This window comes from Stegodyphus dumicola, chromosome 6, assembly GCF_044657685.1.
Source record: "Stegodyphus dumicola isolate Sdum_Otavi_A_Nest chromosome 6, ASM4465768v1".
Lineage (NCBI taxonomy): Eukaryota > Metazoa > Arthropoda > Arachnida > Araneae > Eresidae > Stegodyphus > Stegodyphus dumicola.
The window spans coordinates 156,356,364-156,428,452 of record NC_140773.1 but is presented as its reverse complement, the minus strand read 5'-3'; the positions used below and the strand labels follow the sequence as shown (position 1 = coordinate 156,428,452).

General features: G+C 37.7%; 1 protein-coding gene across 1 annotated transcript; it reads left to right on the top strand.

Annotated features, from left to right (window-relative positions):
• The first annotated feature begins 48,118 nt into the window (after positions 1-48,118).
• On the top strand, positions 48,119-54,035 carry LOC118200106 (uncharacterized). Its single transcript, XM_085819089.1, has 2 exons — positions 48,119-48,365; positions 48,495-54,035. Exon 2 carries the CDS (start codon positions 48,917-48,919, stop codon positions 51,386-51,388), a length of 2,472 nt encoding a protein of 823 aa, XP_085675215.1. The 5' UTR covers positions 48,119-48,365; positions 48,495-48,916; the 3' UTR covers positions 51,389-54,035.
• Positions 54,036-72,089: the final 18,054 nt, after the last annotated feature.

Sequence of the window (72,089 nt, the reverse complement as noted above, 5' to 3'; positions counted from 1 at the left end):
CTATCTAAATATTTTTTTTAAAGAAAAACGAAATTATTTTTTATGATTATTTTACAATTTTTAGTTTTTCTTTCTCCCCCCACTCTTTAAGAAGAATAAAAACATAAAGCACATTGAAACAGTTCCGATAAATTTTGAAACTGAAAGTCCATCACCTTGTTCTCCACGGGACTAAAATAAGTTTCCCCGGTCTGAGAATCTTCTTGGATTTGAAGAGGTTCTCTCATCACACTCTGAAGCCAGATCGAAAAGAGGAGAGCGTCTGGACCCAAATCGTTGAGCAATCTTTCCAGGGAATCGAAGGTGATAAAAGGAGTATGGCGGAGAATCCGGCTAGGGCGGTCCGACGTATCGATCCAGAGATCCGTCGTTAAGGATCGGTAAGGGCGAAAAGGGGCTCGAGAGATCTATTGCTGAATAGTCCGTTGACCTTTCGGACTCATCCAAGTCCCTTGCTGGGAAAGGCAAGTCACGAGTTCCGATCCTCGAAAATAGAGCGTGTCCGACCCCAAGTAAAACGTGAGAGGAATTGTCTTGGCGAACCGGAAACGAATCGCGAGGGAAAAAGACTCTCGCCGTAACCACTCCATGGCATTTGGTTTTCTCTCTCTCTCTCCTGAGGATGAGATGGAAAAAAAAAGAAAATACAACTTTTCTCTCGGTTTCTTTTATATATAGGAAGAGAGAGGGGGGAGGGTTCTCGAAAAGACTCATGGGAAATTTCCTCTTCTTCTTCTTTTTGGGGTAGGTGGGAGGAACTTGTTTTTTTTGGCGGAGAGAATGCGTCGGATGACATCCCGAGACATTTAAAAAAAGAATAGATAGGATGGATTCTTCAAGTGGGAAATGCAGGGTGGTTAAGGGATCTTATTCCATTTTTTTTACTTTTCTAAATAACAATAGAATCGGGTGGATTCCATTTATCTCCTTCTAAAAAATATAGCAATACTTGATCCTTCCCGTCCTTTTTCATTTCCTCTTGACGTGTTAGATACTTTAGAGCCTCTTCGATTTTAATTAAGTAACCCCGATAGACCATCCGATCATCAATACTCCCGATATTGCGTTCGACAGCCATTCTATAAGCAGCTTGAGATTGGAAAGGAGAATAATTATCAAAGTAGGTATTACGACGTAAATGTTTAGGATGTTCGACTATAAAAAATATTGTGTATAAATGCATTGATCTAATCCCGTAAATTCTAGTTTGATTAAGGGATACTGAGCCACGTCCGAGGGTTGGTAGGCGAATCGGTAGCCGGACTCTTCTTCAAATTCCTGATACGCGACTCTGAACCATTTGAATCGAGGGTCGTCGTCTTTCTTGAAGCGTCTTTTATCCATTTGTCCATGCGGGAAATCCAATTCATCTTCATAAGCTAATTTAGCCTTGTACCGATCATAATCGTCTTGTAAATTGGGATGGAGAGTCGGATAAATATGGTTTTCAAATTCATCTTGAAGCACCGATATTTTTTTCAAATCGAAGGGTGGTTCGATACGTTTATTTTTTAAAAGCTGAATTAAATAATTTTGAAAAAAGTATGGCATTTTTCGATGAATCATCACCACCTGTCCTGATGAGGTCTTTACCACTAAACCATATGAAGTAGAGTATTTGTTTCTCTGGATCATCTGAAAAAAGGAAAAAGAGGGAAAAATTCCTTGATTACCTATCCACTCAATGAATACATTTATGAACAGCAAATTTCACTAATTGTTGGAGCGCTAGCATGGCCATAAATCGATGACAAGATTTCGATCGACAAGATGGACATTGCTGTGGCTGACGATGTTGAGGTTTGTAAATAACAGTCCATAAAAACTTGAGATGTACCTTTTGATGAATTTTTTCTCGAGTGGGTTCATTCGCCACGTAGAGTTTTTCAATATGAAGTCGTTCCAGATCCGCATTCAATTGCCGAATAAATTCCTTCGTATGTGTTTTCAGGTCTCTGGCTATAAACCGGACGCAGTTCGTAAGAGTATATCCATCAGAGGTGACAGCCAACACACCAACAATTTTTTGGTGGAGATTGGTCTGTGAGGACTTCTTCTTTCTAGAGCGCTGATGAGTAGATGACGAGGGAGGAGAAGACAGTATTTCCAAAGAATAAGTTGGAGAAGGAGAAGACTTTTTCGGTACTCTAAAAACGGGTGAAAATGGTCCATAAAAAGTGGGTTCCGTATCTGGAATATCCTCAAAGGGATCTTCTTCACATGAAATGACTAAGTTATCCGTTGCCATGTGTTCGCTATCTTTTTACGAAACAGAATGAACTCCGATTTCTTTTTCAACCATTTATATACTAAGAGAGGGAGAGGGGGGAAATAAAAGTAGGTAGAGGTATCGAGACATCGTAAATATTTTTGAGAGCTGGGAGAAAAAATTCTTTAGCCTTAAAAAAAAAAAAAAAAAAAAACTTTTTGTTAATTTTTATCATGTCTTTTAGACATGATAAAAATTAACTCTACCATCCTTTTCGTTTTGAATGATGTCAATATGTTGTCTACACATGTTTGTAAACAATAGACTTCAAGGAAAGTATGATTCATTCTTAGAAATCTATTTTTAGGAAAGGTGAGACATCATTCAAAACAAAAAGGAGGGTAGAGTTAATTTTTATCATGTCTTTAGACATGATAAAAATTAACCAAAAGTTTTTTTTTTAAGCCATTAGAATTTTTTCCACCTGATTCGATTGACAAGACATCCCAGTTTTTTTTTTAAGAATGGAATTTCTCTTCTATATATTTCAGCATTTCAAGTTTTGCTTCAGATCCCTCTGTGCTGTTGAAAAAGCCTGCACTTCAACTCTCCTGGAAACAGTTTAAGCCATGTCTCTCTCAAGATTCTCTTTAGATCCAGCAAAGATGTGGATTGAGTCTCGTGAAAACAGTTCATTGTTCAAGAAATTCATAGAAGGATGGGGAGGTCTTTTTAAATGTATTATTTCTTTTTATTAACTCTTTTCTTATGTTTACGACCTTGACAACTTGTTGCTTTCTCAACTTCAGGTTCTTTGGTCGGCTGTCTAAAATCAGCTCTTATCTCAGTGGACGATGCATCAAATTCCATTGTACTGAATTCTCCATTTCCCGAAAAGGCTTCTTTCAACATGTGGATGGCTTCTTTTGCCAATTCTAATGTTTTATCTATCGTTTTATTCTTTTCATTTTCTCTACGTTGGAGGATAGCGGGAGTTAAAAAAGGATTTTGACAACAGGGTTCAAATTCTTTCGTTTTGTCTTTGCGATTATGACGATGTATTTCTATAATCTTGTCATCCGTATCATCGGGGTTTATCCATATTTCCAAATCTAACTCTTTCCCTTCAGAATTTTTGGGAGATAGATGAATAAGTACAGGATCCATCGCCATGGTTAAATTATTGCTTCTTCCTTTTTTATTACTCTTCTCCCTCTTCATTTTTTTTCAAAGTTTTTTATATAATGTACTCTTCAAGTCCCATATTCAACGAATATATTTCTGGCTTTCTTTAAAAGCTTGCAATAGCCACTGAAATCGGTATCGTATCAAGTAGGCCAGAGCTCCAAAGTAAAATAATAGAATTAAACAGACGACATAATAATGAATCTTCAATACGTTACCCAGTAAAGCAAAAAGAATCGTAGGACCCGCCGTTACCAGTAGTAAATGAATGGCGAACGTTTGTCTCTTCGACCATCCTTCCTCTTTGGGGCTTTCGTCTTCCTTTTCAAACCGACTCAATTCTTGGTCCGTTTGAAAATTTTTCTCAATTCGTTTGAAATGAGATGTCATTCTTGACCTCTCGAAATTTTAGGAACACTTGTTCCATGTACAATGACATAATCGTACGCTGTGTTGCCTCGCAAGACCCGTTTTGTGAACCGTAAAACCGACTGATTCTCTGGACAATAAATCGGTCGAAATTCAACAGATTGGTCGGTCATACATTCTCGTTTTCCCGTTAACCTATGCTTTTCGTCTATGTGTGTATATTCCAAAACACAGGGGGAAGATAGATCGCCCAGGACTCGATGCACGTAGGGTCCACATTCACAGACGTGTCGTTCGGCGTCCCATCCTAGTCCGGGCACGTTCCACAAATCTCGAACGCAGTAATCGACAGAACACACCCACGGAGATGTTTGAATCATTCGATTACCTCGTCGATCTAAAGAATGGCATTGACATTGATATCGGAACGATCCATCTTCTAACGTTTCGTAATAATCGGCTACTTCTTGAGCGGGTTGTTGGGTTCGACGATCTAATAAAACATTGAGAGAAGGATCACGGGCTTCTGGATGTTGACAGGGATGGGTGAAAGAGGAACGAGGAGCACAGAGCCATCCCGAGGCCGAAAAAATAGGAATTTCCGAGGAAGAAAGACAAGCGGTCCGAATTCCTTGGGGAATACAATAAGTACCCGGTTCGAGATGATTCCATGTTTTATCAGAAAGAGTGAGTTTTTCGTAAAACGTGGGATTTGTTTCACAGAGCTGAGAACAATCGCAATGGCTATCGGGACACTGAAAGATTTGGAAAGGGCAATACGTCTCGGTTGAAATTTCTGGTAAGGCTAATGATGATGAGGGAGGAGTAGAAGGCATCCGGAGATCGGGTTTATAAAAAAGATTCAAGAGAGTCACTAGAAATACAATGCATAGAATGATCGCGCTCGGGTGTATCATTTTTCTTTCTTTCCTCCTTTATAAATTAGAACCGGTTCCAATCCCTACGAGTTCTCATTATACTGTGATTCGACACTTTTCCAAGGACAAGTCGCTTCTGCAACTGTTTCCTCAAGACGTTTACGTGTTCGTCGATCAAGGTATTTGTTATTTGTACGAGAAAACCAACGAAGAAAAAACCTATATTTCAGCTATCCGGCTCGATACGCTGAGACGGCACGATCTTTTACATTATAAATACATGCTAAAATGGCCTCATACGATTGAAATCGTGTCGTATCCGAATCATCTCACCCATCCGATGGATATTTTAAATTACAGAGCTTGAGGTTCAGTTTTGATGAAAGGAGCCGTATTCTTCACGGCAATATCGTTTTTATTCTCCGTAGTATACCAATGAGCATCGACCTCCCAAATATTTTGAATAGCCTTGCGTTGTGTTTCATAGACGGGATCGTCGAGCGATTTGAGAGGTAATAACGCGTTCGGTTGTAACCGTTGTTCGGCATTCAAACCTTGGTGAACGATCCGTTTCAACATAAACGTAAGAAACAAGCGACGTTTTCCAAAGAAAACCAGCGATTCTTCTGTATGGGTATCCATAGCCGGATGAAAAAGTGTGAAATGGCGTCCTTTTTGGGGATCCATCACGTATTGGATGACGATATGATGATACCAATCACGTTGCCGCATTTGCGAGAGGAAGTGAAGCCGTTGCAATTGACGAAAATAACGTCGGGTTAGACGATACGAATCCATTCTGACTTACTTTTTTATCGCGCCAAGATCTTTCTTTTTTGTTGACAGGATAAACATTCACGATACAGAGCCGGCATTTCATCCAACGCGCGATCTTGTTTTAAAAAATGTCGATAATTCGGTTTGGAACAACACGCTGCTGCGTCCTTTTTCGGAATTTTTTGCTCTTTCCATAATTGGCACATCTCGTTCATGAATAAAGGCTGGATGCTCGTCATACTTTTATTCGTTTTGGGTTTATACTACTGCTACTTGTATTTCTATAATTTTTCGGTCCCGTCCCCGAAAGTCCCTTCTTCTCCTCGGACGACAACGACGCGTTTCCAATATCAGATCGAGACCTCAAACGACAACGAGGTTTCGTTTCACACCTCCACGGGAAAAACTTGGACGTTTCCTCTCCCACCCGAATATTATTTCGCGGAAGGACGGATTTGGGAAAAAGATGAATGTTTTGGACAACCCGATGATACTCAGCTCCCCGCAACGGGGAAAAACCTCTACCTGTTTTTATTACGATAGCAGAGTTTTGTACCCCGCGAAAAGTCCATGATGTATTATTATTATCGATGTCGACACGGTCGTGTTCTAGACGTGCTCATGTGTCAAGAAGAACATTCTCCTTCTACCTGCATTCCTGTCAATCCCTGCATCGATCAGCATGACGGATCGGTTTTACCTGATCCAACCAATCGACGTTTTTATTACGAATGCCAGAACGAACAACCGATTCGAATCGCCTGTTCGCCCAAGACATTTTTCTACTACGACGCTTGCACTTCGCGAAAACATTTCGTATCTTACTGTGAAGACGGTCAACATTTTCCGATTGACGAGGTGACGTAAATCGAGTGTCGTGGCCATCGACCGAAAATGATTCGATGTTCGCCCGGAGAAAAATATTCGACACATTATCGGCGATGCGTGTCTGATCTCTGCGACGGATTTCCGGATAATACGCAACGACCTCTCCCCATCGTCCAAAAAGGATCTTTTCTGTACTCTCCGGGTTACGCGATTTGTGAAAACGGAATGGTTCGCGACACTATATCCTGTCCTCTTTCCTGGGATACATGGACCGGCGATGCCTTATTCCATTTACCGATGGTGTACGACGAAACGTCCCAAACATGTCAACCGCCTCTTTTCTGTGAAAATGTTCAACCGAGCTCAAAAGAAACTGTCGTTCCCGCTCACGAGTATACGAAACATCTCCCGTCCTATCCATTTTCAACATCTTTGGATCGAGCTGTAGCTTACACGTGTGATCCAACCCGAAAACGTACGGTTCTAGAACCAGGCTATCGAGTGTCGGATCAATATACGGTTGAATGGGCTTGTGAGGATAAGTCGTCGTCGTGGAAACTCGCGATAGGTGATACGAGCGATCGATATTTTGATTGCGCTCGGAGGGAAATTCAAACGTGTCCTCCTCAAACATTTTTTGACGGAAATGAATGTCGACCGCGCATCCCCGGCGCGTTTCAGTATCGGCATCTCGATGTGTTTAAATTCGATCATTTATCGATCGTTGCGAATTGGATTCGGCCCTGGACGACTCTTGATCATGAACCTCGTGCCTCTTGTGACGAAACCAACGAAGAAGTTTATATTCCCGGCTATAATATTTGTTCTCATCCCGACTGCACGCCGTACCCATTCCTCAAACAATTGAAAACGGCTATTTATTTACCCACTTCTCCTCACATGTGTCTTTTCGAAAAGGGAAAAATTCGAAAAAAACGCGTTCGACGGCAAGGTTTGAAATTTTGGTCGCAGCGATTTGTGAAACAGGCTTCGACTTATAGTGTTCCCGAAACGTGTCGTGAAGGCCATCGCATACGATCGGGACGATTTATTCCCGATTCCGTATTATACGCCACTTGTAATTGGCGTCAACCTTTTGTCTTTTGTCCTTCTTCCTCCACAGAAGGAATTCGAGCCACTCCGTACGGGTATCACGTATGCGTACCCAAAGAAGAAGTCTATGAAGGGATTTTACCGGCTGTATTAACCCTTCGACTTGAAGTTCAAGAGCTGAGTCGTATTATACCGGAACATGGAGCGCGATATAAAATAGATGGACGAGAAGCTGTTTTTGATGCGACGCAGCATCCCGAAGGTATCCCCCTCCTTACCTCAGTCTATGAAATTTGGACATGAAATTGTTTTTTAGAATTCTCGTCACGCATCCTCGTTCAGCTTACTGGGAAGACCGAAAATTAAAAGCCCTCCCCGATCCTGACATGACGTTGTTGTACACAGGTGAAATGACCGAAAAGCCCGTCACGACCGATGACTATCCGGTCTCGGCCGACTCGTTGATTCAAATGGAATAAAGTAGAAAAAAAATGGATCGTTATTTAGGTCAAGGCATATTGTTTTACTCTGCGGTTTATATCAGCATCATCCTAGTCGCAGTCACCCTCTTAACGAACCGGCTCATCTTTTTATTTTTATTAGTCCTCACGTTTGGTCTAGCCGCTTACATGGCTTATTTGACCGTTCATAATTCCGAACATCTCAAAACGACGGGCCAATCGATTGAAGACTGGATTCGAAAGATGTATCAAAAGATAACTGGATAATCGGAGGTGACTCATGTAAATATCAAGATCGGTAAAGGAAAAAACATGGTTTCGGTTTACACCATAGATGAATTTGGAAAAGAACGATATCCAAAAGATCCTAAAAAACCTAAACAGGAGCTGTATTATTTCGATAATGACAATCGACCTATTTTTGCCAAAGACGAGCATGGAAATGAATATTCCGCTGTGGAATATCGGGGTCATGAATATATAGCGCTTCCTCGTCGGTACGCCAAATCCAATTCCGGAGACGAATTTTATCCTAAATTAAACAATGGAGGAGAATACCCGTTAAATTCATTGGATGTAAATGTGAAAACGTATGCTGTCAATGCGAGGGGAGGAGAGATTTATCCTAAATCCAGCATTGGAAAAGAATATTATATACAGGATAGAATTCGGGAAGAGCCAGAGACGAATTACATCCGATATGCACGAGACGAAAATGGAAATGAGTATTACCCGAAAGATCATAAAAACGAGGAATTTCTCTATATCTATCTAAGTTATGCTAAAAAAGCGAATGGTGATGAATTTTATCCGAGAAAGTGGTATTATTGAAAGATCTTCAGGAGAACAGTATCCGCAGCACGAACTCATTTGAAACGAAACTTGGAAAGCTTAAATAGGTAAACGAGAGTCCATTCTTAAAAAATGGTATCTTGTCCATCGAGTCGGCTGGGAAAAAATTTCTCACAGCTGGAAAAAAAAAAAAAAAAAAAAAAAAACTTTTTGTTAATTTTTATCATGTCTTATAGACATGATAAAAATTAACTGTCCCCTCTGTTTGTCTGGGAAGGATGTCTCACCCATTCGAAAAAACAAACCAGGACTCATTCTTGGAATTCTATTCTTTAGAAAGGAGTGATGGTCTATTTTTAGAAAGTGTGAGACAACATTCCCAGACAAAAGGGGGAGGTAGTTAATTTTTATCATGTCTAAAGACATGATAAAAATAAACCAAAAGTTTTTTTTTTTTTTTTTTTTTTTTTTCATCTAGAAATTTTTCTCAGCTCTTACAGTTTTTTCCCAGCCGAGTTGATCCAGAAAACCAGACATGTTAAAATTGTTTCTGGAAGAGACTCTTGCTTATCTATTTAAACTCCAAGTTTCACTTCAGATCACTCTGTGCTGTGAAAGAAGAAACATCTTCTTGTAATTTGTAAGTACTAACTGATTTTTAGTTTATTCACTGGTTAGTTACTCCCCCTCCAAGTCATTCGTTTTTTTTCCCCTCCAAAAATCTTCAGCTTTTATTTAGAATGACGATAAAAATAAAACACAAATAGGAAAAAGATGGTCACGCATAAGTAATGCATATAGGGTTGAAATAGGAAGGTGAATCCTGTTAACAAATAAACAATTATCGTGAAATTAATCCAATTTTTCGGGGCTCTTTCGTCTGTTCGTGATTTTTGGAGAAATGACATTCGTGTTTGGGGTCGATCGGTCATGGGCACTTTATGGATAGCATCTAAATATTCTTGCACTTTCTCGGCAAAGAAGAGGTATCGATCGCTCGCATCTTCTTCTAACACGTCCCATAGAAGATCGGGTGTGATTTCTAGAACATGGTCCGTTTCCGATTGATAAAACTGAACGTCTAATCGCCAGTCGATATCGTAAAGAGTTCGAGCGGTCAGCACTTTATTGAAATGAAACGGATCCAATATATCGAGTACGGCGGACAGAATACTTATACCCGTCAGCACATTGGAAGTAACCGAGAATCCTGTCGCGACGATTCTGGAAAGTGTTGCGAGCGTACTTAATTGGGTCCGAACGACGGCTTGAAGGATGGCCGATTGAATGGAAAGAGACTGCATACTCAATTTGGTTAAGAGTTTAGGCATCCGTGTTTCAAGGATTTTTTGCGCGGCTTCTAATCCGATATCGATCCCTACATCAATCGCCAATTCATGAACCAAGAACCGTTTCACATGTTTCTTGGGCCAGTTTTGTACAAAGTCGGGAAGATGAGGAGGATATGGTGGTAACGTATAATTTTTTTGCAGAGTGGAAATAGATCGATAGATAGAGCTTCCCAAGAAAAATTCGCCAATATCTTGCCCCGTCGTCGTCACACAATCAGACCCGTTGAAAACAAGACCGTACGCTTCACAATAAGGCTGGTTGAGTCGTAAATGACCCTCGACGAGATTGAGGCCGGCATGATGACGAGGAAGAGAAGGATGATTCGATTGAAAGAAAACTTGTTCGGGCAAGAGAGCTAATAATTTCTTGGCGAGATTTACGGCTACACATTTTCCATTTCGATATTCCGTGTCCATACTCTGCTGCGTGTTGGAATATAAACGATCGCAGGCGGGTTGGCAAGCTAAACTGAAACCCGTTCCGAGTCGAATCCATCGCGGTTCATCTTCCGGGAAACACGATTCTAAATTTTCTTGAAAAGGGAAGCAGGCAATCATGTCACATCCCGTTTGCGTAAAAACAAATTTTTCGACGACGTGACATTGTTCCGGATCGAGGGTTTTAGGTATGTAGTAATCCCGTTTGGAGTCGGCTTTTATTATTTGGAAGGTGGTATGTTTAAAAATAAAAGCGTACCGACTTTGAAGAGCTTGTTCGTAAATATAGAGTTGAGTCGCTTCTTGAGCATACCGAATAGCGTGATCGAGATCGTAAGAAGTGACAGTATATTCATTTCTATTTTGAAACGAATCCCATTTCATCTTGAAGGAGGGCTTTGTTCCTATATATTCAAAAAATGTTCGATGTTGTTGCTTTTTTAACAACAAAAATAAAAGGATTCTTTTTTTATATAGTAACAAGTATAAAATGAGATTCAATTCAGTATTTACAGTTGCGTATGGAACATATACAAAAACCAGTTCCAAGAAAAATTTTTTTTAATTAAAAAATAAATTGTCTCAACTATAAAATCCTATAAATTTTAGTTTTTACAGTTGCGTATGGAATAGCGATAAAAACCAGTTCTCAAAAAAAATTTTTAATGAACTATCTTATCTATAAAATCTTGTCAAAATCAGTTTTTACAGTTGAGGATGGAACCTGATGAAAAAATATTTTGGAAAGGATGCTATTCGAAAAACATTTTATTATGGTTAGTAGTTCTTCTTGTAAAGGACAGAAACAAGTTCATTTCGTCTAATATTTGTGCATCTAAAGTATTTAAATCTATTCCAAAAAATATATATATAGTCTCCCACATACCTTCAATGTATTATTGGACTGTCCACTCTTTATATTCCATTAAAGAGCCATGGAAAAAATGTTCCGAGTCTCTAGGGGTTCATTTTGCCTTGTTCACTACTTGTAGTTTCTACATTTTCGTCTTCACACTCTAGTCTTTCGAAGGAAGCTTCTACAGGATCTTCTCCTCCCCTTTACGATGGAGGTGGACTCTCGGGAGAAATAGGATCTTCTTCCCCCTTTTCCGATGGAGGTGGACTCTTGGGAGAAGGATAACGAACAGGTTGCAAATCGACAATCGAAGGGTCGAAATAATCACTCGAAGCTAAAGTAGGGTCCAACATATTATTTCTGTTTTTCTTCTTGATTCTAGGATCCTCTCTCACATTCTTTCTCTTTTGAGAATTATTTTCTTGTTGATTCTTTTTCGCCTGGTATTGTTCCAATTCTTTCGTCTTCCAGACTTTAATTTCGTAAAATATATTTGAAAATAGATCCTCTCCAAGATACTTTAAATACAATGCACCTCATTCGCTTACTTCATCACTGGTAGAAGGTGTAGTGTTTATTATTTCTTCTATAGTAAGTCGAATCATATCCACGTAGAGAAGAGATTCCGATCGTTTGGAAACTTCGTGATATAAACAACGGACGATTCGAGCATGAACTGCTTTAAAATCTAGAGCTTCTTGTTCGTTTAAAGGTGTTTTTTCATCTTCTCCGTACTGTAGATTAAAAACATACTTTTGCAGATCCTCGCCCAGCAAATCCGTCTACGGCAAATAATTTATACACTTCTATCTTAGGTATTTCCTGTCGTTTGAATAAGATGTTGGAAAGTCTTATTAGATCGGTCGATCTAGAATAGTCTTTAGATAAAACTTTCTCGATCATATTCCATTCATCTGGCGTGGAGATGGTTTTATTTTGTACCAACTGCTGTTGCACATCCATCCATAAACGCCAAATGGTATTTAAACAGTATCGATGGACGGGTACAAGAGGTTTCAAATCTGGAATCAAGGTCCACGGAAACATCATCATATTAGCTATTCTTTTTAAAACTCTCAACTGAACGGTGGTTTTAGTCGTAAACAAATTAGATTGATTAAATTCTTCCAGCACGACTTCATCCAACACGTACTTGAGACGATCCTTCAAGGGTAATCTCAAAGGTTCCAGGGTTACAGTGTTTTCCTGATCCATCTTGTCCTCAGTATGAAATGAGAAAATCGTCTCAGCTCCAGCTGTTTATATACTGTGAAACGAAAGGGGGGGAGGTAGAAAGGAGAAGAAAAAGTTGGGTAGTAGGAAAAAATTTAGCTTAAAAAAAAAAAAAAAAACTTTTTGTTAATTTTTATCATGTCTTTAGACATGATAAAAATTAATTCTCTCTTCTTTTTGTCTGGGAATGATGTCTCATCTTTTCGAACATATTTCTAAAAATAAATTTCCAAGAAAGAAATGAGTCATGTTCTATTTTTAGAAATATATTGAGACAACAGATTAACATCATTTGAACAAAAGGGGGATAGTTAATTTTAATCATGTCTGAAGACATGATTAAAATTAACAAAAAGTTTTTTTTTTTTTTTTTTTTTTTTTAATACAGCTCTGGAAATTTTTCCCAGTTGGTTCGATCGATAAAACCAGAAAAAGGATTTCCACTTAACTATTTAAATTACTCGAGTTTCGGTTTCAGATCAGTTTGTGCTTTGGATACCAGCCTCGAAAGATCTTCAGTTAAAGTCTATTATATACACATTTTGGTAAGTGAATTTTATTATTTTGTTGAATTGTTTTTTGGCTTTTGTGAATTGCTTGGATATTGTTTCTTTTTCAACTCGTTGTGTTTAAGCTCTTTTCTTTCTCAAAACAATACGAGCTTGTCGTGGCAATCGATCTCGAGCTGTTGGATGCCGTCGTGAGCAATGACTTAATGGATATCGACAAGCTTTATTGGGAATTTTCTTATTTCGTATGTGGGCCCCACCTTCGGTCACAAACGTAATGGAATGGTTACCATATTTATGAAGCAATCGATTAGGACCCACACCAACGGTTCGAGATCCAAGAACGTATCCTCGACGTTTTCTCATAGGTCTTCTACGAATGGGTCTTTGTGTTCCTCTACGATTGATATTGGAAGGAGAGGAAGAAGAAGATGCAGACGATGAAAAGGAAGCCGAACGACTTCTTCTTACAGGACTTCTTCTTCTAGAATGACGTATTTCTAAACTACGACTACGATTTCTCTGACTTTTTCTTCTTCTTGAACTTGGACTTCTGCTCCTGCTTAGACTTGGACTTCTGCTCCTTCTTGGACTCGGACTGCGTTTTCTTGGACTTCTTCTTGAACTTGGACTCGAACTTCGAGAAGAAGGAGAAACGGACGGTCGAATAATGTAAGGGCTAGTGGTTACATCGGATTTGGCATACGTGTGGAGAGGAAATTGAAGTTCGAAATCGTCGGGAAGGTCGACTTGGTTTTGAATTTGTGAAAGTAGAATATCGTCATAATAAATAACTTCGGGTGTTCCAAGAGGTGGAATTTCCTTCGAAACATCATCCTCGTTAGGATCATTCATTCTGACTTTATTTCAATCGAAACACGGATCCGACGACAGGATCTAAGTTATATCGCATAGAAGCTCGATACGCATCTTGAACCGATGTGCAAAGAATATATTCCAAAGGTCCGAATCGTTTCTTTTCTAAAATAATGGGAAGATCGACTGTCCCTGCTCGATAAAAAGGCGTGAGGGAGAGAATTTTATTCAATTGTAATACGTTCCCGTGCTGGAATTCCCTACAACAGAGATAATCGATCCATTTCTGAACGAGTTTCTTATAAGCACGAGCTTCCGCGGACGTTTTAAAACACAATTGCCAGCCTTCAATGCGATCGATATGATTCAGCATGTAATCAAAAGCTGTCCAAAAATGAAATAACAGTGACGACATATTCCGGAAGGACGTGAGATCGATTAAAATCCATGACGTGTTTTCTAAGGGAGTCGGATCGGGATTCTCGGGACTGATCCATCGATCCAGGGTAGGACTAGGACCGATCGAAAGAGCTTTCTTGGACTCTTTAACTTCGGGTAGATCCGTTTTGTAAAGGAACGTCTGTTCCAAATCCATCAGCTGTTTGGTTTTTTCCATATACCTTTCTAAACTTCCCGGGAAATGAAAATAGGATAAATAGGAACACGTATGGTATCGATCGATAAAAATCATGTGGCTCGTTAAAATGACGAGGTGTTGAGCCGTTTTAATGTCGTGGTGTAAAACGGCATGCGGAAAAGGTTCAATGTAGAATAATAAATCGCACGTGTTCGTGCTCAATTCTTCCGGTCTAATCACACGCACATGAGGGGAAGACGGGTACGTATAAAAGGGACAAATGACAAAAATGGTGAGGTGGGATAAATGTTTGGAAATGTAATCGTTGATCACATAGGGTAATCGACTCAGGTTCCCAAACACAATTGTTTTCTTGTGTTGGAGAAGGTACTGAAACAATTCGTCTAAATGATTCATTCTTTGCTCTTCTTTTTCTTTTTCTGAAATAAATGAAAAAAAAATATTTAAAAATAAGGAACCATGAATTCAGAAACGATTATGAAACAAACTGTAGCTTGCATTTCTTGGTTTTTGAATGAAACGTTCGGTCCCTCGATTGCCGATCGGTTCAACCAAGAAATTCAATGTTGGCCCGAGACGTGGAACCGGTTACGCGAATGGTTAGTTCATACGCCGATAAATAACCCCAAAGACTGTATTTTATCGTTTGCTCAAACTCTGCCTCAGTACGAAACGTTCCAGGCCTCTTTAGAAAATTCGCTCGCTATTCACGAAGAATTTTGGAATAATGTATTTACTAACTTGAGAGTTGCCCAGTCGCTTTTAGGATCCCCATGAATATTTCGAAGCTAGAACCGTTCGGTATCTTTGCTTTAGCGGGCGGATTACTCTATTCCATTTGCGTGTTGATTGTGCATGAGGAAGAAACTCACTTTAAATTTCATTTCACGGTCTTAACGCTCATCATTTTTCTAGCGCTCATGGCCATCACATCTTTCAAATATTTAAAATACCGCTATCAATGTGAGAGAATGGAAGATATAATGTCCGCTTTGAAAATTCAATAATAATAATAAGAAGAAAAAAGCACTTCCATCATGAATTTTGTCGAACAGTTATACGAAATGACGTTGGATGAAATGGCCACTTATTTAAGTGAGAAAGATCCTATTTTCCGGAAATTGTTCACTGAATATGTGGAGTATACCAATTTATTACCCGAAGAACAAACTCAAGCCGAAACGCTTTACCGACAATATTTTCCAGAAGCGGAGGATACTCTCGACGCGTTTATTGACAATTGGCGACGGTTTAAATTACAGTATCGTTCCGACAATGGCCGACAGGTCGAAGAAGATGTCGAACCGGACGAGGTGGAAGTTCGTTCTCAAAAAGGTGGACCTTGTCCGTGTTTCGTCTTTGATCCGAAGGGGAAACGACTTTACAGTCCGAGAGTCCTGAAACCGTTCAAATCAGATCGCCGGCCAAATGAATTTGATGTGTTCAAGTTTCTCATGGACAAAGAACGCAATCATGAAGTGTATCACCTAAATATTGAACCGAACGCCAATGAGCTGTATTTAGATATGTCTTATGAAGATAGACGCAACATGGACACTCGAGCAGATCAAGCGCTACGGAAAATGGCGAAAATGGTGACCATCTTAAATCAAAATTGCCATTATAAAATATTGGATCTCTATAGCGAAAGACGAATCACATAAACTAAACGCGAAAAGCGAAAGAAACAAAAAATATATTATTAACATACCTGAACAGAAGCTTGTATTCAGGTCATAGCACAGACTGATTTTTTGAAGTGAAACTGGGATGGTTTAAATAAATAAGTGAAAGTTCATTATTGTAAGAAAATGGTGATGTCTGGTCAATCGAGTTGGCTGGGAAAATTTCTGAGAGCTGAGAAAAATATTCTCTAGTAGTAAAAAAAAAAAAAAAAAAAAAAAAAAAAAAAAAAAAAAAAAAAACTTTTTGTTAATTTTTATCATGTCTTCTAGACATGATAAAAATTAACTACCCTCCTTTTCGTTTTGAATGATGTCAACATGTGTCTAAAAATAGATTTCCAAGAAAAGTATGATTCATTCTTAGAGATCTATTTTTAGAAACATGTTGACATCATTCAAAATGAAAAGGAGGGTAGAGTGTCTAGAAGACATGATAAAAATTAACAAAAAGTTTTTTTTTTTTTTTTTTTTCAGCTTTTGGGAAATTTTTCTAGCTGACTCTGATCATTCTTGTTCTTCCTTCTTGAGTGGGCAAGATGTCAATAAAAGCAGTTGTTGGTATATTTCTTCTTGGATTGAAGTTACGCCCGTCCATCACCTTGAACGTGTTTATGAATGCGAGTGACTCATCGTTATCTATGAAAGTATTTCTCTGAAAGATTTTGGATTCATCTTGGGTAGGTCTTGTCATATTTTTTTTAATTAAATCATTACTTTTTCATAAAAATGCCTCCACCTAGCATCAGAGCAATAATATGTAGCATTATATTTCCGTAAAACATCCAGTTGCGTTGATTAAAATGTTCGGCTCCTGTTTTGGGTGTCGCATCACTGTAAATAGCTGTTGCCAGGTAGCCGAAATTGAGTAACGAGACAAATACAATTCCTAATAAGATAATTACCATGATAGCCTTTGTATCCATCGTGATGTATTTTTGAATCTAGTCTTTATTCTCTTTTCGGTTACACGTAAAGTAATAAACCGACCATTAGTATATTGATCACATTGACAACCGTTGGAGCAATGAGCAACATTTTATTGTTGGCCCAGAAATCGCTCGCTGTCGTTCCTTTGGTCGTGACTTTATTCGGATCAGCAGCATCGTAAACGAAAGCCACACTGCCGTAGGAGAGACGATATACGATGAGGGCCATGATGACCAGTGTTGTCACCAGACATATTAAAATGGTTATGGCGAGAGTCGAACGAAGATTAAAACCAAACATTGTTTTATCCACTAATGATTCCTTTATTATGTGATTTCTTGATGGACTTGTTGATACCATTGAAGAAGATTGAAATGGAAAGGGATCGATTGTCCCGAATAATAGACGAGTAAATTTCGGTACATGAAACATTGGAATAGGTAAAGAAGAAAAAAATAGAGTAGATGAAATAATATCATGATGGAAACGATTCTTGATCGTTCATCAGCTTGGATTCCTTATCAGGAAGAATTTCTAAGAAGTCAATTGTTATTAACGTATCCCAAAAATATTATTTTTACAGCTCAACTCTTAGACGCGCATTTACGATATGTAACGGAACATGTTTATCCCAATTACCCCTCGGCAGAAAAATTCAATGCGGATTCTTTAAATGAGGTGGATTGGGCTCATTCCGTGATTCTGGTGAATCAAGACAGACAATTATTAATCGCTCCTGAACCGGTTAAACAGCTCGTCAACCTTGATCGGCGTTTACGGTATCATGAAGCGGCCGAAACTATATTCCATGGATTTCATTTCTTTCCTAAACTCTTCTATATATTTCAGTTTCGATGGATCGTGTTTCTGGTGTTGGTTGCGTGGTTTATCGAATGGAGAATAGACATTCAAAAAAAAAAATTCTTTTAAGAATATGGACCCAAATAAGAAGGTTTTTCCTATGATGGAGTATAAGCTTGGATCCAGTCCACAGCACTGACTGACGATTTAAATAGTTAAGTGAAAGTTTATTCTGGTTAAAAAAGGGTAACTTCTTGTCCACATCGAATTGACTATAAAAAAAAAAAAAAAAAAAAAAAAAAAAAAAAAAAAACTCTTTGTTAATTTTTATCATGTCTTTAGACATGATAAAAATTAACTTTACCACCCCTCACCCCTTATTTTGGTTTGAATCAGGTGTCAACATGTTTCTAAAATAAATTTCCAAGAACGATATGACTTATTCTTTTGCTTAGAAATCTAGTTTTAGAAAGGGTGAGACATCATTCACAACAAAAAGAAAAAAGGGGGTAGAGTTAATTTTTATTATGTCTAAAGACATGATAAAAATTAACAAAAAGTTTTTTTTTTTTTTTTTTTTTTTTTTTTTTTTTTGTCCAACTCTTAGAAAATTTTTCCAACTGACATTGTCATGTTTTGTTACTAATGGACTTTCGTATTCCTAAGCTTTTTTTTTCATTGGTTATTTTTCTCCTTTTCTAGGTGTTCCGATCATTTCAAAGTCAGGCGTAGATGCAGTTGCATGATTCGCTGCGATCGCCATTAATATACTTGTCACGTATTTACTGACGGCATACATTTGCTGCGTGAAACGATTATACAAAGGATTGGGGACTTTGAGAGGTTCCTTCTTTGACAATTCGTCTTGAATCAAAAACGAAACGCAATGGAGTTCTGTGGATACGTTCGTATCGTCTGCTTGCAGAGTTTCTTGGAATACGGCAAAGCCCGATTCAAATCATGATCGGTGACGAGTTTCGTTAAATATGGAGCGATATATTTATCGTGAATGACTTTCCCGATCACGCCATTCAACATGTCAAAGATGGAATTAAATGCCATCAATTTTTTTAACTGAATTTCCGAATGGACGCATGTTTTAGCGATACTGTACATTTTTAAAAATCCTTCGTAGCGTTCTGGAATTTCGGTCGTTGAATCTAGAACGTGTTTACTCATGGGCAGTTTTTCAATGACTTTCCGTAGATAAGAAACGAGATATTTTTCGCGAGCCGTTTCCAATTCTCGATTCATTTGCTGACCGGGATCTGTGTGTTTATTTTGAAGCTCTAATAATAGAGACACGTCCGACTCTTTAATTCATTTATGGGTAGGTTCTTCTTCCTCCTTCTCCCCCTCTTCATGGTCCATTTCCTTTTCGGATTCTTCATGAGCGCGTTTCATTTTTATTTTGATTATATGTCTCCCTTTCTTTTATTTTGATTTTCTCTCTCTTTCTCTTTAAAAGAAATGACCTTTTTCCAACGCTTTCGTGGGTTCTCCTTTAATATCGGGAAAGACGGCTGGATCTAACGTCGCCGCATATGTTTCTACATAAGGAGCTCGAGCAAACGTGACATGCCACATGTCTTCCTCATTCAGTTTCATCTGAATACCGTTCGATCGAAGAAGGTTTGGGAGGGCTTTCAACAGTAAATGGAAAGGATTGAGAACGACATGGCCTTGATAAATTTCGGGAACGCGTCGATCCTCCTCTGAAAAAAGACATACGGGATATCGATACAGGAGCGTGTAGGCGTTCGCGTGTTGACTTAATTTTCCATCCAGTTCTTGCTCGATCAACTGGCAACGCGTGAGCTGGTTTTGTCGAATAATGGTTTCGTAGCACGTTTTGACATGAAAAATAGGATCTTCGTGGCAGTGACGCGTATGCACCGTAAAGGGAAGGTACTTAAAAACATATTGCATGTAGTCAAAAGGCCACGTTTCTTCGATTTGTAGATGGTGTTTCTTGGATTGGACCACGTAATAATTGAAAGGATAGGATAATTGAATCGGGTCTAAATTTTCAAATTCGATGAACGCGACCGGCGAATAATCAAACATGTAGAAATAGGCAAACAGTTTCACATGATGGATCGGGGAATCGGGTTCGCTTTTAAAAATATTCGCGCAAGCATTATAGCCCTTATCGTTATTTTTCAAATAATAGGGATGATCGAGTCGCACTCCAATATTCCCATACCTCGGATCACACACACAACTTCCAAATTCTGCATGATAAAAAGTATGTTTTAAAGGCTGACCTGTAAAAGCATCGAAGGAACAGGGCTGCTGGAAGTAACCGGGTTTTTGGAAAGACGCGAGATACTTTTCGGAAAATACGGTCGGATCCCATACGTTGTTTTTTTCTTCTTCCTTCGAAAACGCTAATCGTTCGTGAGCGGTCATTTCTTCACACCCGAAACCTTGCAAAAGCGGTTTGTATCCAAAATCGCAAACACATTTACCTTCTTTCAAAGGATCTTTGTCTAAACTTTCTAATCGGCCGTGAGGTCCGCAAGCAATGTCCACGTCACAATTCCCCCCGCGTTCTTTTTGCGTGACGAGATGAGGGTATTTACAAAAACAGGTCGCGAATTTCAATCCTTTTTGATTCACCAGAATCCACTCTCCCGTAGCTGAAGAACAAGTGGAATGGGGAAGGAGTTTGGGAAGACATTCACCCCGAAAACATATTTGATCGTCGTCACAATCGGTTGCGTGAATGCAAGTCGAATAAAGCGTCGTCCGCTGAGGAGGGTGGTAAGAAATGGATTGCCAAGGAGGGGTTGTAGTCGTTTGGGACTCGTTTCGAAACAGGTAGATCATGATCAGGTAAAGATAAAAGACGAGAAGTAATATCCAAAGCGTCATCTTCTTTTTTTCAATAGAGGTTCACAACTTTTATTTTATCGCCTCGATCTTCATGCACCAGACCGGCATTATCTCGTTGGGCCCCTATTTGTTCAAAATATTGCAAAAATTTATATTTGGTTTGTAGATTCTGGATCGATAATAAATACTTTCGAACACTGTAGACCATATCGTTTCGTTGAACCTTCACCATTTTAACAGGGTCGTCCATTATTTTTTAAATTACTTGTTTACGCCAAACATTTGATTCAGTGCATCCACCGTGGAGGTTCCTGGACCCCCCTTAATAACACTTACTTTCCTAGCATTTGGATCCTCTATTGGGTCTTTAGGAAGTCCTCTTGTGTCCATCGGTAATTCTTTCTGTTCCGTTTTCACCTTTTCCGCGATCGAGGTGGCTATTAACTGAAGGAGGAGAGGTTGATTAAAATTGCGGCAAGGAACGATTTTGTTCAAATATTGACTGTACTGAGGATCAATATTATCTTTTCGGTGTATAATGCTGGAAAGCATATGATCGGTAATCACAAAACTGTTACTCAACAGCGATTCCGATAAACCTCGATGAATAAACATATTATGAGGGGTGAGATAGGGAAGTTGATCCATTTCTTTTTGAGCCATCTTGGCAAAAAATCGGTAACGTCGTTTGGATAATAAATGTCGACGATGGATTTTCCATAAATCCATTTCTAAATGCTTTCTTCTTATTTAAAAATGAGTAACGGGTTTGAAGTAATTGGGAATGCCGATAATTTCGGGACACTTCTCTTCCCCTTCTTCCATCTCTTCGACTACAGGGAGGGAAAGAGGAGTTTCGATATCCAGATCGGTCGAGAACAGGACAGATTCTTTAAATAAGATAAATTCGCGAACTAAACCTCCTACCTTGTACGAATTTTCTCCGAAAGTGTACCGGTTAGAAATTTGAAGGTTTAGAATACCTAAAAAAGAAGTCGTCGTACCAAACATATTTTCAATCGAACACTGAAAAGTATTTTTTAAACCCTCTCCATTAAAGATCCGACTCTTTCGTATACACCACATATTTCTATGAATTTGAAATTTATCTTGGGCTCCTTTACAAGCAGAGCAAAACGCGGGATCGCACCGGTCCATGAAAAAACGACAATTCTCCGCAAATTTGTGTTGCGGATTCTCTTCCATGCTTTCGCCAATTTTAGTTAAAGGAGCACACAGTCGAGTCATGAACGAAGTTCCTGTTTTATTGTTCTCCCCCGGTTTCAAATACCAATAACCAGCCACGAGAACATTATAGCAATTTTGTAAACCAATAATGTTTCGGATGTGAACAGTATCTTTTCGAGTTCCTTTGGAAAATTGAACTTTTTGTTGACAATGTGTCTCGTACAGCGGATCGTGATTTAAAACATCTTCCCAGTCGGGACATATTAAGTTGAGAGCACCTTGACGTTCTTTTAATTCGTCGATAGCTTTCTCAAGGATGGGAGAAGAAAGAATATTCTTGATAATCAACGAATAATCCATTCTTACTCAATAGATTTCTTCTTTTCGAACAAAGTAGAATGTAGTATCTTGGTTATTAGACTACTGGCCTTAGATGTTACCTCTTCAGCAGCACAAACTGATTAGAAGCGAAAATGGGATGACTTAAATAGATAAGCGAGAATTCATTCTAGAAAGAATTTTGCAATGTCTTGTTTGGTTGATGAAGTCGAGTGGAAAAAAAAATTTTGTGAGAGCTGGAAGAAAAATATCTGGAGAGTAAAAAAAAAAAAAAAAAAAAAAAAAACTTTTTGTTAATTTTTATCATGTCTTAAGACATGATAAAAATTAACACTACCACCCTTTTGTCTCTGAATGATGTTTTACCATTTCTAAAAATAAACTATGACTCATTCTTTTCTTGGAATTTTATTTTTAGAAATGGTGAGTCATGGTGTATTTTAGAAACATGGTGCTGAGACATCATTGAAAATAAAAAAGGGGGGTCATTAATTTTTATCATGTCTAGAAGACATGATAAAAATTAACAAAAAGTTTTTTTTTTTTTTTTTTTTTTTAATGGTTGTAAATTTTTCTGACATATTTTTTCCAGCCAGATTTTCAACCGACCTTTTCCCAATCATCATTTTTTAAAACTGGCTCACTATTGGTTTGTTTAAAAATGACGTCATTGCTTCAAGAACTATATACACATAACTTTCTCGTACTCACTTCTCTATACGGAATGGGGTTCCCAGCTGACATAGCAAAAACCCTATCTCGCTTCATCTACAACTCTCGTTGATGATCTATACAAAATTGGGTAATTTTTTCCACGACTTTATACAGTTCTTGATCACGGGGATCTATCTGCTTGTACGGCTTCACGTGAATTCTTAAATCATAGCGCTCGTCCATATTTTCATTGACGTTATCATCGACCCCAATTAAAAGAATGTCGTAATCGTACAAGACTCTGATATGTTCCGAACATTTTGAAATATTATACTTTCGGCACGACTTTTCACATTGTGTGCGGCCAAATATCCGATACGCATATCGTGCAATATCGTGCAATGAACTGTTGATCACTCGCTCGACATAATCATCCGAACCTTTACTCCACAAAATGATATCGATATTGCAAAGACGTAAAAACTGGATCAGGAAATTGGTTTTGGGTCGAATTTGAAATGTTTCTCCTTCAAAGTATCCAAGCGTCTCATCCATATCTAAGACACAGACCACCACCATCTTTCTTTTTTAAAGAAAGAAGAAGATGAGTCGATCCACCACTCATACTATTATTGAACACGTGAAAGAAATTGTTTATTATGCTCCTTCCAAATGTCCTTGGCATTTTGATTATGCCTGTTTCCTCATTTTAAATAATTTCAATCAAAGACGATTCCACTGCCTGTTTACTTCCCACTCGATGCAATGGAGATTTTACAGTGCCAGCAGCTCTTGTGACTTGCCCGAACATTTTTTCGATTTGATCCTTCTTCATCGACAATTGAGTTCGGAGTATGTGTTGCCTTTTGCGACGCATTTCCGAGAACGTTCGGGATATACAATAGGTCTCTTTGAAATGAATCCTGGACTTTATAGTGCTCGCATTCTTCAACCGGAATATTTAGCAGAAACGTTTTACACGTTCATTGTTTTCTTGTGTAGTATTTGTTATCGACTCGGAGGAACGGCTCCCGTTTTAAAATTATGTTCTTTTGTGTACACGGACCATCATCCCGTGCTCGTGGATATTGGAGCTCTGAATGTGGAAAAGAGAGAACGCATCGGTCATCGAGAATTTTTAAACGAAAAGAAATGGCATCGGTTCTTGAAACGACGAACGACTCGAGACATTATTCGGTACGTGAAACTCATGCACCCGGATTATTTTAAGAAGAAATGTCGTGGTCAATGCATTCTCTCCGAGAAAGTCGTCTTCAACGATGTAACGCATCAACTGATTTGTAAAATTCGACAACGCAGTCTGGCCGAGGTTTTAGATACTTTTCAAGAACTCATGCCCCATGAGCCTATTCGTCAACTCATTCGAACGTGGCTTTCTGTGAGATAAACAAGAAGATGGATTATAAACAACTCGTCCTCGATTTATTGAAACAGAAAAAATATCCCATTTTAGTGGATTATGTAGTTATGGATATTTATTATAAAATGGTTTATAAATCAGACGGGAAAGTAAAACGATTCGACTCCCCATGTTTCGAGCTGAATCAAAGATATTTAGAAGAACCCAATCCGTATAAACTGGAATTTATCACTTCGGATGATAGTAGTAAATTGGTTATTCGACGACAAATCGATCCTAAACATTTTATTATAAATCAATATCCGGAAAAATGTTTTCGTGTTAAACTGTCCAGTCACCATCTTGCTGAATTTGATATGTTTAAATACAAGATGTTCGAAGAACAAATTTATAATTTCATAATGTACCTGAATAGTAATATTCCTGCCATTCGAGAATTTTTGAACTTAACTCACGACGAAAGTACTCGATATTTACCTCAGTCCATACGACTGTGGGTGTATAACTATGAAACGGCCAAGATCACTCATCAAGCTATGGATCCCGAATATTTTGGACCGCGTTCATCTCTTTTACTGGAAACACGCATGATTCAAGGTTTATTATCACCATGCACTTCTAAATCAGTATTATTGTCTCTTCGAGATGATTATGCTTGGAAGAATCATACCAATAAAGCCATTTTACCGTCTTATATATACGATTACGATCCTTATAATTTACATTATTCGGATCACTGGAAAGCTCTTGTCCCGCTGGCCTTTAACCCGTTAGAAAATCTCATCATTCATTAATATTCCAGTTGCAGCACATACTCATCGTCTTCACTCCCGTCACGAACAAAATTAATGTAACGTTTCGTTTGAGGATCCTTGTAGCGACAGACTTGGCGAATACCCCGACAAATAGATCCCGGCAAATTTAAATCTCGATCCATTCCTCGAGTCGGTTTTAGAATCAGACCTGATTCGTTTGTCTCAAGGGCTTTTATAAACTTTTGATCGTAGCCAACACGAGCTTTGAGTTTGGACTTTCTCTTTCTCCCTCTTTTTTTGGGTAGAGGAGCCAAGTAATGCCGAATGGGTATATCTATACTCGAAGAGCGACTTCGGGATCGATTTCGAACTCTTGTTGGACTTGGAGATCGACTTCGGACTCTTGTTGGACTTTGAGATCGTGTTCGGACTCTCGTTGGACTTCTCGATTGACTTCTCGATCGACTTCTAGAACGTTGACGTTGAGATCGACGCCGCATATTTGGATTTATTTCTACTTTATTACGGTTTAAGAAACGATTTACATAGTCTTGGACACAAGGTTCTTCACTCATAGCGTCATACCAGTAATTTCCCGGAATGATTATAAATTTATCGTCTCGAAACTTTATAAACTCTTCTGGACTATAGCGGGGCAAAAATTTTTGTAAATGAGACAAGTCGAATAAAACGTGCCCCAACGAACATGTCCCTGTTAATTCCGAACGACGCACGTTTCGATTTAATTCCTCTTCTAACACTTTTTGAACATACTCAATAGGAACTTTGGAAGGATAAGACATTTTTTTTTGCTTTATATATCCCAAATGACTTGTCCATAGAAATATAATCGGAAGAAAACTGAATCTCGAACGTGCTGGTGTGTATCATAGTAAGCGTGATCGTATAAATCAAACACATCTAAATGAGCCAAGGCATGTAAAGTAAAAATGAATAATAATTGCCATGTCGTTTCATTACGATAAAATCGAGTTTGATCTACATTGACCTGATTAGCATAATAGGTGTTCATATTGATCGTACCCCTGTTTTGATCTACCAGCATCTTGTTCGAAGTGGAATAGTTTAAGCAGTAATTGCGATGAATTTTAATAAACTCGAAAAGATTAAAAATAACGTAGACGGGAATTTTTCCTTCCTCGGTTTCGGTTTCATTAATATATAACTGAATAATCTCTTTGGGTCCTCCTGGCTCTTCACAATAATACATGGACATTTCGTAACGGTCCAATCGACGAATTGGATTTTCCAAGATACGATTGAGAATCGAGACCCATCGTTCAAATATGAAATGGAATTTTTTAAAATCGATCGTGGCCCAATCATCCATGATTTTAAAGCATGCCGTAAAAGCATCTCGCCAAGTATTAATTTTAGACTGAAGAGCCGTTCGACGACAAGATCGATGTTCTTCGTGTTGATCAACTCGTCTTTCCATATCCTTATCCTTTGTTTTTTGTCCAAAGAAAAAAGATGGCTGAAATATATATATTCTTGATGATGTTTGGTCTCTTTCTATTTTTCTTTCCTACTTCTGTTATGGAATCGGATTCCATCCCCATGAACGAATCGATACCGCTTAAAGATTGCCGACGAGAAAAAGTCTGGGGTGTGGATACATGTGATTTTCTTTGCACAAACGGGGAAGAAATGCAATGTGTTCGAGGACTCTGTATGCCCAAACTGAACCCTTACCCGTGTCAAACTGAAAAAGGGGGTATGATTATTCTTACGGAAAAAAATGGATTTTATCAGTGGTCGTGTTACTGCACGGATCCAGCTTTTTACAATGGACCAGATTGTGGAGAATTGGCGAAAGATGTTTGTCAAAATGGTACATTTATCTATAGGGGGTTCAATCAGCACGAATGCATGTGTCAATTTCCACAAGTAAAGGCTATAATTCAAGGAAAACCTCAATGTGTACATAGGAATATAGCTCGGTTTTATAGGGAACCATAATGAACTGTTAGGATCAAGTCAATTAAGTTGGGTGAAAAAAAAAAAAAAAAACTTTTGGTTAATTTTTATCATGTCTTTAGACATGATAAAAATTAACTCTACCTCCCCTTTTTTGTTTGGATCAGGTCTCAACATGTTTCAAGAACAGATTTCCAAGAAAGGTATAATCAATCTTTTCTCACAAATCTATTTTTAGAAAAGGTGAGACATTATTCCCAGACAATTTTTTTAGTTTATTCATTCAACAAAACATTTCAAAATTCTTTCTAGAATAAACTCTCTCTTATCTATTTAAGTAATCTGACTTTCGCTTCAAAATCGCCTGTGCTGTTGAAGGAGGTGACATCTTCCAAATTGGCTTACATATGCATTATGACAAAGACTTCAGTAAAGGTAGGAAATCTTTTGCTTTTTACCTATTTTTCATTTTGTTTGAAAGAAATTTTCTCTGACCAACTCCTTTCATGGAATATTCTTTCATAACTCTGATTCTCTGACATATTTCTTCACTCCCATTTTTTTTAACTCTATCTAAGCATTTCGACTCAATCTATAAACGTTAACAGTTACTATATTTTTAAAAAATAAGCTGTTACGTTTTTGATTCCATCTCTTTTTTTGCTTCTTCTAGCATATGTTTACGATAACCTACAATTTTCATGGAACGTTTAATGATAATATAGGAAGGATTAAAAGGTCGATACGGAAAATATTTTCTAAAGAATCGTTTTAACTTTCTTGAACAACTATCTAATCTTCGAGGGAAAAGTGGGCCGGCAATAACCCAAGCCAGAAATTCATACAAAAACCGATTACGTTGATCCCATATATTGGACGATACCAATTTTTTTTGCGCATAATGCCGTCGAAGATCTGTTTCGTTCAGAATTTTTAAAATTTCTTTTGCTTTTAAATCAGTTTCAAGAATGATGAGAATAAATAATGCCATTTCTTCATATTCATAGCACTTTATAACTATTTCTTTCAGTTTCTTTAGGTCATCTAATGTAAGAAGAGGGCCTCGACACCTTTTAATATTAGTTTGCTTCGGACGCTCCCATTTAACACTTAATAAACGATATAAAAACCATAGTTTATTCTTCACTTGATTACGCGATTTCTTTTTTTCCTCAGTCAGATACTCTTCATATTTTTGTAGTGCTCTCTTATAATGATATTTTATACCATCACCATGTTTTCGATACCAGTCATAGAATTCATTAAAATAAAATTCATAATTAGTTCGTGTTGCTTCCGAAATATTCATCCGTTTAATAGTATTTTGACATTCCTCCATTGACGGACATGGTATGAATACTGTATTGTCATGCTTGTGTCTATGTTTAGGAAGAGAGTTTTCCCAACATTTCCATCGTCTCATTCGTTGGTATTCCCTCTCTTTGAATCGAACGTTTGGATCTCTTCTCCTCTCTCGTAATCTCCATCGATTTGCTTCTTTTACTCTTTCCAATGACCAATAATGTTTCATATAGGCCTTTTTCTTCCTTTTCCTTTCAGATAAAATTGTAGATTCCTCATTATTCATCTTGATTCAATCCCTTCATATTAATTATTATATATGTTATTTTTGATTCCGTCTTATATTTTTTTAATCTAATCCTTTTTTGGTATCTAAAAATTAAATTGATTAAAAAAATATAGGGGTTCTATAAACCTTTTAAATATCCTTTAACCGTAAAATACAAAGCATACTAAAGTTCTAACCCCTCTATTATTACCCCATTTCTCGAACAAGGCACCTTGATCAAGTAATGGGGTTATGATAGAAGGGTTAGAACTTTAGTTATTTTTGTTATTTTACAAAAATTTTAAGAAAAAGGTTTATACTAGAAGGTTTCAAAATTTTATTAATGATATTAAATTATTATTAATGATTTTTTGAATGGGTGCCAGGATCTGACGCTATTGATAAAGAAATAACTTAATCCATAATATATATGTCTGAAAAACAAATACCATGAAGGGGGAACATAGTTTTCCTAATGTTTATCTTGCTGTGTTTTATAAATCATGTAGATGGTCAGACAAATCACTAATGTAATGACAAATAAACAGTAAAGCTGAATAGTATGAATAAAAGGCATAAATGTCTTATAATTAGATCCAAAAACGGATCGGAGAAATGATTCATGACTCATTTTATCTTGTTCATTCCTTTCTCTCTATTTACATACAAGTTCTATCAATATCCTTAATGGATCCAAGATTCTACTTCAACTATAAAATTGACTCATCGTAAGATTTTTTACTTGCAGATACTCGAGGCAGTTTGGTCTGTTTATTAGAATTCCAAATACATTTCCCGCATCTGTTCTAACCAATGGATTCTGGATTTACAACGAGCGGTTTTTATCAGAAGCATAAAAGACTTTCCCATCTATTCTCTAGCCATGGATTTTAGATTTTATTAGACCCCTTAGCGAATGTCAGTTCGGATACTACGCCAACTATAAAATCGGCTCATCGTAAGCTTTTCCACTTGCGGATACTTTCTCAGATGTCTATTTTCTTCTTTTTTTATCCGACCCTCTCAAAAACAAAGGATAATGAATATTCATAAATACGCTACACTTTACAGCCAATTTCATGGCTTGCATTTAGGAGGATTCAATGTGATTCAAGATACGATTTTTTTTTCCCTTAGCCCATATGCGGCTTCAACCTTCTGTGATTCGAAAACTCGCTCATTTCGATAAAGTCGTCCCGAGTCAGAAACCACTCGTTCGCGCCCTAGCCGCCTATTGTAAAATGTCGGACTTGTCGTGTACCGTTTTTCTTCAACGCAATGCATCATGGATCCTTCTTTTAGAAAACGAACGGGTCATTTTCCCCACGATCCCGAATTCATCGGAATCCTCCCACAATCTTTTCAAACTTTTCGCCACACCATTTTTTGTGAAAGATCCTAAAACGATCGAACGGTATTTACAAAATCCCGTGTTCGAAAACGTGTACCACTCCCAAAATAATCATACAATTCTCTATTTAGACGAATGGGATATACCGTATCCAGGAGGACATTACTTTGAAACCGAAGAAGAAGAAGGTATCATTGTACCAAGAAATTCATCGTCTCCGATCGTCATTCGCCTAAGTCGGGAAGCTCGAAAATTTCTCGATATTGTCCGGTTAAGAATTGAATTTATGGAACGACCAGTTTCCTCTCCATGTGTTCTGTTGTAAAGAGAAAAAAAAACGAAACAAATATCTGTAGATTGAGAAATGGTGATTCCCTTAGCTCAGCTAGGAACTCAACTCACAAGAAGTGCGAAAGTTATCCACTGATATACACAATTCTTGAAACGATGACGTCATCTTGAAATGTCTTGTGAATCGAGTCGGCTGGAAAAAATTTCTGAGAGCTAAAAAAAAAAAAAAAAAAAAAACTTTTTGTTAATTTTTATCATGTCTTTAAGACATGATAAAAATTAACTCTCTCTTCTTTTTGGCTGGGAAGGATGTCTCACCGTTTCGAAAAACAAACCGTGACTCATTCTTGCAGTGATTGCCATGAGAAAGGATGAGTTATGATTTGTTTTTTTCAAACGGTGAGACATCCTTCCCAGACAAAAAGAAGAGAGAGTTAATTTTTATCATGTCTTAAGACATGATAAAAATTAACAAAAAAGTTTTTTTTTTTTTTTTTTTTTTTCATCTACAGAAATTTTTCTGGGCTCTCAGAAATTTTTCCTAGCCGACTCGATTGGCAAGACATCTCAAAATTCTTTCTAGAATGGACTCTCGCTTATCTATTTAAACATTTCAAGTTTTACTTCAGATCGCTCAGGAGGGTTGAAGAAGAAGCATTTCGTCACTTGGAGATCATATTGTATTCTTTTCCATTTCGGAATTGGTCAAGATTCGATTAGGAGTAGCAATCAAGTAATCATACATCTGATTACATCGTAGCAAATAATCGACCGTGATCCAATTGAGTTAAATATTCACAATCAACACTAAAAAATAGAGTATTTCAACGCGAGTTATTTCGTGCGTCATATCTCCCCGTTGAGCGAACTGGTCGGCTATCTGATCTATTTCCGTAATGATAGTAAAAAAGTTCAATGGATCCACTACCAATTCTGTATTCCATTGAATTGTAAATGGAAGTACGAGGTTTTGTTCACTCAAAAAATACAAATAGCCGTATTTCTCTTTTTCTCGAAACAGCGTTTGAATATAGTCTCGCACCGCTTCCCGTACTTCTGGATCGCGCACCAGTTCGAGCGTGACGAGGCTCGTGAAGGGCGGAAATTTATGAAATTTGATATATTGAGGTACCACGGTATTCAGTCGAGGACGATATTTATGTTGAAGAAGGTGATCGATAGGAGTCTTCAAGGATTGAAGTGTAACGATATCCATCTTTTCTTATACGAATTTCCAAATAATAAGGCCGATGATGACAAGAACGATTCCCAACAAGATTGGTTTTAGGTACGGTATATTACCCAAAACATCCAAAATACCACTCGTGATGGAACCCGTCACGTCTTGACTGAAATGCGTTAAAGCTTCTCCGATCGTGGGTCGACGGCATTTCAATTCTTGCGTCGGTGTACAATCGTGATATTGACAATGACATAATCGACAACACGTATCCTCTTTCTCGTTGTCGTACCCTTCACACGCATTCCATTGCTGAATAGGAAATCCCGTGCACGATTCGATCCCGTGAACAGGTTCGGGTTGACAACAACTCAATTCTTTAAGTTTACAAACCATGTCCCCTCCGTTGTAGAGAAAACAGCCCGAATTGTCCCGAATGTATTGGTTGACATATTGAGAACCGAGCGCGACGGCCGTCACCCCTCCTGCGGTCAGAAGAGCTTTCTTACTAAACACTTTATCAAAAGCTTTTTGAAGGGGTTTATTCTTCGCGACGACTTTAGCGACCTCCCCTGCTCGTTTGACAGGAATGTCGAATCGTTTAAATTGTTTAGCGACTTTGCCTCCAGACTTGTTAAAAAATCGCATGTCTCTTGACCCTTGCCGGATTTTCAGAAACCAAGACAATGAACGAATCCAATTGTATTTTTAGTAATCGAAAAATTCCTTGTGGGTCGGACAATATTTCGGCGTTTCGGAATATTCTCTGCCTGAACCATCTTCGAAATCCTTATGGATTGCAAATTTATTATCATCGAATGGAATCGGAATCGCATACCAAGGTCGTTGGACCTTTCCTGATTGTGAAGGAAAATTTCTCGTTTCCGAAAAATACTGTCATTTTACCGACGCGCGAGTTCCTGGATAAACATTTCCGACCCGATTTACACGACGTCCAGTTGGACGATCTCACGTTTAAACTCAACCCGTGCATCGAGCACTATATCAACCACCTGTATTCTCAAGACCCGACCGACTTGAAACGCAATAACGCCATGGATGTGTTTGATCGGCGTTTCCATTACGAACTGCTACGGAATTTAAGTGTTGGCAACACGAACGAAATTGGTTTAGGCGTGAACAATACCACGAAGATGCAAGAAGAAATGATGGTTCATTTCAAGAGCACGCTTCAGCAACGTCTTTGCGGTTTATACCACTATATTAATAATTCAAATGTAGCGACGCTTTTCGACAAGATAAAGGTATGCGACATGGCGAATGGAGGTCTCTTTGTCGACCCTAAAACGGAATTCTCTCCCTTTTACAATTTCCTGCTGGCGCATTGTTTATTCGATTTTCATAAACTACCCAATTTAGACCTCGTTCCCGAAACCGTCATTTCGAATGTCGCGTACAAGAAAGGGGTTGGGTTTTATACGTTAGAAGATATTTGTCACCCTGAACCGATTGTTGTGATGGGAGAAGAAACAGGATCTTCGTATCTCTATCAATCCAAATGCATCACGTATCCCAAAGAAACGACTTTAAATAAACAATTGACGAGAAAGGATTTGCCCGATAATCTCATTATGAAAAATGCCATGCAGTTTTCTGATACGCGGTTCCTAACTTGCTAAATGCGAAAAGGTTTGGAGAAATAAATTGATTTGGTTGGGGGGTTAAAAAGTCAGTACAGAAAAATTTCTATTATGTAAAAAGGAAAAAAAAACAAAATGGTAATATACCTTGACACAGAATCTGGTTTCATCATGTAGAAGCTTGTACACAGACCACAGCATTAAACGATCTGAAATGAAACTTGAATGGCTTAAATAGATAAGTGAGAACACATTCTTGAAAAAAAATGATGGTCTTGTTGATCGAGTCGGCTGGAAAAAATTTTTAAGATCTAAAAAAAAAACAAAAAAAAAAAAAAAAAAAACCTTTTTGTTAATTTTTATTATGTCTTTAGACATGATAAAAATTAACAACCCCCTTCCCTTTTTGTCTGGGAATGTTGTCTCACACTTTCTAAAAATAGACCATAACTCATCCTTTCTAATGGCAATCATTCCAAGAATGAGTCACGGTTTATTTTTCGAAAGAGTGAGACAACATTCCCAGACAAAAAGGGGAGGGTAGTTAATTTTTATCATGTCTAAAGACATGATAAAAATTAACAAAAAGTTTTTTTTTTTTTTTTTTTTTTTTTTTTTTTTTTTTTTTTTTTAAATTTCTAATCCAGATCATCCAGATCACGACGAGACCTGAGAGCGTACGGTTTATACGCAAATTTACTAAACTTGTTCTTCATAGAACTGGCAGAAACCTCACCTAAATAGACTGGATCCTCATTGCCTTTTACATCCTCAGCCTCCTTCTTAGGCTTCTCTTTCTTGAATGGTTTGCACAGATCTGGATTGATCTTGCTTTTGATGGGAACCTGGTCTGGATCCACCTTTTCAGTTTTGATTTTCTCTTTATCGAAGGTAGTGGAAATGGTTTCGCTAATAATATTTCTCGAAGAAGGTTCTAAAATATTTAACTGAAACACGGGTTTTTCGATCATATTCAGAGCATCTTCTTGAAAGAGAATCATATCTCTACAAATGCCTCCTACTCTACAATACAAAGCGTCCGTTTCGTAAAAGTACCGCGAATTAATTTTAATATTTAAAATACCAATAAACATATCGTTATTCACAAATTCTTGGTCCAGGGTTTCTTGAAACACGTTTAAAAGGGTCGTTCCATCAAACACTTTGGTTTTGCGTAAACACCATTGATTTTGAGACATCTGAGAATTCAGATCATTTCGTTGACTCATTTGCCGACACGCTTTACAGAGAGAAGGTCTACATTTTTCAATGAAGAACCGACATTGTTCTGAAGTCAGCATTTGGGAATGATCGGCAGCCACGGCTTTGGTAATGTCCACCAGAGGAGGACAGAGTTTACATATGAAAGAATGGGCATTCAGATTCCTCTTATAATTAGTAGCGCAGAGAACCCAATACCCCGCTACGAGAATATTATAATGATGATTGAAATCTTTAATATTTTCAATCTGAATATAACCTTTTTCTACGGAATGCTGGAACGGGATCGCTTTAGTTTGAAACTCTTGAAACTGAGGATTGTTGGCTAATATATTTTTCCATTCCCGGCTCACGAGGTTTAACGTTCTCGGGTTATTTTCAACGATTTCGTCAATCCCCGCTTTTAAAATCGGGTGCGCAAGAATACGATCGATTAACTCTGAATATTCCATAGTTCCCCTTTATTATTATTTTATGGACTTCTAAACATCTCGGTCTGTTTCCTCAATTCTTTCGCGTACCGGTCAATGATTTCAATCGTTTGATTCATGCAATAGGTTAAGAATTCATCTTTAATGTAGGCTGTATGCGACCCCTGCCAATCTAACCCTCCTGTCAGAGTTTGTACGTCCCACTTGATGTATTGCAATAAAACATCGGTCCATTCTTTCACAGTCATATTGGATCGAATGCTTCGATCCACGAAATCTAATTTATTCAGCACGGATCTAATATATTCCTCCGACGAAAAAACGGTTTTTCCGTACACGACATCAAATCGTAATCGAAAATAGGACACGTATAATTGATAAAACAGGTCGCTGAGCATTTTGAAATCGGACGATACGGAGGGAGAAGAGGTTGGTTCGGTTTTAATGTGTTCCAATTCCTTTTGCAAGTGGGCTTTTTCGTCCAGACATCGATCTAAAGCGTGTTTGGCATCTTGTAAATCCAATGACAGACCTCTTACATAGTCTTCGTCGACCCGACCGTCGATACGTGCTTTCGTTTATATTTCGAAGTATCGGACATTTCTACATCCTGCGGAGCTACGAGAGCTTTAGCCAGTTGGTTTTCTAAAGTTTGGTTTCGAGACCGAGACACTTCCAGTTGGTTTTGTAAATCTTTCACTTCCCGCTGTAATTCCTCCACTTGATCCGTAGGATACGTAATGGCCGGTACAGTAGTGGGTTCTTTCACTTCGGTGATGTAAGGACGTTCCTCCAACTGCCGTCGGTATAGGTCTCGTTCCTGCTCGAAATATAAAATCACCGAATTCGCCAATTCTTCAATGGGATCCGGTATGTTCGGAAACTGGGCTCGAAGCGTGACAATTTGTTTATAAACGAGATCTTGAAATTGTCGATGCTCGTGAATCACGTTTTGGAGTTGATGGACAACGGCTTGCGGCCAATCTTCTCTTTGATCACTAGGGTCATTCTGAAGGATCGTTTTTAGGAACGTGGTCAATTTCGTTTTGGCGTAGAGAAGGTACTCATTACATTTCGTATAATTACTTTCGACTTGATCGAGTTTCTGTTTCAATTCGAAAAGTTGTTCTTTGGTTTTACGGAGCTCGACTTCACAATCGTTGTGATTCTCGACCTGTCGAGCCCATTCAATCATGCTCGATGCCAAATTATCGAATTGAACGACCGGTATTTCGGGAAAATGACCTTTCAGTTGCGCCAATTGCGTTTCGAGGGTCCTCTCTAGATTTTCTTTGAATTGGAATACTTTTTCGAGTTCCGCGAGAATCTGATCGTAATCCGTGGCCCCAAAATACGCATTCCATTTAGTCCGTATCAGAGTTACCAAATTCGTTTTCAGGACCTCCAGTTTCTTTTCCAAAGCGACGCGTTGCCGTTTTTCATGTTCTAGACTCTGCTGTAATTTTTTATGTTCTTGGCTACGATCCCGATGGAGTTGAGCTTGGATTTGTTGTAGGACCTCCTTCGCTTCGTTCTGGTTCTCAATCGATTGTTGAAGATCGTGCAGTCGTTGCAAGAGGGTCGTGTCTTCCATCATGCTTTTAGAGGAAGAAGGGAGACTGTGAAGAATGGTATGAGCTAAATTGTCGGGCGTTAGCGATTGATTTAAAGCATTCCCGAGAAGTGTTAATTGGTTCAAAAGCTGGGTTTGCCAATGTTGTAAATACTGGATATACGTTTGAATTTGCTGGAAGAAAAACGTTTTCCAATCTTGGTTCGCGCCTAAAGGTTTCCAAAATGAGGGGGGAAGGATCGTCTGTAAAAACGTCATAAACTGCGTTTCGTGGAACTCCTTAATTTGTTTAGCCATTTCGTCTCGAAGAATCGTCTCGATATGAGGATTTTTCTTTTGCAGCGTGTCAAGAACGCGTTGAATACCTTCCTGGAAATGTGTTTCGGACTCGATTTTCCATTTTTGCAGGAGGTCGGTTCGTTCTTTCTGACCCTGCTCCAACTGCTTTTCCAATATCCGTTTTTCGTTTTGACAAAGGGTCAATTGTCCTTAACGTTCCTCGTTCAATTGCTGGACGTGCTGTTTTTGTTCCGATTGATATGATGTTAAAAACTGGTCGAGGGTTTCTTGTAATTGCTCTAATTTAGATCGCGACGACTCGATCATGAGCTGCTGAGAAGGAGGCGATTCGAGCGGTAAAGTTTCAATGACCGTAGTCGTAGAAGAAGGAGGAAGTTTCAGTTGCTCGATCGTTTCTTGTAAAGCCATTTGCAAAGGGCGGATTAAACTTTCCGTTCGTTGCATCCATTCTTCAAGTCCCGTTTCGTAGCGTTGGTGGAGCATTTGCCATTCGTTCATCAAACGGTTTGGAAACTCGATATTATTATTATTATTATTATTATTATTATTATTATTATTCAATTGTTGTTGTTGTTGTTGTTGTTCTACTATTTGCCTCTGCCATTGTATTTTTTCAGACTCGTGCGTTCGAATTTGTGTCTGTAAGGTTTCGTGATCTCGTTTCAATTGCTCCCACTGAGTTTGTGAGGTTTCGTGATTCCATTTCAGCTGCTCCAACTCAGTCTGCAGGGTTTCTTTCTCCCATGTAAGGCGTTCCAATTGTCGTTGCAAATCCACGACTGAATGCTCTTTTCCGAATCGAGCGGTATTCACATATTGTTCTTTTTCCGCTAGAAAATAACGCATTTCGTTCCTGTGCTCTTGTTGGAGCGTCTCGATTTGTTTCTCAAAAGCTTTCCGATCTGCCTCCAATTGAGTTTCCAAAGAAGCGATTTTGTTTTCCAGGTCCTGCGATTCCATCGGAACAATCTCTTCCAAATGCAAGCCCGAAATGCGAAACAAGAAATCGATGATGCTCGAACTCTTTTTATACAGTTGAGGATAGAGATGGAGTAAAGGTCGACTCAGGAGAAAAGCATCGATCACGTCGTCTCGAAGATTTTGTTTGAGACCATCGACAACATTTAAAGATATAAAAGTGGGATCGGACTGGTATTGAAAAAGACATCGAACCAGTTCTCGTAACATTCTTTTCTTTTTGCTTTTTTTAAATCATTAAAAGGTAGGCTACTTTGTTCAAATCGAGCAACATATATTGATATTTTTCTTCGGAGCGGGACGATAACCAAATCATGACTTCTTTCAAGTAGCGACGATTCTTTCTAAAGTGGGAAACGTATATTTTAAATCCTTCTCGGGTCCATAATTCATTATTTCGGTAAAACGGTAGCCAATAATTACATTGTTCACGATTCACGTCGAGGAACGTTTCATGATGGAATGACGCAATCATGGGCGAAACATACATTACTAAAGACATATTCAAAACGACAAACCAAACACCGGTTAACTTCGTGTCATCAAAAGTAATTTCACAAGTATAAAAGTCCGATGGAATAGAATCCGTATGCAGGTAAGGTGGAAGGGAGCGTTTCCACAATTTATGCAGTTTGGCAGCCAATTGAGCACTCGCAGCTTGTCCCGTTAAATGTATGAAGTGGAGGATGAGCATGGGATGTAAATAGTGATACCAGTTGGACCACGATTCCCAGACGTGCGTATTTCATTTGAAAAATCGGAGGCGCATGCAATGCTCTAACTGGAAAGGTTCTCTTTTTATGTAGGTCATCGTCAGATCGCTTAAGGCGCGAAAAGCCATATTGCGAGGAAGTACTTTCCAGAACAAGGAAAACGGATTGATGGTCGAACAAACAAATAAGGTATTATTTTCATAGGAGACCTTGATAAAATCTCGAGAGGGAAATAAACTTTGTAAAAACTGATCGGTCGTATCTCTAGAGACGTTAATCCAACGAGGATCCTCTTTTGTTCCATGCACGCAAAAGACTAAAGACCCACGAGGAAACGGATAGTCTTTGTCTAAATTTTCTCCTTGGAAAATGAGTCGATTTTCACTGACCACGAGAATGCAAGGTGCTCGAACGAGACCCGGGCTAAAATGTTTCAAAGTATCGACATGGAAGATGGGTAGTTTGAAACGAACAGCTATAAAATAATATTGTCTATAGACATTTCCATACGCTTCTACATAATCCGAAACATTGTAGTACTTTTCATTATCCATGACAGAGCTTACTTTATCTCGCCTTCTTCCTCGAAAGGAATAAGTCAACAGAGCCAACTTACACGCTTTATATATACATGAGAGATGACGTCATTCAAGGACATAAACAAGGACGTTTATGTCTAGAAAAATAAAAGCTGGCTGGGAAAAATTTCCCAGATAATCTGAAATGTATATTAAAAAAAAAAAAAAAAAAAAAAAACTTTTTGTTAATTATGATAAAAATTAACTGTCCCCTCTTTTTGTCAGTGAAGGATGTCTCACTCTCTAAAAAATATACCTTGACCCATTCTTTTATTGGAGTTCTATTTTTAGAAAGGATGAGTCATGTTCTATTTTCCGAAAGTGTGAGACAACATTCCCAGACAAAAGGGGAAGGTAGTTCATTTTTATCATGTCTAAAGACATGATAAAAATTAACAAAAATGTTTTTTTTTTTTTTTTTTTTAATCTACTTTGAAATTTTTTCTGAGCTCTGGCTAGAAAGAACTCTGGTTTATCTATTTAAGACGTGCGAAACGAATTTCACTTTAAATCATTCTGTGCCGTGAATTCAACATTATATAGGAACAGACTTTATGAAGGTAAAAGTGCTCAGTTTATTTATTCTTTAGAGGAGCACGTGGAGATTTTATAGGATATTTACTTACAAAGCATTGCTTGTATTTTTTTAAGAAATATTAATCAAGTTAAAGATATATAATCATGTCGCAGAGCCTCCATTATTTAACAAGGATTAATTCGGTTGGAGATGCGCCCAACGATGCTTACATTTTCTACCAGATGTCGGGAGGAATCTTTTACTGTAACCGAAAAGACTACGCACAATTTTCTCGATTTTATACTCGAACGTCTGCCAAAAATCTTTTTTTAACGATGGATCTTTGCTCGACGACCCATCATTCCCTTATCCTAGATATTGATATTAAAACCGAATGCGATGCATCCCTTCCTTCATCTATGCTCTACGATTATGTAGATTCTGTTATTCTCTCAACCTTAAAATTTTACTTTTTATCCCTTAAGCATTTTACTTTTATTGTGGCTATTCGTCCAGGAGGTGGTATTCATGTCCATTTGCCGGAAATCTCGATCGCTCATGATGATTATATTCAATTCTGCAGCCAACTTCAACCCCGGTTCTATCACGAAACATCTGAATTTATTTTCCAGTTGGACGTTTTAGCGAATGCGACGCTTGTGAATTCCTCCAAGCCCTATACGAATAAATACGAACCCATGCTGATTATTTATGTAGACGAACAAACCACCTGGCGTTTAGATTTGACCAATCCCAATGCTTTCAGCATGCGATTGTTAGGCATTCAATCAAAATTTAAACGTCGCAAGGATACTACCAATTCCTTTTTTCGTAAACTGCTCCACCTCCAGCCAATGGATATTCAAAAACAACTTTATGAATATATGATGCCTGTGGTGACACTGTACGATCCTTTGTATCGAGTATCGTATCCCACGCTTATTAGCAAAGATGAGGAAGCTGGACCCGACGATGAAAAAGTGGCTACATTTGTGTATAAACTAAAAACCCCGATGTATATTTACAAAGGGAAGGATTTTGGAACCGAAGGTCATCATTGGTTAAAAACGTTTTACTTTATCAAGTTTAACGGGTTTGTGATTTCAGACTTTGAATCGAATAACCGGGCTCTAAACCGATGGTACCGGGAAAGTCAAAATTCTATCGTCATCGAAAACGATGTATTCCAGACGATGAATCAAGCTCTCAAGTTAGACAATCCTAGTTTGCATTCCGATCCCAATCCCCTTCGTACGATTATGCAGTACAATCAAGGTTACTATTTTTTACCTGTCTTTTGTGCCTTGTGTCAACATTTACGAATGTCCTCCCATACACTCGCATCCCATTTGCGTACGATATTAGTATCTCACGAACTCATAGATTCTGTGGAAAAAATAAACAGTAAAATTATAGATATCATTTCCCAAGATTTTACTCTCGACCGATCCTCTTTTGTGGTTCGAATCTCAATCCTAAAATTTACAAATTTAAAGATAAACTGGAAGCTATTATCAAAACCATGAAAGGCGTTATTTTATATTCGGTGTCTGGAGATCAGCTCGTGGAACAAATTCATCAAATTCAAGAGCGATATTTTCCGATTCTCGTCATTACCATGCACAATTCCTGTAAGAAACCTCAACGCTATATGTGGAATATTATCCACGAGTACTGGCAAGAAGTGCCCCACCAGATAGAAATTCTAAACCTGATGAATGCCATCTGGTCCTCCATTCAGGCCTATGCTCGGAATCAGTTTGCCGATAAAACTAAAAACATGTGTCCTTTCACAGACATTATGAAACAGGTCAACATTAATTATGTGGTCTCGTCCATTCTGAGTCGAACCAACATTGATCGTAAAATCATTCAAATGGATCGACATAAATGGCATATTCGAACCCACGATGGGGTTCTGAATCTCTTGACGGGTCATGTAGGAGGGACGGTTCCGGAATTTTACCTATCGGATCGACGTCTGGGCATCAATTTTAGTCGACACGAGTTGATACAATTTCGTCACGATCCGGATTTGATAGCCATCTATCGTTTATTAACCGACCGGAAATTTTTTCGACAATACCTGAAAAGCTGTTTTCTCGACCTCACGGACGATTTACTGGATACGCTGCGGGAAAAAGTGCGCGAGTTTCATGACAAACTAGAAACCAACCTGCTCATTCAAAGCATGCTTCATTTTTATGTGCACATGTGTAAATATACGTGTTTCGAATACGATCTGTTCATGTACCTTTTAGATATCCTGGCCAGTCTTCTCATTGCGACCAATTACGGTCGCAAATTTTTTATTTTGAAAGGCAACACGCGCAATGGAAAAAGTAAATTCTTTCAAATGATCTCGAAGGTCTTTGGAGGCTATAGTCATGGTATTCGAGCCGTCAATTTACAAACGACGATTGGTCAAGGACTATCAGCCCAACCCGAACTGGCCTCTTCGTTATTTTGTTGTCGGGTAGTGACTGTTGAAGAAATGTCGGGGAAATTAAACGAAAACCTCGTGAAAGAAATCACGGGTAATTCGACCACCAGTTTTCGGAATTTGTTCGAGCAAAATGTAGGAGCGATTCCCAGTGCCAAACTCATGGCTTCTACCAATACGTTCCCAGTGTGTACGGCCACAGAGGCGTTTAATGATCGCGTGGTAGCAATTCCTTTTGACGCCGTGTTTACGAAAAATGCTCCATCCCTCACCTCAGAACAAGTGATGCAGGATCAATATTTACTCGAAACCAAAGATTCTATCGTCGAAGATTCCTATAAAGGTTTCTTTTTAATGATTTATCTGCATCTGGCCCACAATATTAACATGGAGGACGGCATGATCCGTTACCGTTCCGAACCTGAAATATTAGTAGAATTCAAAAAAGAATTTCTATCTTCGACCGATATTTTTACACATTTCAAACAGTATGCCGATGTACAAATCATTCCCGGTTCTGTTACGACCTTTAATGAACTGAAATCGGCCATTCGACAATTTTTGAAAACGATGCGCGACACCTCCATCCACGAAACGGAACTCATTATGCGTTTCAATGATGAATTTGGACATTTGAAACGGACCGAAATGGATTTCAGTTCCTTTTCAGCCGAAAATAATATTTCCTCGTCTTTGGATATAGTAGAACCCCTTCAGTTTGAAAATGCCGAATTGAATTCGTCTCTCAAACGAAAGCATGACGACGAAGAGGGAGAACACTCAACCACGAAACATTTAAAAGTGGACGATGAACCCATTGATCTGCCTCAGCATAAAAGACAAGTTATTTATTACGATAATGTTATCATCAAAAATCTGAAAAAAGACAAGAATTACTAACCTTTTTACATATGCATGAGGTAGGTTCCCAACATTTCATTGTGTAATGACTTGGAAAAAACAAAAGTTGACTGAAGAAAGCCAGATTTCAAGATGTTTCTTCTTCAAAAACACAGAATCATGTAAAGTGAAACTCGCAATGCTGAAATATATAAGTGAGAGTCCATTCTTAAAAAAGGGTGATGTCCGGTCGATCGAGTCGGATTGGAAAAATTTCTAACAGCTGAGAAAAAATTCTAAAGATTTAAAAAAAAAAAAAAAAAAAAAAAAAAAAAAAATACCCCCCCCCCTTTTAGTCTGAAAATTGATGTCTTCAATTTTTCGAAAATTGAAGACATCAATTTCGGAAGAAAAAGAGGTTTTTTTTTTTTTGGTTTTTTTTTTTTAATAGAATTTTTTCTCAGCCAGCTTCGAGTCATTCTTTCTCTTCTCACTGACTATATATAAGAACGTTGTTCTTACAGTCCTGGTATTGACATTAACGTAGCTGCTAGAATAAAAGCCATTGTAGGTATTTCAGCTAAGCACAAACAGAGGCATGGAAACAACTTTTTAAGAATTTCTTCAACGGGTACCGTGGATTGATAAACGCAGTTTCCTGCAGCATCGCATGTGCGTTTATAATGTTCTGAGAGAAGATACTTGTACTGTTCAAAATAATTCCAGGGAATGAGGACTTTTCCACTACATGTTTTAGCAAAGTAGATTTCACCTTGGGCATCTTTCAGGACGTAAGGTTCTTCATTTTTCACTAAATAATATTCGTTCCCTCTAAAATCCACCGGGTATCGTTCTTTTCCGTCCGCGTATTTGGCCAGAACGAATTCGTTTTGAATTTGAATAACGAGGGATTTTTTACGTTGTAGAGGATATTTTTCATTTCCTTTCCGATCTTTGGCATAATATGGAAGGCCGTCTCGGGTTTTAGCGAAAGGATCACCTTTGTCGGGATAGATTTCCCCCTTTTGGGAGTGAATGGCATACCTTTCATGACCATATTCACTTTTCACAAAGACTGGATCTTTTTTTCGATATTTGTAATATTCGCTACCATATCGATTCGGATAAAATTCCATTATATTGCTTTATCTTTTCAAAAATAAATTTCTCGTCTAATGATTTTATTTTTACTTTTCTTCGTGAGCATGTTTAGCTAATAAATATTGATGATATTTATTGCCGTGCATTAAATAATCCATTGTGATCCAAGTATATTTCGTATTCGCGAGTAGTGCGTAAAAATATAAGAGATAGATGCAAGTGATATGGTAATGAACAGAATCTTTAGGAAAAAACTGACTGGCCATTTTGCGAATAGGGTCTAAGACTTCTTCATTCGATAAAATAAATTCTTCATCATTCCATTCCAGGGCATTAAACAGGGGCTGCTGATCGATTAAAAGATATAGGTGTCCATATTGCGACATATTATCTAACACGTGACGGATATGAGCAACGGCCTGTGATTGAAAATCTCGAACGAGTCGAGGCGTAATCTCAAAAAATAAATTCAGAAACCGGTACGTCGCTTGATAGTTTTCAAGTTGAGGATTTTGCCCAATCACGAATCGGATAAGTCGATCAATCGGTAATTGAATAGTTTTCAAAACAGAAATATCGTAATACTCTGCCATGCTTGTTTAATCCTTCGAACCGAAGAAGAAGAAGAAAAAAAATTAAATTAAATTGAAAAAAAAAATGAATCATTCAACCTTTCTTCCATGGCGAATCACCGAACGGTTCAATCGACAAATAGGTCCCTCCTTTCGATATATTGTTCTTATTTCCCATACTGCCACGTTTAATTTGGAAAGAGATTTAAAATCGACCTTGGGTCTTCAATCTTGGTCCTTAATACAATTTCTACAAAAGTTTCGTCAACATCGAGTGGGTATAGAATATATAACTCTGTTCACTCGCAAGGATAGGATACGTCTAGGACCTATTGCAGTACAAGTATCAGAGCGGATTTGTTTCCAACAATTAAAGAAAAAATATGGAACTCAATCCATCCACTTAGTTGGAGCCACCTATCTAAAAGGCAAATTGAGAGATTTTCATGTGATAACCGTAGAGGATTTTAGATTCAATGTTCTCCTGAAACAAGATGACCGATAAAAATAAAACATGGAATCCTATATCGTTCTCAATTTCGAAGGTTTCGAATTGAATGGTGATCCTCTCGCCAAAGAAATCAATCTTTCTTATAATGATGACTTTTCCGACTATATTATTAAAGAAGTGGCTTATATCACCCATGATCGTTCCCAAGGCATTATCTACGTGGAACCACCCATACCGTGGTCTGAATTATCCTATTCCGCCAAACAAAGTGTATCGAGTGTTCATTTACCGTTAGCGGATATAACGCATGGCTTTTCATGGAATGAGGGTCATTTGCCGTACGATCAATTAAAACCGTTTCTCGTAGCTCTAACGGCAGGATATAAAAACATTTACTGCCCTCATTATTGGAAAATTAATGTTTTGTACCAGATACTGGCCCGTCCTATTTATTTCAATTTCGTCTCCAAGAACAAGGAGGCGTTTCATACCGCGCCCATACCAATGAACTATGAATATTCATCGTTTTGTCCGAAACATATGGGTCGGACCAAATATTGTGCATTCCAAGAAGCTTTGTTTTATTTTCATCGCCTTCAAGAGTACAAGAAAGAAACCTTTCCGTTTGTCATTCATAAATCTTTAGAAAAAAAATGAAAAAGAAAGAGACTTACCTCCAACATTATCCAACACGTTATAGAATACTTTTTTTTTCCTTCCCCATGAATGAGTCAACTAGGATCTAGGTGGGTCCCTCTTCAACAGCACGTACACATTTGAAGCGAAACTCGAAATGCTTAAATAGATAAGAAAGAGTTCATTCCTAAAAAAATGGTGATGACTTGTGAATCCAGTCGGCTAGAAAAAATTTCTCAGAGCTATTAAAAAAAAAAAAAAAAACTTTTTGTTAATTTTTATCATGTCTTCTAGACATGATAAAAATTAACTATCCCCTTTTGTTTTCAATGATGTCTCACCATGTTTCTAAAAATACACCATGACTCATTTATTTCTTGGAATTTTATTTTTAGAAAGGGTGAGTCATGGTCTAATTTTCGAAAGGGTGAGACATCATTCCTAGACAAAAAGAGTAGATAGTTAATTTTTATCATGTCTAGAAGACATGATAAAAATTAACAAACAGTTTTTTTTTTTTTTTTTTTTTTTTTTTTTTTTTCAGCTCTGAAAAATTTTTTCCAACCGACTGGATTGACAAGACATCCCAATCTTTTTAAGAATGGATTGTTTCAGATATTTTTCTTTCTCTCACGACTTTAGTTTTTAAACAGTATATTAATGCAGATTAGGAACGCAAGTATGGCTAAGATACCTATCATAGAAAGAATGATTTTAGTCCAGTTGGTGGTGGATTGATGATTATTTTCGTCAGACTGTATCGGGTTGGCATATATTTTCTTCTTTCTTTTCTTCTTTTTCTCTTCCTCTTCCACTGGATCTTCCTGTCCTGGAAGACCGCTTTCCACTTTCTCGACCACTTTACCCTCCGAGTTATTATATATAACTTTATAGGGTTGGAATCCGTGTCGAGAAGCGCGTTTAGATCTCAAATTGGTCAAATAATCCATCGGTTTCGAATGCGATCGGTACAAGTAGCCTATCAAATTTTCGGGTTCAATTCTAGGGTCTCGTATAAACGCAGGCGTCCAGGGCTTGTCATTTAAATTGGGAACAATGATGATTTGATCACACGTGATGGGGTATCCACTCGCAAAGATTTGTTCCTCATTCACTTTCTTGAACTGGACAATGTACTCGTTATTATATCGATCGACCGGGTAGTAATATTCACCCAATTTATTTTGAGCGTACCGGTTTCCTAAAGGTTTTTGGGTAATGCGCTTATCGGCATGAATAATTTCCGGATAGATTTCATTATTCTCTGCATCTTTGGCGTATCGTTTCACGGCCGGATCTTTCATCAATTGATCGTACGATCCTTTGTCCGTCACTAAATATCGTTCGTTGCCGTGTTGATCGACCGGGTAAATAATGACCCCGTTCTTATCATGAGCATAAAAGAATTCTTTCAACCTCGTCATGGCGAATTGACCGCTATCCGGGTAAATTTCGCCTCCATCCGCTTTCCGCGCATACACTTGGTTCTGATCGGTATCTCTTCCAAAGATGACTTGCTGAGTGAAAGGGTGAAGGATTTGATAAAATTCATCGCCTGTAGCATTTTTAGGATAGATGGGTTTACCCTGAGAATTGATAGGATAGAACGGAATACCGTTTTTATCGAGGGCGTAAGACATGTATTCGGGCTTGTGTTCCGTATCGTCGGCGAACAAGGGATATTTTTCATTTCCTGTCTCATCTTTAGCATAATAATACCGCCCGTCGGCATCTCGAGCAATCATGTCGTTCCCAAACAAATCTTTGGGATACATCTCGGCCCCGGAATGCTCTTTGGCATAAATTTCTCGACCCTGGTACTTTAGAAAGACGGGCAAGTTATTGATTTTTCCATAATACTCCTCAAATTTTTTTTTCTCCACCGATATATACGGGTTTTTTAGCATAATGGGGAACTTTATATTTGTCTAGGGCATACAGTAGACTGGGATCGTCAGTGGTAATATATGTTTCAAATTCCCTTCGATCCTTTCTATATCGTTGATTTCCAAGATTGTCGACTGCATAATACTCATCTTTTGCTATCGAAGATCCTTTGGTAATCGTTTTGCTTTATTCGTCATTGTCGTCGTGGTAAATTCTCGGATAATATTCGTCCAAGTTTTCATCTTTCGCATAAATGCCTCCTCCTAAAGCATCTAAGGCCGGTTCGTCCCTATTTCCAATTCGAATATACGTTTCGAGACCGTTGAGTTGCTTGGGATAGTATTCGTCCCCACTCGCTCTCTTAGCGTAATAAGGGGTTCCATCGATGTTCCTAGCCGGCATTTCATTGTGCAAACGATCTCGAGCGTAAATTTCATCGTTGAATTCGTTGACGGGATAATATTCGCCTAGCGTATTGTTTCGGAAATACATTTCGTCCTGATCCGGAGAGAGTTCAAACAGCGGTCGTTTTGTGACGAGATTAAACGGGTATTGGAATTTATTGTTCTCTAAGGGAATATAGATCCGTTGACCGTTGGAATCGAGAGGGGCATATTCGATAGGGAATTGATTGACATCGAGTTTTCGAGCATAGTAAGGCTTTTGATGCTCGTCTTTGGCAAAATAGGGTCGATGGTGCTCGTCTAAAGCATAGATTTGTTCTTTGGTCTGAGGATTTTCCGGATACCATTCTTTTCCTCCGTAGAACTGATACAAGTAGTTAGTATTTGAGTATCCCTGCACCCCGGAAGTGCAGTCGACCTTCAAAAGTACTTGGATGTAGTAGTAGGCGGTAATGTAGGCGAGACTGTTTGTCATATACTATGTTTTTCTAAAATAGCGCGTTAAATGAAGGATGAGAGGCTTGTAAAAAAAAAAAAAAAGGGAAATGATTAAATTAAAATTCACGAGTCGAATGTAATATGCGCATTTGAAAAGGTTGGTTTCAGTTGAGTGGGCTGGGATAATATTCTGCATTGCTAAATTAGGAACGAGATGGTCGCTTTTCCTTGAGAAAGGTTAGATCAAGGTTAAGATTTTGAGGGGGAGGTGAAAGTAGTATTTGATGAAATACGTGTTTTGAAAGCGTAAACATCCTGTAAGCGCACAAGGCGAGACTTGTGAAACTTTCACTTGATCATTACATTTCGAAGCGGTGAGGTTGGTGCTATCATCCTCCATAAGGATTACAATGGAAGCTCGTAATGGTGAGTGAAACGTAAGGTTTTTTTTTTTTTTTTTTTTTTTTTTTGTGTGTGTTATTGTTCTTTTATTGTTAAATACTTTCTGCGATAAATGTTAAGCATAAAATTATAATTAAAATTAGTTTATTTTAGAACGCAAACGTAGATGTGTTGACACGTTGGGGGATGTGCAGCCGTCGGAAGATCTTATTTTAAACCTTGCTCCCGAGGAAGGCGAAACCTCCCGCAAAAAACTCAAAAGAATTAAAATATATATTGGAAAAAATGTTTCAATAGAAACTTGTGACTTCAAAAATGTCAATTATGTTTCATTTGTAAGGGTGTATCCCGAAACCTCCGCCACCCCCAAAAGATGTAATATAAATATGAATTGTATTGATCGTATAATCGAAGCTTTGGGGGTGATTAAGAGTCACTGTATGTAAAATTAAAAAAAAAAGATATCAAAATGCTGATTTTGCTGGAAAGCGGTAGTGGAAGTTAGTAAATTAATATGAATTTTATATAATATTGTAAACAAAAAAGTTCCATTATTTATTTATTATTTTTTTCAAATGATGAATTTTATTCAGTTAGCGCAAGCCCACCGAGGCTATTTGCGCACTTTAAGAACAACATTCGATGCTTCTCAGAAAGATCCGTATGAGATATTCAGAACGGCACGCCCTGCCATATACAACATTTTAAATACTAGATCGAGTTTAAGACTCAGGATTTTAATATGTTTGAAAATATGTTTTGAGAAACTGGGGAAAGATGAAAAAGAAATTAATCAGTGTTTTTATTTTTGTTCTCATTGCGAAAGGATTTTATCCTCTAACCAAATCTACGAAAGCATTGACAGATGCTTTAAAAAGATTTTAAATTTGATAGATAATTTTGTCCGTAATGGAAGCGGGTGGAAAATAAAAAAGTTAGAGTACCTTGACTTACACGTTGGAAACTATCGGGAAAATCGCGGTGGTTGTAAAAACATCGCTTTACCGACGGGATTAAAAAATAGAAAAGCGTTGTTAAATATCAAATGTGGTGACGACAATTGTTTTTTATATTCTGTTGCCGCAAGTGTTTTTCCGAAATCCACTAGAAATCCTCAGAAGGCTTACTTGTATAAAAAGGATATATCACGTTTTAAATTAGGATCCCTCAAATTTCCCTTGGCGTTAGGCGATGTAAAAATGTTTGAAAACCTGAACGATGTATCCATAAACGTGTATGGATATGAGGAAAATGATATATTACCTTTGCAATTAAGTGAAAAGCGAAATGCGACAAAAACAGTAGATTTGCTATATTTTCAAAAACATTTCTTTTGTATTCGAAATTTTAATCGTCTATTACACGCAAACGAAAAACGAGTAAATTTTTTTTGTAAAACTTGTTTAAGTGGGTTTCAGAGAAGGGAAACGTTAGAGTATCACAAAACTCTTTGCAATGAAAACAAACCGCAGAAAGTTAGCATTCCTAAAAACACACTTCTTAAATTTACAAATTTAATGAAAATGCATTATCATCCTTTTTGTGTCTTTACCGATTTTGAATGCCTCACGCGCAAGATTCAAACTGCGTTTCCTTCTCCGCAACAGAGTCATACTACCCCAATTGAACAGCATATTCCTATTAGTTATACCCTAATAGTTACTGACGTGGAAGACGAGATTATTTTTCATGAATATTTTTGCGGAGAGAATGTAATGGAACATTTTTTCACAACGTTGAGCGAAATCAAATCTAAAATTTTGCAAAAGATGAAAGAGTGTTTACCGATGCAGGAGACGTCGGAAAAAAGTTACGATTCAAATATATGTCATATATGTTTGAATCCTTTCTTAGAAGGCGATGTTCGGGTCAGAGATCACTGCCACTGGAGTGATGGGCATGTGAGAGGTCTTGCACATCGCTCCTGTAATTTGAATTTTAAAGTGTCAAACTACATTCCGGTGGTAATTCATAATTTCAGGAATTATGATAGTCACCTGTTACTAAAACACATGCCGAAAATGTATGCAAATAAAGTTAACATTATTCCGGTGAATTTGGAAAAATTCACCATGTTTACACTAGATGAAATGAAATTTATTGATTCGTTTCAATTTTTAGATGCGTCTTTGGACACTTTGGTGTCGAATTTGAAAACGTCACAACATGAATTTAAATTGTTTAATGCATTTTTTGAGAAAAATCCCCAACGAGAATTGTTATTGCGGAAAGGCGTATTTCCTTACTCATATTTTGCGTCAACATCGGTGTTGGATGAAATTTCGCTTCCACCGCAGAGCGCGTTTAATAATGTATTACAAGGAGAAGCAGTTTCCGACGAAGATTATGTACATGCCACACACGTGTTTCATTCGTTTGGATGTAACACTTTTGCCGATTACTTAGAGTTATATCAAAATACAGATGTTATTTTGCTAGCCGAAGTATTTTTATCCTTCAGACGCACCGCTCTAAAATATTACCAGTTGGATCCTGTACATTTTATAACGGCTGCCGAATTAACGTGGAATGCCGGACTGAAAGCGTCTAAAATTGAATTAGAGCTTCTAGGAGATGTGAATCAATACATTTGGTTTGAAAACCAAATGCGAGGAGGTATTTGTTTTCTGGGTAGACGTTATGCTCTTGCAAATAATCCTTATATCCCCGAGAGTTATAAACCCGATTTACCACACACCTATATCTTAGCCTTAGACGCAAATAATCTATACGGGTGTGTAATGAGCCAGCACCTGCCATTGGGAGGTTTTTACTGGTTAAAGGAAAATGAGGTGGAGGCGTTTGATATTTTGTCTTGTGTTGAAGACGGTGATGTGGGGTATATTATCGAATCCGATCTGTTATATCCCTCCCATCTGCATGACCAACACAATGATTTACCGCTAGCACCGAAACATTTTGAACTCACTTTTGACATGCTATCGCCTTATGCCAAAACCCTGAGCAAAAAATTTCAGTTAGACTTCCATGCAAAAAATTATTACCCAATTTTTTTGAAAAAAAAAATTACATCGCTCATTATTTAAATCTAAAGTTTTACGTAGAACAGGGTTTAATAATTAAGAAAATTCATAGAATTTTAGCTTTCAAACAACGAGCGTGGCTTAAAGAATACATTGCTTTCAATAATATGAAAAGACAAAATGCGTCTAGCGAATTTGAAAAATCTTTCTTTAAAAAGATGAATAACGCTTTCTATGGAAAAACCTGTCAAAATGTTAGGAAACGTATTCGCGTACAGGGCGTTTTTAGTGAGGAACAATGCCAAAAAAAATTAAACAGTCCTCTGCTGGAATATTTTGAAATAATTAATGAAAATTTTTCAGTTTTCAAAATGAAAAATCCAAATTTGTGTCTAGATAAACCGATTTATATAGGCTTCAGCGTTTTAGAATTAGCGAAGTTGCACATGTATAAATTATTCTATTCCCATTTTAAGCACTTTTACAAAGAAAAATGCGAGTTGTTATACACAGATACAGATTCTTTGTATCTCTATATAACAACTGAAGATGTATATAGTGATTTAAAAACGAATTTTTTAAATATTTTGGATTGCAGTAATTTCGAACCCAATCATATAATGTTTAATGAAGAGAACCGTGGAAAACTGGGATTTCTAAAAAGTGAGACACTCACCCCCATATCGGAATTTGTGGGTTTGAAATGCAAAATGTACGCATTTCGTTTCGGTGATACTGTTAAAAAGACCGCGAAAGGAATCAAAAGGAGCGCGCTCAAAAACATTGGATTTGAAACGTATAAAAACGTTTTCGAAAATGCTTCCCTGATTAGGAATTCTCAATATTCAATCATTTCAAAAAAGCACGAACTGCAAACGATTTTTCAAAATAAAGCTAGCCTCTCGGGATATTATGACAAAAAATATTTGTTAGATGATGGAATTCAATCATTGTCTTATGGTCACTATAACACGCGTGAAGAAGACATGAATTAAAAAAAAATGATGGAACTTTTTTGTAACATTTTATTGTAGAGTGTGACATTGTATTTTTGCAACTTATATTTTTTTATGCTAATGATCGACAAAAAACAAAAATGTGTTTCCCTCCCATAGAATACCCAGAAGATATGGCTTTATTTCAACCAATTTCTTTGCAAGATATGTGTATTCAAACTATTTTATCTTCGATATTATGTATAGCTGAACTGTATAATGTAGAACTGAATATTCCTCGTATGATTTTAAGAGATATAATAGAGAAAGGTCGATTCTGGATTGATTTTGAAAGTAGTTTCTCCTTAGAGAACAGAGATGTATTTTGGGATGAAAGTTTAACTCTCTATGAAAGAATTCGATTTAATAAGTGGTTTTCTAAACAATTTATTGCCTGGTTTTTCTTTGATGATGATGTTATATTTCTTTTACACCTAAAGATTGCACATATCACATTTGTAAAACATGTAATTGTTCAAAATAATGAGTCTAATATTTATTTGAAAAGCTGCAACAAATGTTTAGAATTGTGGTTACGATGTCAAACAGACACTACCAGAACGAAATGTAAAATTTTCAGAAAATTCAATCATTTCTTATGTTATAATGAAAGGGATACCCTTTCTTATATGCGAAATGAAGATAACTGGTGTGAGATATGTAAGCAAAGTCCTCTGTATTTCATTTGCGACGAGAATTCATGTTGCATTTCTTTTGGAAACTTGATACACGAATGTCCCCGAATTAACCATGATCACTGTTATAATAATTGCTATGGAGGTTATGTAGAAAACTTTTCTTTTAACTGTCGAATATGAACAAAAATACTGATACATTATGGCAATATTCTGATTAATCATTTTTATTTTATAAACACCCTGAAATTTTTGTTGATATGTAATGATTCCATTTATGTTTGTAACAATGTGAAATGTACTTTTTGTTTTATTTGATTACTTATTGTATTATCAATATAACATCTTACATGGTGTAATGAAGATAATGGGTTAGTTTCTATATAAATTTACAACGAAAAATCGTTTTGATTTCTTTAAATGTTCATTTTAATTTCTGATACTTATATGCGAAATGAAGATAATTGGTGTGAGATATGTAAGCAAAGTTCTCTGTATTTCATTTGCGACAGGAATTTATGTTGCATTTCTTTTGTAAACTTGATACACGAATGTCTCGCGAATTAACCATGATGACTGTTATAATAATTGTTATGGAGGTTATGTAGAAAACTTTTCTTTTAACTGTCGAATATGAATAAAAATACTGACACATTAAGGCAATATTCTGATTTATCATTTTTATTTTATAAACACCCCCTCCATGTATGTTTCGACGAAAAAGAGGGGGGGAAAGAAATTTTTGTTGATATTTAATGATTCCATTTATGTTTGTAATAATGTGAAATGTACTTTTTGTTTCATTTGATTACTTATTGTATTATCAATATAACATCTCACATGGTATAATGAAAATAATGGGTTAGTTCCCATATTGGATTTACATCGAAAAATCGTTTTGATTTTTTAAATGTTCATTTTAATTTTTGATACCTTTATATATTTTACAACAGTAATATGTTTTTTGTTTCATTTGATTTTTTCATTGTATCATGCATACAAGAATGATTATTTTGTATTAAGCTTCTGTAATCCTTTAGAAAAAAAATAAAAAAATGGACCTTATCCAAGAGGTCCGGTTTTAGTATCTTCTTGGAGGAATTTACATTTTATTAATTTCTTCAAGGCAGATGCTTTTACCGGAAAACAAAACAGTGGAATAGAAAAAGGCAGCTCATAAATAAGTGTAAAAATGTATTATTTATCTATATATCTGATATTTTTTTTTCAGAGACAAAAAAAAAATTGCATTTGAAAGAAAAAAAATCCTTTTTATTGATCAAATTGTTTGTGTTACACACAAGTGCGATGTAATTCTCGCACAATAGCATCATCATTCAGAATAACAAAGTAAGCAATTTTAATTACATAGCTTTCATCTCTTATACATTCACTTTCATATTCAGTTTTTTTCGAAGAAACACAATCCAACATGCTATTATATAATTTACTACATGCCGAAAAAAGAGCTATTTGTTCATTTTGAATGTATAAGTAGCAATATCCATATTGTTGTTGTGGTTGATGGTCAGCTTTATGAATATGCTTGACCACTTCGGCATTCTTCAAAATTTTCAGGTAATGACGATTTCCTTTCCCGCTAGTGTTTTCATCGTAAAGAGCATTACGAATGCAGTCGCTTAGGTTTTTAAAGAAAAAATGATTAATTTTTTCAACGTGTACTTCTTCAACAGGACTGTTTTCGGAGTTTCCAGTGTGCAAATAGCCGTAACGTTCCATCGTCGACTTCTGAAGCGTTAGTGATGTTTTGCAGGAATAACACGCATATTTATCAAAGACACACAATTTTGTTTCTTGGCATGAAAAGCATGACAACAGCGGCGACGTTTGAATTTTTTTTTTTAAAATTCATTAATAAAAATTTCATTTTTTTTCTTATCTTTCGTGCAGAGGTCCTTCAAAGAGTACCCTCTTACCATACAAAATAAAAAATAAAGAGCAAATTTTCCGCAGGATGTACTGGTATCATCTTGAAAGCATATTTTATTATAAAATGTTTTGTTAGCGTTGGTCATTAAAAAGTTTAAAATATTTTTGTTAGATGGAGCAAGACCATAACTGTCGAAGTAATATGCCGTGCTGTTTTTCTTAAAATATATCGAAATCCAGTGGCTCCCAGGTAAAGTATGCGGATCCGAATTCACTATAAATGAGGAGTAATGTCTCTTTCGTAAGGGTATGAAATCGGAAGGATATACACCTCCAAATGTTTTTTTTGATTCGACTGTCGCCACAGGCATATTGACACAGAGTTAAAGTATCCATTACCGCCTTTGTTCGAAATGAATATTTCTGTATATGCTTTTAAACACTTCTTCGTACACTTGATGTTTCTTTGATGGGAAAATTTCAATAATTTTTTCGGCAAAAGCGAGAAAGAATGCAATGCGCAGGTTCGCTATTTTATTGGAAAACATCATATCGCCTATACTTCGAATTACCTCCTCGCCTGCACCCGCCTCCTTATCTAGTTCGATAATTTCATTTCCGTATATTTGCAAAACTTCGTCCATGATTTTTAATAATCTGTCGTGACTCCGCGTGACTTGTCTATTTCAATTATGTTCCTGTATTCAGCATAGACTATCAGGGTAACTGTTTCTGGGAAGGCCGCTGCAAATTTGATATCAATGGCTATGTTTCCGCTCTTATTTATGCTTACGTGGCTTTCATTAGATGCCATATCCGGAGTCAAATCAACGGCATATAATGTATACCCATCTTTGTATTCATCAAAGGAGATATTAATGTTGGGGCTTGAATGATATCGATTTAAATCTGTAAAGATGCTTAAATAACTTCGCCCATAAAATGTTTTTTCGAAATTGGGCTGATAGGGTTTGGAAGGTATCATCTGTCCCCCATTTAATATGCATAGGTAGTTTAGGTTATAGTGATGAAATTTAAAAGGATTTCTGTTGATGCTTCCATTATAGGCGGCATTAGATACAAAACCTAGAATGAGACGTGTGGGTAGCTGACCAATAAAAGCGTTTGCTATAGTTGTCGATTGCAAACCGCTCGATATTGCAAAACTTTTTATGTCAATCCTACGAATGGGCATCTTAATAACTCCTTTTTCTAAAGCCTTTTCGTGTGCTATTAGGATGGAGGGAGCCACGCTGACTTTTCTCACGTATAGTTTTGCTAGCTGAATTCTAATTTTATAATTGTCGTTTGCCGACATCAAAGTGAAAACATCTTTATGCCTTTCCAGTTTAATGCGTACATTAACCCCGTTGACTAACAATTTCGGTTGAGTGGCCAAATCGAAGTGCAATGGTCCCACGATGTCGAGGCTTTGGCTAAGCTTGCAACGATTTGCACGCGTTGTATAACCTTCGTTTTCGTCTCCCACAACATGATGCTTAGATGCAGTATCTTTTGCAAATAAGCCAGCACTCAGTAGATTATCTTGACCTGATTTGGAATAGAACAACAAACTTTCCAAAAGGGCTCTATAAGAATAATTCACTTGTGACGAAACCTGTTTATCATTTAAAAATATTGAACAGTCGGAAAACAGTGTGTTTAAGATATAATTAACAGGTGCCACCCCGTCGGCGTCGGTGAGATTGGTATCGTTTTTTTTCGTTATTTTAAGTCGTGTGTGTAGTATCGTATGCGCCAAATCCAAATAGTGTTCACCATTACCGCTAATGTAAAATTCTATGGGCGTCTTATCAGACAATGAAGATACGGGGTGAATTTCCACGAAGGAAGAGGAATCGATGCCCAGTTGTACGGCGACACCATTAAAGAGATCCAATTCGCTCTTAAGGCATATAACCCCCTGAGTTTCCATTACTATTAATCTTTATGTAAAAATATCTGCTTTTGTCTTACAACGCTTGCTCTTTGATTGACGATTTTTCCTCTTGCGCTTTCTTTTTATACCTTCTCCCCTCTGTAATTTTTCAAAAATATCACTTTTTATTTTATTAGAGGTCTCACGTAACCTGCTCCGAGCAGAGTCCTTAAATGACGATCCCGCTGCAACATCTGACAAGACGTTCTTTCCTGTTTGCATCAACTGTTTGCCCAAATAACGACCAGCTCTAAGTGCCAACGGCACTTAGAGCTGGTCGTTATTTGGCGTAATGTATCGGCGCAAATCTCCAAAAAACCCATAACCTCGTTGGTGAGGTATACCTTGAAAGTAAACACCACCGCCACCACCAACTTGAGCACAATAATAGGATTCGCACTCTTTCTGATTTAAGTGCATTTCTCTAAGGATGTTTTAAGAAAGTGAGAGGAAAGCTTGAAAAATCTTCAATTTATATAGTTTTCTTACGGCGAAAAGACAGGACTACAAATGTTTTTCCTCCCGTAAAGGTAATTTTTTTCCCGCTACTCGTTCTCAGTTCTATTTCTATCGTTTCCACATAGTGCTTTCGCAAAGGAAAATATATAGTTTTTTCATAATGCTTCACAATTTGATCATTTTTTTCATTCACGCAGGGAATAACCCTTAGCAGCGGAACATGCACATCTCCAACGTGATGTGATTCGATTAAATCGCTGTACACAAAAATTTCTGTAATGCCCCCGTCCAGTTCTAAAGGATAGTCGCTTATATATTTTCCGCTCTTGAAATGGGTGTTGACGAATCCCAGCATGTCTGCCAGCCCTTTCCCAAATGCCAGCTCCGATTCTGGAGGAACTTCTAAAAACACTTTTGAATTCGCTAATTGTCTTAAATGTATGTGTTGAAATTCGCGAAATAAAGTTTCCGGTGATTTATATACGCCTGCGCTGACATGCAAATGTAAAGTTTCTTTTTCAGTCATAGTTACTTCGGGATATCCTTTAATTATAAGTTCCACAGCTTCCCCCTCCTCCACAGTTAGGGGCAAAAGCACAGGAAACTTTCGCGTTTGCGAAATTATAAGGTTTTCGTGGACGCCGAGTATCCTTAAAAGGGAGGATGCTCTTTCTTGAGTAATATGCAGCTCCGTGTTTTCTGACACCTTTATTTCTAGTTGGGACTTCGTCTGATCGTAGGTGAAAGTGACAAAATTTTCCAATTTAAGATCTTGGATATTTTTTGCTACGTCGCCAAAGAGACCCCTAGATACATCTGCTTTTATTAAGGTTAACGGAATCAAATGCAGTTTCGTGCTAGAAGGGCTCCTATTTATGATTGAAAATAACTGATCTTTGTTTTCAGCTATTGATCTGAATCTCATCACTTGAGATTTTTTAATAATAGTATCTTCATCTGGTAAGTAAAACATCTGTAACATTTTAGGAGCTTTTCTTTTAGAAATGTGTACTTCGAAACCATTTGCAAGAACCCAGCGAATACTCCTCCCTTCATGTTCTAGAACGAATTTCACAGCGTCCTCTCTACCGAGAATGGTACTAATTTTATCATTCAGTTTTGATAAAAATTCCTCTAGAGAAACATCTGCGTTTACCGAAACTAAAACGCCATAATTAAATGATAAAGTATGGCGTGAAAATTTAATAGGAATGCTTTTCTCCACATTCCTAGTTATTACATAGTCATTATTATACTCTCCCACATTATACCAATTTCGTGGAATAAAAATTTCAGTTAGACCTACTTCCCAAGAATCGTTCAATAACAGAGGAGAGGCGAGTTTTGTTCGATAAGATGATTGATTGTTTTGAGGGAAATACTGCATGCTCGCATTGCTGGGTAGAGTAATGTAGAATTCGTCTGTCATTTCATCCATGACGCTTTCACCCACGAATTAAACCGTCGATCAAAGCCTTTCCACTTGACGAAATATTCTTTCTTAGCACCGACACCTCTCGTTTGCAGAATTTTTTCCACTCTCCAGAAATCGTGAGAACTCTTTAATACTTTTTGTAACTCTTGTTCGTAAAACCTTCCTTTCAGAACTGTTCCTTTTAAATCTTTAAGCAGATATGTCGGAGGACTCGAAGGATATCTCTTAAATATGACAAAACCCTCATCAGTCCAACTGGGCAAATAACCTTTGCGAAATGCTCGCCTTGTTTTAGAAATCCTCACCTGGTCATTTACCTCAAATTTGTATCTCGGTTTTATGCTATAGCCATACAGTTTTTCAAAAATTTCACTTTCTAGTTCCGGCTTCACGTCGGCAGGTGCATAACTAGTACTACGATGAATACTCAAATTATAGCTTTTCAAAACTGATTTCAAGACATGCACATACCTGAAGGAATTGGTGTAAGTAAATATTCGATAGAGTTTAGATTTTAGCGTTCGATTAAATCGCTCTATAACACTCGCCTTGTATTCGCTGTTAGAGGCATAATGATGTATTCCATGTCTTCTAAAATAGTCACGAACTTTTTTATTAAAAAATTCTTTTCCCTCATCTGTTTGTAAATTCACCACAAAATTTGTCTCCTTAAATAGCTTCTTAAATCCTTCGAGTACAGAATCTGCACTCTTCGATTTTAAAGGAATGGCATACCCGCGTTTAGAAAACACATCAATTGCTGTTAATAAATATTTTACACCATCGTTATATTTAGAGAGCTTAGACAAATCAATCAAATCGCATTGCATTAATTCTCCAATGCCGAAAGACAACACCTTCCGTCGTTTGAAATTAAAGCGAACTGGTTTATGTAACGTATAAGCATCCTGTTTCATTAACCATCGACGCGTCGTTTTCAACGGAAGTTGTGCGGCACGAGCCAATCTTACCACTCCGCCATACGAAGCGGGGTTTTCTACATCGTAATAGATATTTTCTAAAATTGCGTCGGCATCGTTTAAAGCTCCTCCCATTCCTCTTTATAAGGTGCTTGACTTTGGGATCTCCCTCTTCTTTCCTGCTGTACTTTATATCTCTGCTGTTTTCTTTTTGTTTGATGATCGAAGTCTTTCACATTTGATGGGGGCCATCGAAAGACATTTTCCTCGCCGCTCGAGGATTTATTTTCCGTGAGGGGGTAGTGCGATGAGGTATCTCTCATGCGAGACAACACATTCTGATTCCCTATCCATGAGCGCGGTATATTAATTTCTTCGATAGCCTTTAGAAATACATCGAAATGCCTTGGCTCTTGAGCATTTTTTATATTTCTCATTAGGTAATTAAAGAAATCCACCATACTGGATCCCTGAATCGTTTTACCGTCAAGAATCATTTCTCCGCGATCGTTCCATGAATAAAGCCAAGATTTTAATTTTTCGGCGACAGAGGCACCAATCTAGAAAATTTCTGGGGTGTTGATAGAATAATATCCCTAATAACAGGATCTTCCACTTGCTGGAATCCCTTCTCTTCTTTGGTTTCTTTCGCTTCATTCGCAAGGCTCACACGTATAGGTTCTGGTGGTGCGTGCACTGTTCTGTGATACCGCGTGATTAGTTGCCCCAACAACTTTGCTTTCATGTCGTCGGGTAATTTTGCTCTTTCTAATAACGTGTCTATGTCATCTTCCAATCTCAATTCTGGCTTCTCAAGATGATAAGACGATACCAATTCTTCGGGTATGAGAGCCACTCTTTTGGCCATTGTAGCCCAAAATTGGGATTAAGAATTTTTTTTACAGTCGTTTGCTAATAACTGGTCCTAAAATACCACCCAAGGCAGATATTATTGCCGGAGCAATCAATGGTAAAAAGCCTCCCGATTGGTTGACTAAATTTTTTTTTCTTTTGTATGCTTTCGTGTTTTTTAGATAGCAACCTTAAGAGATTCTTATATTTTTTCAGCTTACGTACATTAACGGGGATATTTCCATTCAAAATATTTAAACAAACTTCGCAGAGAGATAAAATTTGATCCTTATTTGCAGTCTGTAACAAAGCACGTTTCTGCGATGGGTGGGAATGAGCTAATATTCGCAAGAAATGATACTGCTTTTTCAAATTCTTCTTCGTCATTTCGGACGAAATAACCACAGTATTCCGTCTTTATCTGGAAACAGATTTTCGCGCATCCGATACTCCTCCGATGTTTGAGGGTGTAAGTCAATAACTAAATAACCAAAGGGTTTCTTTGTTGCTTTTATATAAGCATCCGTCAAAAAATGCCAGTTCTGAGGATATAACTGTCGTCCTAAGCAACTAACTTGGGAGACATCTCTTGCATTTTTAAACAAAATGATATAATGCGCATTAAGACTAATGTCGCGCATAACCTTTAAACGAGGGAATAAGTTTTGTAATATCACTATAACGCTGACTTCACAATGGTGTGAGGCGGCAGTAAAAAGATCGGCAATTTTCTCATTTAGTCGATGCATCAGGTCATCGACCACTATCAAATCCCCTTTTTCGTATCTATCCGGAAGGCCTTGAATGAATTCAATGTCTGGTTCTTCCCAAAACCAAGGTGCGGAATACGAATAACACCATTTTACTTTTCTGATAGGGGCTTCATATATTCGATTTCGTATCATTTCGCGTACCAACGAAGTTTTACCTGATTGACTCGGGCCAATAACCAAACAGGAACTTGGATGTTTGAATTTTAACATCGCTGATAAATTCCTTTTTCTTTTCTTTAACAAAAATATATTTACATTCATCCAACCGTTTCCGATATCCGAGGACTCAAATGTCTATACATTTTGTCTGCAAAAACTGCATAGTTTCATAAATTCCCCCCTCATCATTTGTACGCCAATTATATCGGCTTTCAACATATCGATATCTTTCCAAAAATAACGTATATCATAAACTGTTTTATTCTCTTTTACACATACATGCAAAAACAATTTTCGACCAATATAAACCGATTCCTTACAAGTAGAATTTCTTAAATCCACTTTCCCTTCACCCCATTCACAATTCCTCATTAATTCTCCGAAAAATATTCCTACGACGACTATTGTTATTGCCAAAAATAAAACGAAATTTATAATAAAAATACTCCATTTTGTTGCACTCATCTTGCATCTACTACTCTTAATTCTCACTTTCAACTCCCTTTTTATACTAAATATTTCCAAAAAGAAAAAAAAAAGAAAAAAGAAAATGCACAAGCGAACTCAAGACAACGAACCCAATGAATGACCTGACGTTTTATGGGTTACTGCTGGTCGTCTCCGACCCCCCGCCGTCCAAAGAAGGTTAAAAAAACTACCAAAAAGAAAAGAAGAAGATACTACTTTTAAGAAAATCGAAGGCGTTTTATGAATGGTGTACGAGGGGGACAAGCATTCACAACGTCGCTGCTGTCCTTCACTTACACCATCCAAAAAAACGTTAAAAATACTACAAAAAAGCACTCACAGCTGGTGGCTATCAAACAAAAGAAACCTACCGATCGACAACAAACATGTTCCAAAAGTCAACAACCGAGAGGTCAGTCTCTAACTAAAGCAATCCCATTTTAGAAAAACATGGTATATGATAAACAGTCTCGCCTACATTACCGCCTACTACTACATCCAAGTACTTTTGAAGGTCGACTGCACTTCCGGGGTGCAGGGATACTCAAATCCTAACTACTGATACACCATTTTTCCGTTTTCTGTGGGAAACATGGGTTCCCCATCACTATCAAATCCATACACGGGACGGTTTTGGGCGTCGACTGGTAAAATAGAACGGTTCAGATGATCGACGGCATAGACAGGGGTTATTTTACCGGTGATGGGAGAGATTTGTTTTGCAAAGACAATATTTCCATCGGGATCCAGCATATAAAATTCATCTCCTTGTCGATTCTTAGCATAAATCTCATTTCCGTCAGCCAATTTGGCATAGCGCTTATCTGATTTCATTCGATCGGGGTAGTATTCTTCGTAATTCAGGAGATCTCGCCTATGCCGACGAATTATTTCCTCATCCACGTCCATGGGAATATTGCCTACATTATCATTATTAGGAGGATTGTCATGGATTGGAGGAGGATGGTTAGATGGATTGCTTGGAGGGTGATTGTTAAGGGGGTTGTCAACGACTGGGTCTCCTACATGATTAGGAGGAGCTGCTTCCATTCGAAGCAATTTTCGTTCCGCTTTATCAGATTTGGATTTATCCCTTCGAACCATTTTTTTTAATTAATATGAGTTACTTTATTATTATCTCTTCTCTTCTGACTCAGAACAAAGAAAACAAAAATATGGTATCGATCCTCTTATGGATTTTATTATTTCTCTTTATCCACCATCCCGTTTATAATGCTTACCAGAATATTACGTATCGGACCCTTTATTACGAGACATTAGGTCAAGAATAGAGAAGAAGAAGAAAAAAAAAAAAACAAATGGATTCCTTAACATTAGGAACGCTTTTAGTCGCTGGAGCGTATACGTCCTTCGTGATCCTGTTTTGTCTCATTTTAACACAAAGCTGGTTCTTTCTCCTTTTCCTCCTCATCAACGGACTCATTTTTCTCTTTCTGGCTTTTGGATACATTCGCAAGCTGACGATTTTTACAACTTTCGGCGAATTGCTCGGCAGTTTGGTGCAAAATAAAGACGTGGGAGATTGGTATTGCCGTTTTCGTCAATGGTGGTTTAAGTAAAGAGAATGGATGTTCAAACCTTTAAACGTTTAAAACGAACTTATTTAGAAGATGAACCGATCGTTTCGAACGAACTCCAAGAAAGCCAGGCTCGTGTTTCACCGTTCGTGGCTCATAAAATTCATGAACTTTTACACTTCAAAACCCCTTCTTCTCCACCTCCTCCTCCGGGTATTGACGTCACCCACTTTACGACCGCTTTCCGAGAAGAAGAGCCCCAACAACGATTAGATGAAGTCGTCGTCACCTATTTATTATTCATGGCCAATTTAATGAACCAAGATAAATGGGGACGGACATTTCTACGACCTGGAGCTTGGGTAGGCGAATACAGTTGGATTCAACTCTTTAAATTGACCACGTACTGCGTCTTAACGCTCCTGTACCGTATTCGATGGAAGAGCGAATACTTTTTCTTTTTAGACGAAGCGGTGATTGAATTACTCCAGGGGAAAAGTCAGGCGATTCGAGACTTGATGACCCGGATCGGCATTTCCGTATCCCCACAACCTTTTTCAGCCGAAGATTATTTTCATCACATCAATTACCACAACACGTTGGTCTTTGGTCCTTATTACTGGCGGCTTTTACATTGGATGGCCGAAGCGTTTTCAGTTCAGGACGAGCAGGACGAGGATATTCGACTCGCGAAAACTCTTTGGACAGACTTCGTGACAGAATCTTTATATCGAACTCTCCGATGCGGGATTTGTGTGTATCATTACTTATCCAAACTCAAAACGTATAAAGAACGGTTTTTAGGCGAACACTTTGCCCACGTCTGGTTTCAATTTCATAATGAAGTGAATACCAGTCTTCAAAAACCACCTTATCCTGAATCGGAATTCCAGAAAGATCAAGAATATATGCGAGCTGCGTTAAAAAAATAAAGAAGCATGGGATCTTTTCTGACTCGTCTCGGGAATCAAGTATGCGGAACAACCACCATGGGTTCCATTCAAGATCTTTTCAAGAAATGTCAATACGCACCCGTGACCGTTGTATTAGGTAATTTAGGAAGGCATCCTTCCCTCTTATCCTATCATTTGGAAACCCTTTTTGTTCGACATCATAAAACGGTCCATATTCTTCTCGACGATTCCAACGATTGGTTCGTCAGCGGGTTAGATCCGTCTTACGAATGCGACGGCACGCATTGCGATCTTCTCATCTGGATCGAACCGAATTTTGGAGACTCGGTGGTCAAACCAGCCTATGCCGATCGTCTCATTGTTTTCACGAGCCATCTTCATCTCAATTTATCTAATTGTCAATTACGGAATTATCATTTAGGCGATCCCTACGAGCTTCCTTCCAGTACCATGAAACCGTGGATCGAAGATGAGGCTGAAATATATCCACACAATGAAGTGCTGTACCCAAGGAAATATCAAACTGGGAGATGGTGGAAGCAAGTCGAGAATGAAATGGATGTTGTCTTTCATTTGAAACTGTGTCGGACAGCTCAAGAATGCTATCTCAGCATGTTAAACGCTCTCGAGATTGTTGGAAAGTATCGTCCCAAAACCTGGCGATTCCTTCTTTCCGAATATATGAAAAAGTCATTGGCTTTAAATCTTCGGATGGGATTAAAGAAATGAGATGAATATCAGTCCCAATCCATTCCATCGGTTCGAGTCCGATCCCTACATCCGTCATCGGCTAATTTACTCAAACCCATCTATGGTCTCGATTCCTTTTTCCAGTCTCAATTAGTTTCTTCACTCTGGTTTTCTTCCTCAGGTTCGATTGATTCTGTTTCCTCCTCCTCTTCCTCATCAGAAGTTTCCCAAGGTCCCAATAATTCATACATGAGTAAATCATCTAAATCAGGCTCATCGTCTGAAAACCTGATGCGGTTTTCATAATCGTAAATTACATCATATAAAAAAGAACGTAGCAAAGGGAGAAACATAGAAATTAATTTCTGCAGGGCATCTTCAAACGGTTCTCGGCAGACAGGACACGTCAATGCTTTTTCTCTCCAAATGTCAATACATTTCGTGTGGAACTGATGTTGACACGTTAAAGTAGAAATGGTTTCTACATCTTCGGCAATGAGTTCGTCTAAGCAAATTGGACAACATTCGGCCATTTTGTTTCTACTGTTTCTTCTTATTATAAATATTTTTTTGATTCAAAAACCTATTAAAAAAATTATAAATAAGTAAGAGTTCTTCATTATACCAAAAATAAAAGAAGCATCATGTCTCTCTCAAAAACTAGTAAATTAGTCTACTCTATGAAAATCAATATGAAACTTGGTGTTTACAAATGCATAAAGATCTAAATCATACCGAAACACTTCAAGAATATCACCACTTATCGATCAAAAACAACGTTCCGCGAAATATATTTCAAATGCTTTAAATGCTATTCGACGAAAATGGTTCTTACCTTCTGCAGATGAGGTGGTGGTCAAGAAACCTCGTCGTCGAAAACACCAACGTTTTACAGCAGAGCAGATGAATCAAATCCGTAATCACTGTCTCTCCAATTATGAAACAGATGAACTGTCGCTGATAGTCTTATTACTTTTAGAAACGGAATTGAGGATGATTCACATCTTGGGCTATCTAAACGATGATCCAGAGAAACGAAAAGCGTTTGCGTCTAAATCTTTAGACGTCTATAAGGATCCAAATCAGATAAAGTTATTCCAGTTTCTTTTCAATGCTCCTCCATCCAAACTATTTGGAAAAAATCATTACCAGTATTTATTTAATCTAAAGCGACGATTGAAGAAACAGTATAACATCAAAGGGGCTTCCTTCGAAATGCTGAAGCGGTCTCGATATCTCGTGAAAGCAAAGGCGAAAACGAATGAATCAGAACCCAGTGAGTGAAACTTATATATCGACTTATATATCGTTATCAACATCTCCAAAAAAAGAAAGTAAAACCGACCGACTGCTGAAAAATATTTCTCAAAAAAATCTAATGTGGTATTAAAAAAAAAAGAATAAAAAAATAAAAAAAAAACTTTTTGTTAATTTTTATCATGTCTTAGACATGATAAAAATTAACTCTACCCTCCTTTTTGTTTGGAATGATGTCAACATGTTGTCTAGACATGTTTCTAAGTATAAATTTCCAAGAAAAGCATGATTCATTCTTAGAAATCTATTTTTAGAAAAGGTGACATCATTCAAAATAAAAAAGAAGGTACAGTTAATTTTTATCATGTCTAAAAGACATGATAAAAATTAACAAAAAGTTTTTTTTTTTTTTTTTTTTTTTTTTTTTTTTTTTTTTTACTATCAAATTTTTTTGAGAAATATTTTTCAACAGTCGGTCGGTTTTACTTTTCCATTTGGAAATAGATCTGTTGATATAACGATGTATAGGAGATGGATCTGTTGATAACAAAATATTATACACCAGTCGTGAGTCTTACTTTTCCATTTTTGCGTACTGTATTTATTTTTATTTTAAGAATCATCTAATTCCTTCTACTTCGTCTTTGTCGTCTCATTTCTCTCCAAAATGCATTCGGTCGACCAAAATAAGGATTGACTTCCCGTTCTTCATCATCTGAGGTAGGTGAACTTTGTCTAGGTGTATCCATATAAGCATAATCTCCCACTAAATCTTCTCTTCTCTGTCTTCTGGGTCTCGTCTGACTGGTACTAGGCCCTGAAAAAATGAGACCATGGCCTCCCAGATCGACTAATTCTTCTTCGGGTCTTCGTCTTTGTCGTTGCCTTGGCGGTTCTTCCACCTCTGGTTCTTCCTCCTCTTCCTCCTCATCCGAATCTATTCTTAAATGTTCCATTTGCAATGTTCCGCTGGTAAAATAGAGCATATCATCCTGGCTGATACGAGTCCGACAGGTCGGGCATTTCTTTTTACCATACTCTCGAATCCATTTCTTTATACATTTAATATGAAAGGAATGCTCACAATCGAGATTGTAGACTTTATGGCGTTTCGTTTCTTTGAAGGCCTTCAGGCAAATTCCACAGATTTCTTCCTCTGCGTCTGCCATTTTTCCCAATGATTTACTTGATTATGACATATCCATCTCTTCGCCATCTTCGTTTCTTCTTCCTCCTCCTCCTTGACATATTTCTTGACGAGAGGGAACTTGAGATTCCTTCGTCGCTACATTGAGTAACATTCTCAATTCTTTTTCCATATACCCGTCGGAACATAAGAACAGTTTCACCATTTCCATCGTCCAGAAAATTTCTTCGTCGGATTTTTCAAATTCGCGTATTTTCAAGGCCACTTTCTGTACAAGACGGTAAAATTTCTTACCCGTAGTGATCGAACCTTTCACTAATCCTTTACCTTTGAGCTTGGAAATAATAAACCCGGTCCCGAAAAGATATCCGAGGTACTCATCAATTTGGGTGGCTTTTTTCGTCGTCTCTTCGTCTTCTTTCGGAACAAACAGGACGTAGGGGAAATTTTGTTTGAACGCAAACTGCTTTATTCGATCATCCGCTTTTCCTAGGAACACTTTCGCTAAAAAGGTTTCGATTCGACTCATTTTTTCAATAAATTCTAGTGATAAGGCATCGCACGTGCCGCCTTGTTGAATCTCTCGAAGGAGGTAGTAGAATTCTGCATTCCGATGGTACGTAATTTGAGAAGTGACCAGTTTTCGCAATTGCTGGGTCAAGAACGATTCTTTGAAGAAGAAGGGGCGACGACAAATGCGAACTCCAAACTCAAACACGAAATTTGCCACCACGTTGAGTTCGTTCCGGCATAAATTGCAATAAATCATGACGTGCACAAGATCAAATAGGGTCGTGTAAGGAGAATAACGAGCCCGAATTTGATTCGAGGCTTTCATTTCCAAACAAATTGATAAGCGGGATCCTTTTCAACATCCTTGGAAGTAGGAGGTAGAAGGAACGAAGCATCGTCGCCGTCACATATTTTTACATAGGGAGCTAGGACTTTGTGATAATAACTTAAGAAATTAAAAGGTTGGTCCTCGTCTTGATGGACATTTTCCATGAGCGATTTCATGTTGGTGAAAAGAGCGTGCAGAGCCGCTTTATCGACTTGGGAGTGATTCTCTTCATTGGCGACTTTTTCAATATGCTGGGCGTATTCGTCCATGTATTCGATCACGAACCGTTCGAGCGATTCATACGATTCAAAAGGTTCGGCCTGGGATCGAAAAGGGGCATTCACGCATTGTAATAATCGAATCCCGTTTAATAAAATACGTAACGTGACGGAAACATTACGGATCGGTAAAATACCAGGAATCCCTATGAGAGGAAATGTGCAGGGTACGTTCAAATCTCCCGTCCAATTCGCATATTCTCGAGCTAGACGAGCCGATAAGAACGGATCACTGTCATCAGGAAAGGATGCTTGTAAAATAAAAGCATACGCATCTTGAATTTGATCACATTCCGTGCACTGCAATTGACCATTGACACCTGCTACGATTTTATCGGGACCGTGACACGTTGAAATGAAATCAAGGAACATGGTAACCAAGATCCTACTTGTATTATTCTTATTCTTATCATGCCGTATACACCTATTGAAATAAGACGGGAAATTCGTCGTTCGTATTATGAACGAGGGCAAACGGTTCGTCAAATTGCTCGACACTTGAATGTCGCTCCTTCCACAGTTCAATATTGGATCTCCCGCTCCTCGGAAAATGAGGAGAACTATCAAACCAAACACAAATCCGGCCGACCTCGAGCCACGACCCAAGAAATGGATCAACGTATTTTTGAAATGTCGACGGGTGATCCTTTTTTACCCGCGACGGATATTGGTCGTCGATTACAAGTGCCTTGCACCGCTCAAACGGTTCGTCGACGATTAAAAGAAAAAGGATTAGTGTCGCGCATCCCCGTCCGAAAAGATTATTTGCGGGAGATTCATCGTCAACGACGCTACGACTTTGCTTCTCAGCGTGCGGAATGGACGGTTGACGATTGGTCCCGGATTATATTTTCCGACGAGAAAGTATTCAGTTCGATCGGGTACGGTCCTATTCGCGTATGGCGGCCTCGACAGGTCCTGCGTTATCAAGACGAACGTTATTTTTCTTCTGCGTTAGAAGGCCGTCAACGTTCCGGTCGTTTTAATCTCAGTGTCTGGATGTGCATGTGCGGAAAATTTCCCAACCAAATCCGTCGAATCGGGATCCAGCATTTAAATGCCGACTATTACCTCTCTAATATTTTAGAGCCGGTGCTTCTCGATCATAGTCAACCTCCCGATGTTTCTTTAAACCCTTTGATCACCGAACACCGTCTCTTGTTTATGCACGATCTCTCTCCGATCCATACGAGTTTACGCGTCACACAATGGATTCGAGAACATGAAATTCCTATGGTTGAAGACTGGCCTCCTAAAGGAGCCGATTTGAATCCCGTCTAAAATGTTTGGGCGGAATTAGAACGTCGATTAGCGAATCGGGTAGCTCGAAACCGATTGGAATTATGGGACTTGGTCCGCGATGCTTTTTATAGTTTGGAAGAAACTTATTTTGAAACATTAATTGCGTCCATGCCTCGACGAATTGCATCTGTCATAGAACACAGAGGAGGTTGGACAAAATACTAATCATCATCTATAAAAAAAAGACACTTCATTTGGTTCTTCAATGAATATATTTATTGACACCATATTTCACTATTTGTTGCAGGGCAATCATAGCCATAAATCGATGACAATATTTCGTTCCACAATACTCACATTGCTGTGGACGACGAGAAGGTTTATAGCTTACTGTCCATACAGATTCAACACGGAGCAATTGATAAATTTTTTTCGACAATGTTCATTCGCGACATACAGTCTTTGAATATGAAGTTTTCGCAGATCCTCATTCAATTGCTGAATCCATTTGGTATGCGGTCGATACGTTTTCATGTCTCTAGAGGCAAACCGGACACTGTTTGTCAGAGTGTATCCATCAGACGTGATGGCCAGCACACCTATGACACTCGGATGAATTTCAGTTCGATATTTCTTTTTTTTAGTAGAAGAAGTAGAATGAGATGAGGAGGGAAGATCTTCTTCGATTGTAGAACGCATGTGTGGTGGAGAGGATTGGTCCATTATTTCTGAATAATGAGAGGGAGAAGACGAAATGGGCGATAATGGCGGATTAAAATTCAGAGAAGGAGTATCACGAATTGGATTAGGTTTCTTCTTTTTGATCCTACGGCGGACAGGTGGAGGAGAAGGAGTTGGCGATATATCAGACCACGACGTGATATACTCATTCTCCGAAGAAACACATTCATATAAAGGCGAAGAAGGTTGCAAGTCCAAACAGGGTTCATCATCGTCTTCACACGTCATGATTAAGTCTCCCGTAGCCATCTGTTTTCGACCTATCTGCTCAAGAAAATGAGCCGCGATTCCTTCTGCAATCGTTTATATAGAGAAAGAGTGAGAGGGGGCGGAATGAAAGTGGGTAGGAGTAAAAAAGATAAGTCGTTGGGAAAAATATTTCTCTCAGAAAAATTTTTAACCTTAAAAAAAAAAAAAAAAAACTTTTTGTTAATTTTTATCATGTCTTTAGACATGATAAAAATTAACTATACCCTCTTTTTCAAATGATGTTAACCTGTTGTCTCGATATGCTTCTAAAAATAGAACAAGACTCATTTCTTTCTTGGAAATTTATTTTTAGAAACATATTCGAAAGGATGAGACATCATTCTCAGACAAAAAGAAGAGACAGTTAATTTTTATCATGTCTTAAGACATGATAAAAATTAACCAAAAGTTTTTTTTTTTTCAAGGTTTAGAAATTTTTTTCTTGGCTTTCAGAAATTTTTCCCAGCGAACTCGATTGCCAAAACTATCCAATTAAGAACGGACTATCGCTCATCTATTTAAGCATTCCGAGTTTCGCTTTAGTTCAATCCGTGTTTCCTTTTAGAATGAGTGTGTGCTCTCCAACATGGTTCTACCCTCTCTTCTCAAGAACCCCGTCCAGTGAAGAATTTAAGGATATCTCCTACCTATCTATCAAAGAAGCTACGCGTAAATTTAATAGAGTTGAATTCAATATGAGTTTTTCTAACAGTTTTCATCAATGGATATTCACAAAATTAATAATAAACGCGGAACCACCCGTTTTTTATGAACACAGATTAACGAAAAGAAATGCTTTACATTTCGCTATTTTGTTCTCAATGGATGATATCGTTCGGCAACTGATTCTTCTTGGATGCGACATGAACAAACATGATATTTTTGGTTTTACCCCTTTATACTATGCCTGTCAATTACGATGCAAACTCATCGTGGATATGTTGTTGCTTGCTGGTGCAAATGTCCGGTGTTGCGATCCCAAAACAGTTTTAGAACACTGGCGAAAAAATGGAAAATTGGAAGATGAAAATATGCGGTTACTCAATTATGCTGTTGAACCACGTATTCTTAGCCTGGAAAATTTATGTTACATAACTATTAGAAAACATATGAGGCATGTCAAAAGGAATGCTCATCATCTCGGATTACCTGACTTAATGGTAAGACGTCTCACCCTCGAAGAATGGTAATAATATTCTTTAAAATAAGATTCTCGTCCTCAGGAGAGAGAGAGAGAAAACCAAATGCCATGGAGTGGTTAAGGCGAGAGTCTTTTTCCCTCGCGATTCATTTCCGTTTCGCCAAGACAATTCCCCTCACGTTTTACTTGGGGTCGGGCACG

What these genes read in the sequence shown, in the direction of transcription:
- LOC118200106 (XM_085819089.1), top strand. Translation starts at nt 48,917, where the DNA reads ATGATGAATTTTATTCAGTTAGCGCAAGCCCACCGAGGCTATTTGCGC.